Source organism: Typopeltis vanoorti, chromosome 1 (genome assembly GCF_054136105.1).
Source record: "Typopeltis vanoorti isolate ZY-2024b chromosome 1, IOZ_Tvanoo_1.0, whole genome shotgun sequence".
Taxonomy (NCBI): domain Eukaryota; kingdom Metazoa; phylum Arthropoda; class Arachnida; order Uropygi; family Thelyphonidae; genus Typopeltis; species Typopeltis vanoorti.
This window is the reverse complement of record NC_143549.1, coordinates 106,973,201-107,039,493: the sequence shown is the minus strand read 5'-3', so window position 1 is coordinate 107,039,493 and position 66,293 is coordinate 106,973,201. Positions and strand designations below refer to the sequence as shown.

General features: G+C 36.9%; 1 protein-coding gene across 1 annotated transcript; it reads left to right on the top strand.

Moving 5' to 3' along the window:
• The first annotated feature begins 15,068 nt into the window (after positions 1–15,068).
• Positions 15,069–65,575, top strand: LOC150110293 (uncharacterized). Its single transcript, XM_090395402.1, has 4 exons — positions 15,069–15,143; positions 32,682–32,861; positions 58,539–58,649; positions 65,422–65,575. The coding sequence occupies exons 1-4, from the start codon at positions 15,069–15,071 to the stop codon at positions 65,572–65,574; spliced, it is 519 nt and encodes a 172-aa protein (XP_090251528.1). The 3' UTR covers position 65,575.
• The last annotated feature ends 718 nt before the right edge of the window (positions 65,576–66,293 follow it).

Sequence of the window (66,293 nt, the reverse complement as noted above, 5' to 3'; positions counted from 1 at the left end):
ATTTTCCAAAATATTAGCTACTTCATGTCTGTTTAAGAAATGTGTACACCGAAAGAAATAATAAAGACAAAAATTTTAAACAAAATAAATAATAAAATCTTGATGCTGGTAATAAACAGGAGACTTTGTGCAAGGAGAGATTCCTTTTTATATATATATATATATATTAAAAAAAAAGGGGGGGGGGATTAGCTTTGTGTCAGTGGCATAGGTCGATGAAACCTACCAAACCACTAAACCTTAAAGCACGAAGAGGTAAGTCCGAGGCTATATGGAGAAATAAAAGCAAGGAGGATTACAAAAACTCCCAAGATTCCATAGGAAAAGGCTTTCAAGAGTCCATTAAAAGCAAATGCATGAAAGAAAAAAATTTGTTGTTAACACTGTCTGATGTTATGTTTATTTTTACAATTCCAGTAGTTATTGTTACTATACAATGTCATGTAATTTTGTCAATATGCTTAGGCTTTTTTTTTTTTCCGATATCACCAATTGTGCAATTTTGTTAATGAGAAAATTTTAAATTCTTCGTACAAATTTCAATTGTGTCGAAGAACCTTTTCTAAATGATAGACGATTACTCTTCGGCATGCTGGGAATCTTTTCCTGCTATGTTGTTGTTTTTTGATTGTCCATTCACTTTAGGGATAAAAAAAAAGCTGATTTTGCCAATGGCTATATTTCATTACTGATAACTGTAACGGCCTTCTGTTAGCTCACGAAGGCGTGATTTGGTAATTACTTTGTGGCACATAAAACAGTATCAGTCTGGAACAAAATTTAATTCGTTCAGATAACCTTTCAGAAGTTGAGTTGCCAGATCCTCACATTATATTCATGCCATTGATTTTAATGATTAATTATTTTTTTTAATCATATTTGCTTATAGACGGAATAACCTAGAATGCCTGGAAGTGGTTAATTAAATAACTTAATATGCAGGGGAAAGAAATTGTATGTCGTGTTTAGAGCAGAGAGAGATGGGAATCTGATGTCTTTAAGTTTCATGCAGCCTCTTTTCACACTCGTCTTAAATGAACACAACCTGGGGTAGGATTTTGATACCTTATGTTTTATTATTTCTTCCTTAACACGTTTTCCATTCCCAAAGAGGATAAAGCAAAACTTCTTTAGCTGAAACTAATTTTTGGAAAACAGCAGCAGCAGCTAGATTCCGCCCTTAGTAGTGACATAGCTGAGTTCATGGCTACCAATGATTTTGAGGATATCTGATTTAGAGTATGGCAGGTAATTGCTTCCACTTCTGATCCTAAACTCTAAATCTGATCCTAGTTGAACAACGCGAATTCTGCGATCGATTTTAGTGAGTTGCAGAATTAACAAACGTTTCAAAAGAAAAACACTATTTGCCTGTTACAGATATGAACTAATTCAGGGACTAGCTGAAGAAAAAAAGCCTCTAGGCGGTGACTAGAATTAAACCCATAACAATCTCTTTTTTGATGGTCTATCGTTAGAAATCAGAACATTTTCCCGAAGTCTATACCAGACCTCAGCTGCAGTAGCACAGTTGGTATAGATCAGTGATGGCGAACCTTTTTACCCAGGTGTGTCAAACTTCTTTTTTTTTTTTTTTTTTAAATATTGACGTTGTTGACGTGCCACTTGCATACATGCATTATAAATGTAACTACATAATCATAGATGGTGACTTATACATATCATATTAGGCTATTTATTTAATAGGACACTGATATAAAATCTATGAATTCGTATTATACAATTAATTTAATAAACTGAAATTACAAACTTACATTACATTTAATGAATTTTCTGTTGCTGACTACTGGTAGAAAGTTCATTGAAAGAAAAAACCTACCTTCGCCTTCATTGAAAGCGATCTTACACGATTTATCGCAGTTTTTTCATCAGAATGCCAATATTTCTCAAAATCCAAAGTGTGTCAGTGCTGACACGCGTGTCATAGTTTCGCTATCACTGGTATAGATGAAGCCCTTTGGTCGGAAAGACCTGGGGACAGATTCCAGTCTGTGACGCAAGGAACCTTTTATCACGTGTTTTCGACTAATGGTGAGTTAGTCTGTCTTATACAAGGGCCAATAGTTTTCTTTCCCGGAAACTCGGGTTTTTAATTCTTCCAAAACACTTTGGGGGATGCTGGTAGCCTGCAATGGCCTGTCATTACATTCCAAGGCACACATTTTATTTAATACTTTTAAAGTTTTTAGTTTAAAAAAAAGTAATTACGAAATAGACGACATGCACTTATATGCGAAAATACAGCAAAAACAAAGTGCTACATACCCACTAAAGACCATCATAACCCAAATAAATGAATCATAATCATTAAGCTTTCCTCTTCATTCTTTTGTTTTATCTGCCCACTAAATACGATTATTTACGTGTTGTGTATAAATACAAAAATTATATATATTTAAAAATTATGAACTTTATTATCAGCTAGATAACGTACATGTACAGTAGCATCAAAAATTGCTACACAATCAATACATTCTAGAGCTCCGTGTAGCTCCTGTGTAGCTCCGTAGAAGTGGCGTTTGCACTCTACAGCGCTTGACTGCACGACGAAAGGCGTTCGAATCTAGTCTCCGACTAAAGGAACTTTTTCAAAGCCTTTTCTCGACTGGTTCCAGAGTTAGTCGATCTCTGGCACGGGCTAGCGGGTTTTTCCTCACGAAAATTCGGATTTTTCCTCACGAAAATTCGGATTTTTCCTCACGAAAATTCGGATTTTTCGTCCCGTAAACTCAAGAAAATCGGCCGTCGAACCCACACTATTTTCAGACATTAAATATATTGTGTTAGGGACCACCGGATGGCGGCACTTACTAGCTGCCGCCTTCACTGTGTGTCGATTAATTTGTGATAGCCTTGGGCCAGCTCAATGTGGGCAGTTCAATCTCCAGCCAATCAGAGATTGGCTACCAGTGGAGATTGAACTGCCCACTCAGTCTCCAAAAGTTAGATAGGGTTTAAAAACAGCCTCGCCTACTCCCTATACGGGAACAAAAAGGCGTTAGCTGGTTTTTTTGATTCAATACATTCTTGATGGTCCAGAAGCTATCAGGTTGAATTATTTCTGTCCATCACATATGCACTAAGCCAGCTTGTCTTGGGGGAGAAAAAAAAACTTAGTTCCAAATGGCGATGGCAAACACTTGGCCTTGGTTGAAAACATCCTAGAAAACCCATACGGAAAGACAACAGACGATGCACTGTTTCCTTCCTTCCTAAAGGACAAATATCTGTCGTATTCCTGTCCCCTTCACACATCCTCATGATCGGTTTTCGCCAAGTTTTTTATTATATTATGTCTACCCCCACCGATGAGTTTCCGGTGTGATGAATGCATCCGTTTTTAAATACGGAACACGCCCTCCCATCAAATGCAGGAATATTGATATACTTCCTCCAATCGCATCCATTACTCGCTACAGCACTGTACTGCCTATCAAAATTTAACGTGTCTATCGCACATCACTCTGCTATCATTCATGAAAATATCCATTCTTCCTTGCTTTCAATCAAAATTCTTTATTCGGTCGAATTCTTCTTCAGTTTAACTTTTCATATCTCATGAACGGATATGAATTACGATATAGAATACAGTACAGGTTGGTGGAATTAGGAACTTGCTGTGCTTATATTGCATCTGAACCAGAATATGTTGCTTTTCACTTTCGATCTTCATCTTTTTTTTCCTTTTTTTTTTTTTTTAAAAAAAATCGTTTTTTAAAACGATACTATACAGTATAACCAAAAAAAAAAAAAAAAGTAATACTAAGGAGTGATGTTAATAAGCAGACACAGCGAAGAGGAATCACATTAGAAAAAAAAATCATAAGCAAACATGGGACTGGAATGATTGTGCGAAAGATTACATAAGCACTTCAAATGTGCGTACAATTTCAAAAGATATAAATGACAGGGAGGTTAATCCTATCTGTATAGTTTATTATGGCTGCCAACTGCGTGCGTTCTTCTGGATGGTTGCGGAATGAAAAAATCACTCGTTTCCTCTGGGAAAAACTCTTCCACCTTCGTATGAGACGGGCTAACTCGCCTTAAAGTGGAAAGCACCTGCTAAAGAAGGTTCTTTGCTTGAATTAGAACCCAGGTATTTACAATCAGAGGGTATCTTCGAAACCGACTGAGCTACGGAAGTTATTTATTTAAACTTGACTATTTTCAAGAGCAATAACTAGCCTTTCTTGTGCAAGTTTCTTTGGGGTCCCTTAATGTTTTATGGAAAGAAATAATGAAAATAAATGTGGTACAACAGTTAAGTTTATTAATACATTTGATATATAATTTTTCTTAATATTGCAGATATGTAATTATTATTACATGATACCTCCAAGGACTCATCAAGGGAAGGCACAATCACCCATGCCCACGCGGAATTCGAACCCGCAGCCTTCTGGCTGGAGAGTGGATACGCTAACCACTCGGCCACCCAGATAATCTATATTTTAGAACAGGAAATTTGAAAATATATTATAATATAATTTGAATTAGTTGCCATTCTACATTTGAATAAATGTGTGATTAAAAAGGAGAGAAATAATATTATTTATATATCTTATATATTCTACTGCAGAATATTTTTGGTGAGTTCAGTGAATCAGAGTCTAGAGTCGACGATTTTTTTTTTTTTTTTTTTTTTTTTTTTTCCAGATTGTAGTTCAATATCCTCTCACTGTCCTGCGCCTATGCAGCACCTGTCTAGTTACGGCTAAAACCGCAAACTGAAAGAAAACGGACATTATAAATACTTATTAGGATATCATGGGATTGTGATACTTAATAGCTTTGAATTCGCCATAAGTTATAACTGAAGAGTGTCCACTGATCAAACAATTAGGGCTAAAAGAGCTCTGCCTACTCCTTTTTAGATATATACAGTATAATGTCAGGTGTTTTTTTTTTTCTTATATACTTTTGAACACTACCATCATTTAACATCAGGCTGTGAAAATTAAGTTATTTAATGATATAAAATTGAACTAAACTCTTTATCTGCAAGCCTGGAGATCACATATATGAGGATTCTGAGAAAAATTAGGGGCCTGAACAGATAGCATTAATGTCATATGAAAAATGAAGACATTGTTAACATTCAGAATGTGAGTAGAGCTAACATAAGACGTCATGTTCGCTTAAACCTAATGGGAGATGAAAGGTTAGCAAACTAGGTGTTTAATACTAGGATGGTATGAAAGAAACCCGGAGGACGACCAAAATCTAGATGTGTTGATGTAGTTAGAAGTGCTCTAGAATACAGAAATATAAGATCCGATCGCATTGGAGTGTTGACAAGTGACAGAATAATTTGGAGGAAAATGTTTGACAGGATTTCCTTCTGACTACTTTCTTCTTCTTCTTATCACAATAGAGGATTTAAATGTGCATCTTTCATACAAATGCAAAAGTATGCTGAGGTTTCGTTCGTTTCCCTACCGTTTTCATCCTTATACAGCATTCATTTTCTTTCACGGATTATTAATCATTTATTGTTTTGCTATTGACACTACAGTTTATTCCTCCTCAATGCTTTCCAAACATTCCAGCGCTCATAACATCAGATCTTTAAGAACGCCTCAAAATGCAGTAATGTTGAATTTCATTCCATTCTTCAATGGTAACTGATATATGTTTAGCACAAAAATAGCGCTCATTGTTATCTATTATTATTACTTATGATAATGATCTCAGATAAGAGTAGGTGTCTCATCTCACTAACATTAATTTTAACCTTTCCTGAACGTTCTGACATAAACGATATTCATTCATTCTCTCATTCATTCACTCTCTGTCGATCAGTTTTTCCGATTTTTAGGTGCTGTGTAACCGACAATTTTGTTTTTCTTTGAGTACATCATTTAATCTCATATTCGAATATGAATGTAACCTTGTCATGCTGCCTTCTAGTTTTCCAAAAATTAAACTACTTTTCTCGAAATACTTGATTCCATTCATTCCACTGGAATAGAAATGGAATTGAGGAATGTGTACCCGTTAATCATCTCCTTAAACACCGGGTATACCAGTTGCAACATTTGTGAGAAGTGCAGGTCCCGTCCTGATCTCCCACTTGCCATGCAAAGTACAATTCACGTGTTTCTTGACCACAAGAGTAAATTCTTCTTTTACAGATTTTAATATCACTCCAAGCACCTAGTAATATGAATCGGTAATGTTCATACACATACGAGGCACTGTACAACTATACCCTTGTCTCCCTTCATTAAAGACATACAGTCTGTCCTTTCAACAACAAATGAATTAATAAACCAAAATGGCCTTCAACAAAATCACTTTAAATTCAGAGAAAGTAAATTCTAAGTCATTGGTACAAAGACGCGGTGGTCCGCAGGGCTGCCCCTAAGAATTTTGTGGCCGTATGCAGTAACACATTTTGCATCGCCCCTTCCCCCCTTATTTTTCGTATAGTTTATGCCAATTTTGCCGCCGCCAAAAAACTTGTCGCCCCGTGCAAATGCACGTCGTGCACCGTCGGTAGAGTTGGCCCTGTTACTTAGCTACCTGGTCTCATGCTCGTCGTGGATGTGCAGTTATTCAGCGCATGCAATTATGTGAAAATCACCAATTGGTGCCTATAGACAAATTTCTTGTTCTACAAGGCTTTTAATCATTACAAATCAGGAGCCTGAGTTTTTCTTCCTGCATAAGAGGAAAACTAGTCATAAGAACACATACAATTAACATATCTGCCATACTGGCCTCAACTACAAATGTCAGTACCATCTTAGAATACTGTTTCTACCATTGGTTTAACATCACGTAAAATGCTCAAACTTTTTCATTGCTTCAACTAGGAACTAATACAGGTAATCGATAATTCCCATCCCTCAACACACACACACACACACACACACACACACACACACACACACACACACACACACACACACACACACACACACACACACACACACACCTCTTAATGATTCATTCTACTTTCTGTTAAACAGCTTTCAACCTACAAGAAGTGTGTATTTTTTTTTTCTTAATTTTCCTTCAGTCATTATTTCTACTTCCCTTTGAAACCTTTTCCCACATCCAAATTATGTAGCTCATGTAGAGCCTATGTAGCTCAGTTGGTGACGATCGGATCCATGAAGATTGTAAAGTTTAGGCTAAGATACTGACAAGCATGGTAAAGAAGGAAAAGGTGCAGTATGAGAGGGAATTGGCTGGTCAGGCCAGTGTTAATTCCAGGGAATTCTTCCGCTATATAGCAAGCAAGAGAAAGAATAATAATGGCAGGTTAGCACTGGTGGAAAGTCAAAGCAAAAGGGTGACCGTTGCAAAGGATACAGTGAAATTACTGAACAAGCACTTTTACCATACTGGTGTCAATGATGCTGTGCAACATAGAGAAGGGAGGCAAGCATTAGGAGAATTGGAAGTGAAAGAAACAGAGGTGTATCAGGTGTTGAATGGATTAGATGTTAATAAGGCTGTAGGAATGGATGAAATATCGCAACGTTTCTTAAGGAATGTGCACAACAGTTAGCTATGCCCTTGACTTGGTTAGTTAATGAAAGTCTTGCAGTAAGTAAGAAGGCAAAATAGTACCACTTCACAAGCATAGTGCTAGGACAGAAATCTCCAATTATAGACTAGTCTGTATAATTGCAGCTGTAGTTAAGGTGTTGGAGAGAGATTGCTTAGGAAAAGAATACAAGATTGGGTTGATGAAGATAGTATTCCTTATGATGGTCAGCTTGGTTTGTTTTAACAAATTTATATGCATTTTATGAGAAGGTAATGAGTGTGTTAGATAATAATATTCGTATGGGATCCTTTCTCTCCCGTCCATTTTGGAAGGCGGGTTAAGCCCTTCTGATGAGAAATTAAGTATATATATATATATATATATATGATGATCAGCTTTTACTCGGTTGTTATACATTTGAAAAAAAATATAGATTTAATGACTATAAGACCGAGATAACATATAAAGATTTTAATGATAAATACTACTATTATATATATATATATATTAATGATAAATACTACTAATATATATATATATATATATATATATATATATATATATATATATATATATATATCGTTTGATATCATAGCTCTTCTTCTTAATTCATTTTTGTAATCTCGAGGTAATATACTTAGAATTTCCTTTTTCTCACTGTTCACTCTCGGTTCTTCCAGCAACCCTTTTATTTTCAATTAATAAACAATTAATAAGAATTTTAATTTTTAAGAAACTTTAAGAAAAAGTTACAAAAAAGAAGTGAGCTGATATGATGTTGAAATAAAATCCATAAAATCTAACGGAAATAGAACTGCAGAGAAATCCTAAAGAAATCTTATCCTATTTACACAGGAGAAAGGTGTATTTCATTTAAATACACAAGCACACGCACGCACATACACACAGAATGATAAAAATAAAAAAATAATAAATCAGCTGTTGATTGACTTCTATGGCAAGATGGACGTCAATTCCTAGGACTTTTATCCCTTCGTCGTTAAATTTTGATTATTTATAGAGAAAAAGTTCTGAGCGCTTGGCTCGCCCGAATTATGGCTATGTAGAATCGTTTGAATCGGTGATCAGAACTGCCTTCGGGAGTTTGTTTCCATCGTAATTTGATGATTCTCGAATGAGTTGGTTGGGATGGAGTGATGTCTGAACAAAAAAACTTGGTAGCTGTCTGGATGAGAAACGTAGGTTCTGGCAACTTTCCGTCTTGGTGTAGGAGAGTGTTCCTTATAAATTATGGGGCGTCGAAGATCATTCTGAGGCATTTATTTTGGAGTACCTGAAGTCTTTTGATGTTGTTGGAGGAGGTGTGGCTCCACGCTGGTGATCCGTACGTTAGTATGGGTCTGATGATTGCTTTGTATATTCTTAGTTTGTTTTCTGTACTGACTTTGCTTCTTCGGTTAAGTAGAGGGTAGAGTTGGGCTATTGCTGAGTTGGCTTTGTTGCAGACATGTGAGATGTGGGAGTTGAAGCGAAGTCGATTATCTAGTTTGATTCCCAGGTATTTTACTTCTTTTTGCCATGGGATATCAGTATTGAACATAGTGACTGCTCCGTGGGGTTGCTTTCTTTTTTGTAAAGAGTATGGTTGTGCTCTTGTCTGCATTGACGTCTATCCTCCATTTTTGAAATAATTTTTCGAGATTTGTTGCTGCGTTTTGTAGTCGTTGTGTGGATAGGTATGGCCTGAATGATCTGGCTAGTATCGCCATGTCATCCGCATAGAAAGCCATTATGGTTGATGGAGTGTATGGGACGTGTGAGATGTAAACATTGAAGAGTAGTGGCGATAGAAGGGAGCCTTGCGGGACACCTGCTGTGATCCTTCTTGCAGAGGATTTGAGGCCACGCAGTTCGACTTGAAACTTTCGGTCTTTCAGATAAGATTCGATGATTTTGATGAGGTTTATAAATCAGCCAACGCCTTTTATTCCCTTATATTGAGTAGGCGAGGCCATTTTAATCCTATGTAGTTTTGGAGACTGATTGGGCAGGTAAATCTCCACCGGTAGCCAATCAGAGATAGCTGGCCTATGTCTATCGCTAATTATAAGATGCAACCGAAAACGTTCTGCCATCTCTTGGTACCTAACTCTAATAGGATATGTTACTATCTGAAATAATGTGGGTCCTACGGTCGATTTTCTTGAGTTTAAGGTACGTAAAACCAGAGTTTCCTGGAGAAAAACCTGCTTGCCAGAGATAGACTAACTTGGGACCCGCTCAAAGAAAGGTTTAGAAAATGTTCCTTCAGTTGGAGACTAGACTTGAACTTAAGTCTATCTTCGGGCAGCCTAGTGCAGACGATGCAAGCGCCCTGCCACTGAGCTACATATTTCAATAAAATTTAGTATGAATGCATGCATAGCGCTATAGAAGTAGGGTTTGCATAGATACCAGCATGCCACCTGAAGAAGGTCGTTCTCAGTTCGAATCTAGTTGCCGATGAGAGAAACTTCATTCCACAGGATCCTGAGTTGGTTGATATCGGGCACTCGCAAGTGGATTTTTTCTCCTCGAAACTCGGGTTTTTCGTTCAGTAAACTGAAGAAAATGGACTGTAGAATCTACACTATTTCTGACAATAACATTATGTTTGTGGGACCAGGAGATGGCAGCATTTCTCTGCCTCTCTTAGCTGGATGTCCTTTAAAATTATTGATAGTCTTGGGTCAGCTGTCTCTGAATGGCTACCAGTGGAGATTGAATCCCCCCCTCAGTTTCCAAACAATTAGATAGAGCTAAAACGACCTAGTCTCTTCCCTATAGGGAATAAAAAGCGTTGGCGGATTTAAAATGTAGTATAAGTAATATTTAATACAAATAAAAATTCAGTATGAATACAAATAAACGTATATTAACTCTGAACAATTTTTTTGAAACAAACTTTTGGACGTCCTGAACTTTGTCCCATACACTTGGAGAGATATGTACCAATTCTTCATTCCACCTCTCTCTCTCTCTCTCTCTCTTAAAACTCAAAGCCCAGCACGAAATTATCGTAGCGAAGAGAGAGATCAGCGATTTCGTTTCAATAACACAACATCAACGACTAGGAAGTAGATCTATTATGTTTGTAAACTGCATAGATTCTATAACTAATTTTCACATGATGCTGGAAAGAAAACCTAATAACCTGGGTAAAAAAACTCATATCCGTTGAATATCCCTTCAAATTGTTTATGTACTACAATGGACATCGAGGTTGTCTTTTCAACTAAACTTAGTTTAAGATACTGACCATGCTTTTAGTTTACAAGTGACTAAGAATAAAGAAGGCGTACCTTCTTTATTCTTAGTCACTTGTAAACTAAAAGCATAAAGAAGGCACACCTCTTGATGTATCTCTTGAACATCTGGAGTAGTCCATTAGGAAAACACTGTGAGGATGACCAGCAAGCTACTTGTATTCTTACACGCTTTGAGGAAAGTGAAGGAATAATATAAGCTAGTTCAGCAGAATAGCAATAATAATGAAAATACCTACTATAGAAAAGGCAGAAACAGACTTTTAAAAAACGAATGGAGTGAACCTGTGAGATAGGTGTCATCTACACTGTTGGCAAAAACTTAAGGACGAACATTACTTCTAAAGATTGCAACTGCAAATTCAGATGAATCAACTTGTGGTACTTTGTATAACTGACGATTTCGAGTAGAAAGCGAGTATATATTCAAATTTTTGAATCACGTGCAAAACGTTCACGTAGTAGCACTCAACGTGATAAAAGGCAAAAGGCTGTGCTAAGCGAATTGTATCTGAAGGAAGCCTTTTTCGTGAAGGAATGTTACAAACTTGGATGCCTTGTAATGTCCCAAAGACACCATCTGTATAATATATCGCGCATGGAAGTATTATTCGAAAGCTCGAAGAAGGCCGCAGAATTACTGATACTGCCAACAGTTTGGAATTTTCACATAGTGTGGTGTTCAGGCTATGCAGAGTGTTTCAACCAATTGAATGTGTTCCAGACGTTTGCTAAGAGGTCGCCCTCACGTCAGAGCATAAAGACTAGAAACTGTTATAACCAAAAGACAGGTTTTTGGTTATAACAAAACGTAATCGATGCAATGTGGCAGGTCAGCTTGCAAGTCGGCTCCATTCAAGCAGAGCTCATCCACAGCTCATCGAAGAACGCCTATACAGTAGTGTTCTTTCCATAAAACTTGGACAAGAAATCAATGGGGTAATGTACTATTCACAGATGAGAGTCCTTTTAATCATTCCTCCGATTCTAGACGATTTGCCACTTGATATAGCGTGAAAGTCGTACTGCTTACCATTACGAGAATGTTCTTGAAAGGGATTGATACACTAGTGGAAGTTATGGTGTGGGAAGGCATTATGCTTAATGGGCACACCGCACTACAAGTGCTGGACTATGATTGGTGAACGATATTGCAACGAAGATCTTCAACGTCATATTCGATTGTTCCGCAAAGAATTAATTTTTATGGATGACAGTGCCACACCACATTGTACACAAGGAGATACTTTTGGAGACCGAGGATTATTAATCAAATCGAGTGGCCAGCACGCTCCCCCAGATCTCAACCACATAGAATACGTTTGGAATGCAACAGGGAGACGCATTCATTGCTGTTCGAAATTCTCCAGAAAACAAACAAGGCCTTGTCCTTGATCTGAATGAGGAGTGGGCCAGTTTGTCTTAAAACCACCTTACCGGCCATTATGGATCAAATACGCATCCTCATATGCCGTATCCATCATATATTTCAATGTAATATCAATGGTATTACAATTTTAATATGCACTTCGCATCCATGATAAACTGAACGTATACAAACGTCTTGGCCGGTAGTGTGGTTAAGAACTTCTGAATCACTTGGTGCTAACACGTTGTGAGAGCCGCATCGCAGTTTGGGATGGACATATTCCATATCGAAATATATTTCTGCATAGTTTTCTCTAAGCACTGTACTGTACATTAATTCCTTAAATACGTCCTTAGGAAATTTGTAACGTTTGCCAGGAGTTTGCAATTTAATTTGTACGAAATTCATAACACGTTTTTTGTGTAATATAATTTATTAGTATGCTGGCAACAAACTTATGTTCACATTTGGCTCTAGGCATGAAAAATTTTTCATATACAGGTAAAAATGTAGTTCGTACTTAGCTTTTTAACACCAGTGTATTAATTGGATTGATTTCAAATGGATGACTTCAAACATTTCAGTTTCAAAATTGAAAACAGTATTCTAAAATCAGGCGAAAATGGAATTTATAAAGCTGTAGAGATAAGAAACAATATTGTTTTCAAATGAAAAGGGGAAATTTTTTTCCGAAGAATATGCCAGGAAATGCTACCGATATTAACTCAATTAAAGAAAATAATTCTGATCTTGTTTGAATACCCAAATATTAACAAAGGTAAAGGAATATGAGATCTTTCTTGAGAGAAATAAGATCAGATTGAATTTTGGGAGCAGTTAAATTGACAATGTTGTCCTTGCTCCACTGGAGTATGGTATAAAAAAAAATCAGCATTAAAGGCACTGGTTTTGGAAGCATTTAAAAGATTTAAAATGTTTGAGCACCATAAGATTTGTCAAATGAAAATGTCAAAAAGAATGTACTGTCATCAGCAAAGTTATGGATATGTGATCAGTAAGAAAATTTTATTTATTATTATCATTTCGTGACACCTCTACAGAGTCCAAAGACTCATCGAGGAAGGGCACCTACTCAACAACTCGCCGTCTCCACCACTTAGTTCACCAACTACACTGGACCACCACTATCATCATCATCTACACCAACGCCATCTACTGTCCCACCACCAGTAATATTTTTGTGTGTAAATTGTGTATGTTCTGAAGGCCGATTTGTTTCTATGCGGGATCAAAATAACGAGTTTCCGGGAGAAAAAATCCTGCTACCTCCGCATGAGATCGGCTAACTCACCTTCAATTGAAAAAAAAAAACATATAAAGATTCATTTCGTAACGACGATAATCATACTTAGGCCTTTTCCAATCGAAGGGCTCGAAACCATTGTTCTTCCAATTGCGTTACGGGAAGAAAATCCAGAATTCTAGAATATTTCGGTATTGGTGAGAATATCGGAAGAAAGAAAATCAGACATTATGGAGAGGTGAAAAGCAGACCATAAGATGGAGATTGCGAAATAGGAACGCGATGGCACTGGGGAAGTTGCCTAGGGCACGGATGCCAGGAGAGTGTCTGTGGCATGATATTTTAAGTTATTGAAACTGTCATACTCAAAAAAGCACATATCTGCGAATTTGCTAAAGGCGCTACAGAACTCCAAACTTCTCAGTAACTTGTTGACTAGAAGATTTACTGTACATTTACAATTAAAGAATTCATTATCAGTGACCAATACAGTCCTGATTAATTCTAAACCTCCTGATACTGGAGAAGTTGAATCTGATGATATTTTCCATTATTTTCAAAAGGGGATCACAAGATAGTTTGATATTTGACTATTAACACTTTTTTTTTTATTGGAATGGGTACCCTGCGGCCACTTCACACTTCGGTACCATGCCACACCAATTCTCACCAGGCGGGTCATGAGGTTTCAACTCTCCGAAGACCAGTGATGCAGTCCATCGGACGAGTATGAAAAGTATAAAGGCAAAGAGAGGATGGTATTAACTCCGAAGCGCACATATTGAGTACAACTGAGAAATGTGCGGAAGAGAAGAACTTTAGAAGCAGAAAACTTGTGGGCATCAAAACTAGTTCTGAATTTATGTATAAATCAGCAAAATCAAAAATATTTAACAGCATACATGAAATGAGTGATATAATGGACATATTAAAGAGTAAATGTACGGGATTAACGGTATAATATGCAAAATTGACTAGTTAATAAGATTTTTGGGGTATTGAGAAACGGAATGACGGGGACGAGTTTAGTTTTGCTAAATATAAAAATCTGTCTTTCTGCCCTTTACAAAATCGTAAATATTTTAAACTTTAAAAATAATGCAAATAATGAAATAATGCAAGATACTTGGACTGTTCAGTTAAATAAAAATGAACTATATGGTTTCTGAATTACAGTAAACATATTTAACATGAGAATTAGAGATTATTAACGAAAAATTGAGGTAGTTTTATATTATATTAATAAAATAAAGAATATGCTAAAAACCAGATAGTATTTTTCATTGTCCCTCTCAAAAGTAAAGTCTGGATCCGTAGTGATAATTATTAATCCCATTCTCTTAAGCAGCGTGGAAAAGATGTATCTACTGTCACTGCCACAGTGAAATGTCCTTGAACCTTATTAAAGCTAATAAATGTCACTCAGCTAAACGATGGTAATTTAGAAGTCGAATATGTTGCTAGGCCTTTCAAAACGCTGAACTTCTTAGCCTTGCATCCTTATTGACCATAACGTATCTTGGGTCATATAATGTGATATCATACGCTGGGAGTAGTTACTTTACATGGCACTGCTTCGGCAATAAAAATTAACTCACTACTACTAATCAAGTATTTGCAAGCGTATACTATATAGATTGAAAGATGTCTCGTACACTGGATAATGTCAACTTCGAATTTCTGCAAACTCCTGCTGGTATACTGAGAGTATTAGAAGCCGTAAGTAATCTACGTAATATATTTTAATATTACTGATTTATTCTAGTGGTAACCTTGGTTCATGAATCTCATTATCTGCGTAGTAATAAATTTGATCAATAGGATGTGTGACAGAATAAAATAACGAATCAATTACGGTGTAGTCTTTTCCTTTATTTCCCAATGTCAATTACGTTTTGTACCTATTATTGATCGCTCAGTTGAAGAAACATGTAGAACTTCCTTTTAAAAGATACACTTTACACGCTTTTTCTGTTGAATAGTGGTGGTTCAAATATAATAATAATGTGTACCTTAAGACAGAATGGAATCCAATTTTTGACTTATTTTATGATTTCAAAAAATAAGGGATGTTAGTGTAGATATTATTATCTGTAATTAATGAAGATTAGAGAAAAACAAATAAAATTTATAGGATAATTTTGAAAGTCTATATATTTACATAAAATATTACTTAAACTTACTTTTTACTTAAAATATTACTTTAAAAAAACTGTCTTTAGGGAGTGGTCTGAGAACGTCATTGACACCATGTGAATTTCTTTCGCTGTGTATATATATATATTTCACTCCAAAATTGTCTGTCCATGGCTCTCCTTTCCCATGCCACTCCTGCAAATCTGATATCATCATCAATCCGTCGTGATTTAGGTCGGCGTCGCGGTCGTTTTTCCCTCTCGTGGAATTCCAATCCAGTACTTCTTTTGTACATCGTTGATATTATCTTCGAGCAATATGCCCAGCGCACCCACTTCAGATGTTTCACTCTTCCTATCATGTCAGAGACTTTGGTTTGGTTTTTTAACCATGTATTCCTTTTGCGATCCAGTCTTGTGATATCAAGAATACTTCTTTCCATACTAAATTGTCTTGTTCTTAATTTCCTTTGCATTTGGTGTCCATGTTTCACAGCCATATGTTAATATAGGAAGAATACACTGGTTGAAAACTTTTCTCTTCAGGCATTATGGTAGTTGTCTTTTGAATATTGAATGTAATTTGCCAAATGCTTCCACCCAAGCATTGTGCGCCTTTTAATTTCGTCCATGATATTTCGCTCCATTGATGTCTATTGTCCTAAGTATATGTAATGATCTACTTGTTTAATTTCCTCGTTATTGATTTTTATTTCTGGTTGGACACAGCTATTTAACAAAACTTTGGGCTTCTTAGGTTTATCTTTAGGCCAGCTGTTTTGTTAACAATTTGGAGTTCATGGATACGAGTTTGTAATTCGTGCGTAGTTGAAGTAAAGATATCTATGTCATCTGCAAAGCGTAAATGGCTTAATAAATATCTTCTATTTATCTTAAGACACTTCCCTTCCCAATCACGAAGGGAAAGGAAGCGTCTAAAGAATATTGAATATTTCCTCTAGACACGATGTGAATAATTTTAGAGATATTGTGTCACCCTGTATTATTCCTCTCTGTATTTCCACAGTAGAGATGTTCCCATTGAAACGAACTGCTTCTGTAGCATTGGTGTATGCTGATTTGATGGTGTTAATGTATGGCTCCTCCACGTGTTGGTTTCGTAATGCTTGAATTATTACACAAGTTTTAAGTAAATCAAAGGCTTTCTCACAGTCAATAAAATCAAAACATAGTGGAATTTGATATTCATTACACCGTTCAATAATCTGCTGTACAACTTAAATATGGTCCATTGTACTAAAGCCCGCCTATTCTTTTGGTTGTGCTAGGGCTAGAGTCGCACAAGCCTGAGTTAAGACTTTTGTAAACACTTTGTAAACATTGATAGTAGACTGATAGATCGGTAGTTCGTCCAGTCTTCTACCTCACTTTTTTTTTATGTATTAGGGTAGCCTTCTTCCATGTTCTTGGTACATCATTTTTCTTCAGGCATAAAGTAAATAGTTTAAGCTTAAGAGTTTGTATATTTCTCCACCTGTTTTTAGAAGTTCAGCTATAACTCCATTCTCACCTGCAGCGTTCCCATTTTGCAAGCTTTGGATGCTCCACATAACTTCTGTTGTTAGAATCTGTGGTACTCCAGCTGTTTCGTAGTTGTCTTCTTCTTCTGCATTAATTCATATTCTTGATATAATATTGAGTAAAATCCTTCAACTCTCTTTGCTATGGCAATCTATCCCTGGTGATGGTCCCATCTTGTAGTTTTCAATTGTTTGTTGTACGAATTTACAATTGAATTTTCTTATTTCTTGTGATACGTTTTGCAAGCTCAGTGAATTCGATTTTATTCTGTAGGTTAATTGATTGTTTCATTCTTCGTTTCTTTATAAGCTGTTTTGTTTCTTCAGAAATTTTGTCTTCTTTCTGTTCTGTAGTACCAGCTATTTCAAGTGAGCATTGTAAAAGGTTTTGGGTAATGATGTCATTACTTTCTGATAGATCAGCATTGTCATCTATAATAAGATGTTTTATTGTATAGTTCGTGTTGGAATATATCTTTTTTAATGTTGAGTTTGTGTACATCCATACTTTGCTTTGATCTTCGAAAAAACATTTTCTTCTTTCGTTTTGGCAATTTATTCGGATTTTACTGCGTAACTTATGGTGGTCAGTTCCAATGTTGAAGGTGTTTATAACAGAGCAAATCTTGAAAGATGTTTTTCTTATTTCTGAATCAATCTAGTGAATTTCACTGGTTTTTAAATTTGGGCTTTTTTCATGTCCATGTCCTATGTTTGTTTTTTTTCTTGAAAAAGGAATTCATGATATACAGGTTTTCTTTTTCTGCGAATTCTACTTACCTTGATCCTTTATCTTCTCTCATGCTATGTCCAAAATTTCCCATTGAGCTTTCATCTGAATGCTGCATACCAATTTTAGCATTAAAGTCTCCCATTATAATTCTGTAATGATGTTTTCCTTTATTGTAGAGTTGGGATACATCATTATAGGTTTCTATTTCTTCATCAGTATGACTTATAGTTGGTGCATAGACTTGATCTTAAAAATCTATCTGTTTGAGATTTGAACAACAATACTTGCTATTTGATCATATATGCTGTTCTTCCAGATCACGGGCAAGATTAGTCCTTGGTTCCTGTTAAGGTTTTGTGTACAGCGGGCAACTGTTGTGGCCTCCTTAAAAATTCAGGAGCGGAAGTCCTCCTCCATGTAAGAAATTGTGCTTCTATCCCACTCTATGGTATGGTTCGTTCTTGAGAAATGAAAAGCTAATCCCGATTTTTCTTCTCTGTTATTATTGACGTCACCTATGTGTTCTTTTTGCCTAATTTCAGGCAAATTTTGCCTAATTAGTCCTTGGTTCCTGTTAAGGAACCAAGGACTAATCTTGCCCGTGATCTGGAAGACCCTTATCAGATCCTTCAACTCGCCAGAACTGAATTACAGTGCCAACTATAGAACGTTCCTAAATAACAAGTGATATCATCCACGCTCTATGAATGTATTGTACGCGCTCTGTTCTTTGTTTAATATAATTGGAATCGGTTGATTATAGTTTGTAACAGTTTTTTACTTTTTAGTGCCGTACATCAGTTATGTACCCTGAAGATGCCAACAGACTTAGTTGGTGAAACTAATTGGTATAACTTAGTTGTTGTTATATGCACTTGATCAATATAATCCCAATAAAAGTATTTCCAGAGCTTTTTGGTCAAGAAAATTAAACGTTTTTTTAACAGACATTTACTTATATATATATTTATTTATTAACAGCCGCCGTAGCGCAATTGGAAGAACAGTGGGACATTGCGCCCTTCGATTGGAAAAGACCTGGGTTCGATTCTCGTCGTGATGAGGGGAATCCTTATATGGGCTTTTTCAGTTGAAGGTGAGTTAGCTAATCTCATACAGCGGAAGCAGGGTTTTTTTCCTGGAAACTCGGGTTTTTCATCCTGCGTACAGACAAATCGGCTTTCAGAACACATGCAATTTATAGACAAAAAATACTATTGTTGGTGATGATGATGATGGGCGATAGATGGTGTTGATGGTGGTAGTGTCGTAGTTGGAGAATTAAGCAGTAGTTGAGAGGATGAAATGAATTTAGCAAAGTGGAGTAGTGTGCCCTTCCTTGATGAGCCCTTGGACTCCATGGAGGTGTCACATGGTAATAATAATATTTAAGCAATTGACACTTTGCAGATGACATAGTTATCTTTACTTGAACTGCACATAAATTACAGACTCGCATCCATGAACTCCAAATGGTTAGAAAAACAGCTGGCCTAAAAATTAACCTAAAGAAGAGCCAAGTTATGTTCAATAGCTATGTCCAACCAGAAATCAATGATGAGGAAATTAAACAAGTAGATCATTACATATACTTAGGACAACAGATATCACTGGATTAAAATATCATTGATGAAATTAAGTCGCACGATTCTTGGGTGGAAGGCATTTGGAAAATTGCATTCAATATTGAAAAGCCAACTACTATTATGCCTGAAGAGAAAAGTTTTTAAGAAGTGTATTCTTCCTATATTAACATATGGCTGTGAAACATGGACACTAAATGCAAAGCAAATTCAGAAATTAAGAACAACACAATTTAGTATAGAAAGTAGTATGCTTGGTATCACAAGACTGGATCACAAAAGGAATACATGGATAAGAAACCAAACCAGTCTCTGACATCATAGGAAGAGTGAAACATCTGAATTGGCAATGGGCTGGGCATATGATCAATGATGGACAAAAGAATTACTGGATTGGATTCCATAAGAGGAAAAATGATCACGACGCCGACCTAAATCACAGTGGATTGATATCATCAGATTTGCAGGAGTGACATGGAAAAGGACAGCTATGGAAAGACAGTTTTGGAATAATCTTAGACTGTCGCTTCCTGCAACAAGAGAATTTCGTAAGACCTTTCCAAAAACAAACACTATTGAAATTTTAATGAAATATTTTACAATTGAATCTATATTGTAATGAGTTCTAATTAAACTGATTAATACACTTTCATTAATGCATTATTTCAGACAATAATATCCAAGCTAGGTTAATACATACGAAATGGCAGATCTGCCTTCCCGAAATTGTCGGTAGCCGGAACTCAATTACCATCGATGGCTAACGATCTAGTCTGGCTACTCCAATTTTCAAAAGTTAGTTGGTGCCATAAGTTTTACTTACTGCCTTTGGGAATAAAAGACAATTCTGAATTTATAATTATTTTGTGTAAATTGTAGCATTTGTGAAAATTATTTGTACAATTATAGGAAAATATTTAAAAGACACACAGACACAAAAAAGTACCTAACAGGAATCAATATCAGAAATAAAAGATCCGACTGGGAATATGACAACTGGACAATTAATTGAAAAAAAGCTAATGAATATAATGTCCCTTTTATATCTTCACTTTATTGATTATACAAAATTTTCTATTGTGTAAGAAGTACACTATGGAAAGTCATAATAGAGATGGGAGTTCAGGAAAATATTATTCAAATAATCAGATATCTATATCTCAACAGCCCAGTAGCAGTATAAATTGAAAATAAACTTTCCAAATACGTCTGAGTAGAAAAGAGAGTGTGTCAAAGTAGTATTCTGTCATAATACGTTCTTTTTTAATCTTTAGGAAGAAAAAATCATAAGTAAAGCATTGGAAGACTGGAAAGGTGGATTTGATATTGGATGTTCTCAAGATTAAAAATATAATATATGCAGAGGGTACGTGATGATACAGTGAATATGAATTAAATTCTTACAGTTGAAAGATAACACTGTAGGAGAAAAAGTTCCTCTAGTCAGCAACTAGAATCGCACTTGGAATGCTCTTTTTTCAGGTGGCCTAGCACCATGGAGTGCAAATGCACTTCCACTGAGCTACACAGGCTCTGCTATGAATTACATAAAAAATAAATATAAACCATAAATAAAATTATATATAAAATTAATTAATATCCATGTAGTATTATCATAATATCCTGTACACCCCTTGACGGTAAATGGCAGGAATTTGGCAATGATAAATTAATAAAAATTTTAAAAAAAAAAAAAAAAAAAACTCACCTTATCCAGAATAAAGCATTATGGATTTAGAAAAATCTTTCATGGGCTGGAGTTATATAGAAAATGAATTTGTGCACATATTTACATTGGAATACAGAAATCCAGCAGCTTTCAAGTCTTCTTTGACTTGAAATTTTTTTACTATTTAAAATTTTCCTGGTGTTTATTGTTGTATTCTATAATAATTCCTTCCTCTCTCTGATCATTATTGCCTGAATATAACATCTAGTTATTAGGAAGAATTCACTTGTTTTTATTCTTCCCTTTCTCATCCATCCCTTAGGATGGACTGAGTCCCCTAATGAAGGGTTTATGATGAATTAATGCAGCCGATTCGTCACTCTTCTGCTGCATCCCAATGGGAAAGGATTCATGACAGTAGATCCATGTGTGTATGTTCACAGGGCTGGTTTGTCTGTTCTGAGGAACAAAAAAACCTGGGTTTCCAGGTGAAAAAATCTTCTACCCACATATAACTCGCCTTTAGCGATAAAAGACCAAATAAAGGTTCCTCACTTCATGGATGAGAATCGAACACAGGTCTTTCCAAAGGGCTTTGTCCATACCGATTGAGCTATGGAGGCTCTTGCTTGTTTTTGTCTTCATTTCAGTAACAATATAGTGATGTAATACTTCTAATTTTTCACTAGTTCCATTTCCTTTCTATTGATATTTCTTATGTCGATGTGCCAATTTTAAATTCTTCTGATGTTGAATTGTAATTTGTTCTGGTAGTTGACTTTTCGCTGTTTGGCTTTGTTACTCAACGAAAACAGTGAAATCCTTTTTACCTGGGCATTACTCCAACCAGCATGATAATTCATCTTCGAAGTTTTTTCCCCCCCACTATAATAAATTTAGTTTAATCCTTTATCCAAGTATAAGCAAACAAAGTTTGTGCCTAAAGTATCTTCAGGACTCAGAAAACTCGTGGTAAAGGTGGACCAGGCTCTCATCACTCCTTATTCGAGTATCTCCCATAATGCAAAACACATCTCCTTGTGGACATGTAAATTGCTATGCATTAAGGGAAGGACCACTACCCAGACCGGTTTCGATCTTTATTGAGGTCTCGTCAGTGAGACCCAGACACAGAAGTGGTGATACTAAGGCAGAAGAAATAAAGAAGTCCTATTTACCTATACAGTCTGGCTCCCACTGACAAGCACTCAATAAAGGTCGAAACCGGTCTGGGTAGTGGCCCTTCCCTGAATGCATAGCATCATACATGTCTGCAAGGAGATGTGCTTTGCATTATAGGAGATACTAAGATAAGGAGTGATGAAAGCTTGGTCCACCTTTACCACGAGTTGCTTCAGTCCTGAAGATACTTCAGGCGCAAACTTTGTTTGCTTACACTTGGATAAAGGATTAAACTAAATTTATATTTCATCTTGTTGTACCATCATTTTTTTTTTGATATAAACTAATTCAGTCTGGTCAGTCAAACTTCAAATTGCCAGAACATGCTCATCTGGCCAGTATGCAGATTGATACCTACTAATAGGATGCACTACAAGAAGTTGAGGATTATACATCAGGTCAAAGGCCCTGGTTGGTTTTTAGGGTTCCATCAAAATGACATGCAGTCATCATGGAAACCCATGGTGTAAACTTTCGTTTTGAAAGTTTTTGTGCAGATTCATGTTCAAGTGGATGCCCAGATCTCCATGTTTAACCTGTTGGCTGACACATGGTGGATTTTAAATATAATAATTATTATTATTCAGAGAGAGAGAGACCTCCAAGGAGTCAGGGACTCATCATGGGATGCCATCCTATTCGCATAAGCCATCATACTTGTTCTTGAAGTTGTTCGTGCCACTTGTATACACAACATCCAAAGGCAATCCATTCCAATTATGCACTACTCTATGAGAGGAAAATGAAGCCCTAACTCCCTTCTTGACAGCATTCATTCCAAACTTCCATGGATGCCCTCATGTTTTTCCCCGCCCTACAGAAAATGAAAAATTACATCTACTGAAATTCCATATAACCCTTTCAGAAGTTTGTAAGTCTGGGTCTTTATCATATCACCCCTCTTTCTCATTTGCTAGTGTCCACAGCCTACAAATTCTCAATCTGTCTTCATAAACGGTATTCCACAATCCTGATGTCATATTTGCTACTCTCCTTTGCACTTTGTCCACTGTATCAGAATCACCACAGAAACAAGACCAGACCTGCACGCAATAGTCCAAGTTAAGTGTTAAGGCATCGTAGGAAGCAAAAATTATTTCATCTTTATATGTCAAGGTTCGTTTCAGCATTGCAGCTATTACCTGAGTTGTATTTACAATTTTTACCATGACCCTTGAACTTTCTTTCTACTAACACTTCAAGATCCCTATCCTCATCAGTTTCTTCTAGAGAGGAATTGTATGCGAGAGACCGCTTACATTTGAATGAGGAAGGACGTAGGCATCTGGAGAGATTGCTGTTCTGAATGACTCAGTGTCCCAGGTAGGATGATAGCAGGGGTAGCCTCTTGTGGGAATGGATACTTGGGAGATGGAAGACGACATCAGGTAACACTGAGCCCAGTGGAGTCTAGAGGGGATAATGCTGGGTATAGAAACAATGGCATTTATATGCTTTATACTAATGCCAGGAGTATCCGGAATAAGGGAGAGGAATTGGTGGCGCAGATAGCATCAGCCTGACCAAAAATTATTGGGATCACTGAGACGTGGTTGACAGAAAAGGATATAATAACAGGAATAGAAGTCACTGGGTACAGCATTTTTCAGCAGGATAGGAGGGGATAGCGTGGTGGTGGGGTACTGCTTATGATAAGTGACGACCTATGTCCTCTAAGAGTGGAGGCTTTGGGAGGCAGTGAGACAAATGATTTTGAGAGCATATGGTGTGAGGTAGAGGTGGGCAAGACAGGATATTTAGTGGGGTGTTGCTACAGACCCAGGAGCACAGAGGATGGGGACCAGGAGATGTTTAGACAGTTAAGTTTGGCAAGTGCAAGAAGAATGATTGTTATGGGAGATTTTAACTATAGTAGTATAAATTGGAGAGAGGAAGATGCATGTAGCAATAGGGGAATGGAATTTCTAGAATTCTTGAGGGACAAATGTCTTAGGCAACATGTAACAGAGGGAACAAGAGGTTCAAGAGTTTTGGATTTGGTTACAGCATCAGAAGAGTTGATAATAACTGAGATGACATCTCTCCAACCAGTTGGAGAGAGTGACCATATGGTTTTGACTTGGAAAATGAATAGACATGCAGGAGTATCAAAGAGATGGGAACTTATGTGGAATTATACAGCAGGTGATTATAATAGTCTTAGACGTCAACTTCGGGAAGTTTCATGGAGGAATTGAAGGCCGGGATATCATTAGTGCGTGGGAAATTGTGAAAGAATATTTGTTAGCAGCAATGGTAAGTTGTATACAATGAGTGAGGAAGAGGACACAATTTGGAGTAAAGTGGATGACAAACAATATTAAACAGGAATTGCATGTGAAAAAGAGGCTATGGAAGAGATATAAGGAGACAGGTGAAGAGAAGATGCATGAAGAATATCAGATACAGGCTAGAAGAGTGACTAGTGTGGTAAGGAAAGCGAAACTGGAATATGAGAGGAGATTGGCCCTAAGATCCAAAGAAAATCCTAGGGAATTTTTTAGCTATGTGACCAGTAAGAGGAGAAATGACTGTGGAAGAATGATATTGTGGGATAAAAATGGGAATAGAGTGACTGATGCAGAGGACATAGTGGAATTGTTCAATGAAACTTTATTGGAGTATTTCATCCTAGAGGGGTCAATTTTAATGCTAGAGGGATAGGGCAGGTTCAATGTTTAGAGGTATAGGAGGAGAGTGTGTTTCAGATACTGAGTACTCTGGATGTCAGTAAAGCTTTGGGACTAGATGGTATTTCACCATGAGTTTTGAGAGAATGTGCTAGGGAATTGGGTGCCTTTGACCTGGCTTTTCAATGAAAGTCTGGCTGCAGGAAAGGTGCCCAGGGAATGGAAGGAAGGTAAGATAGTGCCATTTCATAAGGGTGGGAACAGACTGGAAGTGTCTAATTATAGGAGAGTTTGTGTGTCATCAGTAGCTGTTAAGATCTTGGAGAAAGTAGTGAGGGACCGTATACAGCATTGGGCAGATGAGGGTAATGTTATCTGTGAGAGTCAACATGGATTTGTGAAAGAGTGCTCTTGTTTTAGCAATATGCTAGCCTTTTATAATAAAGTTACAAGAACATTAGATGAGGGAAAGGCAAATACTGCAATTTTCTTAGACTTAGCGAAGGCATTTGATAGGATGCCACATGATAAGCTGATATTTAAGTTGCAGCACATGGGTTTGGATGTCAGGTCAGTCAAGTGGATTCAAGATTGTCTGTCTGATAGGTATCAGAGAGTTGTGTATGGTGGAGCAGTTTCAAGGAGGCAGAGGGTTACAAGTGGGGTCCCACAGGGCTCAGTACTAGGACCTATATTGTTTAACCTTTATATCAATGGCATTGCCAGTGGATTGCAAGGGGATATTCAGTTGTGGTAGCACTGCAAGAGGATTTGAATAAGCTAGATAGATGGGCAAATGAATGGAGGGTCAGTTTAATGCAGCAAAATGTAAGGTCTTGAGGTTTGGGAAACATCGATGGGATGCTACATACTCTATGGGAGGAGTTATACTGGAGGAAGTAGGGGAGACAAGAGATCTGGGGTTGATGATTGATAGAAACCTGAAATTTAGGGGACATATTGCAAAGGTGGTGAAGGTAACACAGAGGATTGCTGCAATTATGAGAAGTACACTGACCTGCAGAGATAAAAGAGTTATCATTCCGTTATATAATTCTCTGATCAGACCACACTTAGACTATTGTTCTCAGATTTTGGTCCCCAGGATTTGAAGGGGATAAATTAACTGTGGAAAGGGTACAAAGATGGTTTCAGGACTGTACAATGATAGTCATGAGGATCGGCTGAGGGAATATGGACTGCAGAGTTTGGTGGATAGAAGAAGGAGAGGTGATATGATTGAGACTTTTAAACTGTTGAGAGGTGGTTACAGGGTTGACACTGGGGAGTTCTTTCGCTTGGTTGAACAGCGGGAGGGAGTGATGACGAGGCCATCTCCCTGGACGTTATGAAAGGAAACTGTGAGCAAGAGGACGAGGAGTGGTTTCTTTGCATGGAGGGTGGTTGAACCGTGGAATGCATTGCCTGATGGAGTGGTGAGAGCGAGAATGGTCAATGAGTTTAAGGAGTGGTATGATAGACTTTGTGTTTCTTAGGGGGGACCTCCCCTCAATGAGTCTTGACACACTTTATGTTCTTAGGAAGGACCTCCCACAATGAGTCTTTTGACTCCATGGAGGCCTGAATAATAATAATCCCAAGAATATAATACAACATTTGGTATATAATCACACCAAATTGCATGACCCTACATTTATTAACATTGAAATGACAGCCATTTTCACATGCCCACAATTCAAGCCTATTCAAATCATTCTACAAGTACTGCATATCAACCACATTTCTGATTACCCTACTTACCTACCTTTGCATCATCAGCAAATAGCTGCATGTCACCTGTCAAATCCCTCCCAATGTTATTAATGTGCAGATTGGATAACAATGGACCAAGGACTGATCCTTGAGGCAACCACTAGTTACCTTGAATCTTGCAGATTCACCCCCCCCCGCCGTATGACTTTTTGATACCTGCCAGTAATCCAATTCCATGTTCTCCAATTTATGCAACAGTCTCCCATGCTGTCAAAAACCTTAACGAAATACAAAGTGTCATGGTGTATCCATTCCCCTTGTCTAATAGTGGTAGCATTATTACAGAAGGTGAGCAAGTTGTTAAAACATGACCTTCCCTTAGTAAACCCATGCTGTTCGTTGCAAAGTAGAGATTCTCTGTCAACCCATTTCTGAATGCAAGTCCTAACCAACTTTTCCAGAATCTTCACTACCACTCCTGAGATAGTGATTAGTTGATAGTTGGATACCTGTCTTTGCACCACCCTTGTGCAATGGGATTTCCATTAGATGCTTTCCACTCCTGTGGAATCTTCCTTGTTCTTAGACTCAAATTAAACCTTGTCAAGGGAATAGCCAGTTCCACAGAACAACACTCATACTGATATCCCATCAAGCTCATATTGCAGAACTCTCATTCAGATTGTGCAACAGCTCTAGTACTTCCTCCTCATCCAAATGAGTTTCCTTATACAGTGAAGAAGTACAGGTGAGTTGAGTGTTGCATATTAGAGGTTGATAGATTTTAGCAAAATGGCTGATCATTAGTTGAACAATCACTTCTACATTAGTCAGCTGCATACCATCTGTATTCAGTAAAGTTATTCTTTCAAATTCATTCTTTCTTTTACTTGCAGCATAATAATAGAATTCGTTTTGGTTGTGTTTAACTTGAAAAGCCACACGTGATTCTTCTGGTGTGTTGCTTATAACTCTCATAACTGACACCATCCTTATGCACACGATGTTCCTTCCACACCAGTGGCAGCCCATGAAGTTTTAAGTGGGGGTGCTGCCTATACAAAATTTAAAAAAAAAATCATTCTTTTTTTCCTAATTAGTAACAAATTTATTAATAAATAAATCTACATATTTATTTATTAATAAATTGGTTACTAATTAGGAAAAATTTTTTTAAAATTTTGTATAGGCAGCACCCCCACTTAAAATTTCACGGGCCACCACTGTTCCACACCATATCAGATTACACATCCGTTTCATTCTGACTCTATTCTTCGAACTCTAGGGATACATTCTGATATTGCATCATTTAAGTATTTTTTTAAAAACACTTCTCATGAATCGTTGATATCCCCCCCCCCCCCCAAAAATAAAACTTATACCATGGCACAGAACTCAGCATACTCCTCGGGTGGTCATAATTTCCTGTTTTGTAGTTCAGCATATAACCTTTTCTGAACGGAACATTCATAAACTTAGCCACTTCCCAAGTGAGTACTGCATGATCACTGTCACCAACCAGAGGCAGAATAGTTGTCTTTAACTGAAATCTCCTCTGACACTATAATGAGATCTAACACTCTTTGGCCAAAAGTTCCTTCTGTCACATGCTGCTTAATTGCCATAGCCACACTTTCTATCATTCCTCCAGGCAAACACTCCTCTGGCATCCTATCTTGCACACCACAGATCATCGAGTCTTCATACATCACACGTCTTACCACTCTGTTCCTTGATTGCTCACCTGCATCCCTCACTCTCTCTCTCTCCTCCTAACCCTTTCTCTGTGTTCCCCTACTTACCTGCTGTCCTGGCATCACTCTATTTCTGGTTTCAGCATTCCCTCACATTCTTCTCATTCCCTCTCCGACTGTTTCCATTCTCTCCTCTTCTATCATTCCCATAACTCTCTCATTCCTTCTCTTCTACTGTTTCTATTCTCTCCATTTCTATAATTCCCATAATGTTCTCTCATTCCCTCTCTTCTATTGTTTCTATTCTTTCCTCTTCTATCATTCCCATAATGCTCTCTCATCCCCTCTCTTCTACTGTTTCTATTCTCTCCTCTTCTATTATTCCCATAACTCTCTCACTCCTACTCTGATCCACCTTGCATCCATCTCTTCCATTTGCTATAATATTTGAATGATTTTTTTTAACATCTTTCATATGTGCAGTCCCTTTATTTCGTCCTTTAAGTCAAGAAGATTCATTAAAGTCTCATTGTTTCAAATCAGTGGAAACTGAGCAGAAACAACAACTCATTATGCTTAAAATTCAGCTTATTTTCAATTATATACCAAAAGAACCCTCAAGAATTTTTTAAAATTTTATTTATAACTAGTCACCTCCAGGGAATCCAAAGACTCATCGAGGGAGGGTATCCACTCTACAATTCTGTCTCCACTACTCACAATCCACCAACTGACCTCAACGACACCAACACCATCTATCGACGACCACCACCACTAGTATTTTCTTGAACTAATTTGCTAATTTTTGCTCGTACTGCACTTTTCCTGTCCTAAAACCGAGTCACAATCCTGGCCTGGCAACTGATTGCACCATTATTCATCTTTCAGATTAAGAGAGATTAAGCATGAAATCTTTCATTCATGTTTAATCCCTTACTCATCCATTTGACCTTTGGAATATATTCACATACATACTGATGTGATGGGGAGGAGGTGGAGAGGATCCAGAGGCAAGTGACCAAGATGATAGCAGGTCTATGGAATGAACCTTATGAGAACAGGTTGAAGATTTGTGGGTTGCAGAAATTGGTTGATAGGCAGAAAAGGGGAGATATGATTGAGACATTCAAATTGCTGAAGGGTTTCTATAGGATTAATTCAGAGGATATTTTTGAGATCAGGACTGGTGGTGGGAGAACTAGGGACCATCTATGGAAGCTTGGCAAGAGTGTGGTTAGCAAGGGTGTTAGAGCTGGGTTCTTTACTTTTAGAGTGGTAAATGAGTGGAATAAGCTGCTAGAGTCTGTTGTGGGTGCTATGACAGTGAACGAGTTCAAGGCAAAGTATGATAGATACTGTGAGAATGTTGAATAGTTGTGTGGACATGATGTTTAGGACCTCCCTCGATGAGTCTAAGGACTCCCTGGAGTTGCCCGTAATAATAGTAATAGTAATGTGTTAACCAGTTGTTGGTCAGTGCCCAAACAGCATTTAACTCCTTTCTGCTTAACTTTACATTATAGAAAATAAATTTCTTTAGTTCTTCAGAGACAACTAAAATTCATTTTTATTTACAGATGCAGATCTACAGATCTCATTCCAGTCTACATATTACCATAATTAAAATCACCCATAATGATCACCCTTCCTTTGTTCACCAACCCAATCATCTATACATTTCTTTACCACCACCACCCTCCTCCTCCTCATTCCCTGGCCTATAGCAACATGACTAAATCTCTCTCTCTCTCTCTGTCAACCTCCACTCCACCTTACAACATAATGCCTCCACATAGCACTCTTCTTCCTTCTTGTTCTATCCTTACAAAAAACATCCTATCCTTTCATTTTTATTCCTGTTAGGATATCATCCTCAACCATGTTTCAGTTATAATTTCAGGGCAAATCAATTCAATTGTGAAACAATTTTGTCTTCCATATAACTGATACTCCTGGCATTAATGACTAAACATAACCCATTACTTTGAGGTCTGCAACTGTCCTGCCAATGCAAGTTGTCTGTGATTTCTCCACACCCATCCATTGCTAATCATCTTCATCACCCATATATCTCCTGAGACTCGACTATGTACTATACATCCCAGGCTATCAATTTCTGTGCTGGCTATCTTCATACACAAATTCTCATTCACTCCTTCCAACACCCACTCTCCTTATGTCAAGACTCATTGTTCATTTTACATTCCTCTTCTCTAAGTTCACAATTCTCACCTCTTCCATTCTCCTGATCTTTCATAAAACCTTATTCCACTGATTTCCTATGTGCATTATTCAGTACACTTCCTTCTAGAAACACACACTCTTCCACTAACTCATATCAAATCCATGTAAATGCAAACCTTCACTTTGGCACAATTCTATTCTTCCCTCAAATGCACCTGTACAGTTAATATGTTAACTTTACTCACCATCTCAACTTGTCATACCTTGGCAATCTTTCCTACTAGGCTGTTATTTTTCATTCTCTTCAATTACCTCTTGATGTTCATCATTGCTATTCTCCTTCTGTCCAAACATCTTTTTCACTACTTTCCTTCATTCTATCCTTTCACATGCTTTCATTCTTATCCATCAAACACTTCATCTCTGTGCATATTATTCATCTCATTTCTCATCTTGTTTTTCAAATCCCTCTTCCTGCAGTCTAAATCACTTTTCTATCCATTGAATTTTCTTTCATTCTCACAATCATAATCACTTTTGTTTTATCATTATTATCATAATCATCTGACTTCCATGGAGTCAGAGACTCATTGTGGGAGGTAAACACTATTGCACACAATGCTCATCCAACCATGCCTTAAACTGATTCAATATGTCTACATTCACAACATACTCAGGCAATGCACTCCACTTGCCAACCACTCTCCATGCAAAGAACCTTCTCCTCACTCCTCTGCTCATGCCCTTCTTATAGTTTCCAGTAAAGGACTCTTGTTCTACCCCCCCCTCTCCCATTCTGTGAAAAATCTCTTCTATGTCAACCTGACAACAATCACGACTAGTTTATATGTCTCAATCATACCCCCCCCCCCCAATTCCTCCTATTCACGAGGGTCTGCAACTTACATTCACTCAATCTGTCCTCATACTCCACATTCCAAAGATCAGTGACCACCTTTGTGAAATCTTCTCTGAACCCTTTCCAACATATTCTCATCGCCATGAAAACCCGGTGACCAAACCTGTGCACAATAATCCATATGAGGCATGATCAAGGCCTTATACAATGGCATCATATCCACTTTTTTCTGCATGTCAGGGTCTCTGCATCATTGCTATTATCTGATGTGACATTTTCACAACTTGTGCAATGTGGCCACTGAATTTCAGGTTCTTGTCCACCATCACTCCTAGATCTCTCATCTCCTCTACCTCCTTTAAAGTTTCCCCACCAAGTATATACTTTGCATCCCATTGTTGCTTGCCAAATCTCAAAACCTTACACTTTGCAGCATTGAACTGATAGTTCCCCTTATCTGCCCATTCATGCAATCTATTCAAGTCTCCTGTAAGGCCATAACATCTGCTTGATTCTGCATTGCTCTCTAATTTTGCATCATCTGCATATCACTAATTAAACCAATCCCAATATCATTAATAGCAACAAATTTCAGGAAAAAAACATTCCTAATAATCAACAAAACTCCACAATCATTAGGCAGTTGGGCTATGAAAATAAAACCAAAAGAACAACAGGTCATTGCAGCTTTTGACTGAAAAAGACCTGGGTTTAAATCTCATCATGATGAGAGAAATACATAGGATTTTATTCAACTGAAGGTGAGTTAGCCAATCCCACACAGAGGTAGTATGGTTTTTTTTTTTCACCCCAAAACTCGAGTTATGTGTTTTTATTCTGCATACAGGCAAATTAGTCAAAAAACACACATGATTTACAGACAAAAATGCTGTTGATGGTAGTGATGGATGTGGATGGCATTATGTATTGATGGTGGGGAAGTACTGTTGTGCATAGTTGAATGATTAAGTAGCGGAGAAGGCGAGTTCTGTGTAGTGGAGCAGAGCACCCTCCCACTATGATTCCTTGAAGGTGCAATATAATAATAATAGAATAAATAAAACCAAATAGTATCACCAATTATTATACAAAATAACATTTATATTTTCCTGAAATATTTCCAACAACCTGGCATCTTGTCCACCAAGTATAATTTCCATACTTGTTTATGAACCAGTTTAATTTGGAACTCTGAATTTCTCACGTTTTAAGCATTTGGAGTCATACAAATTATGGACAACATTTTTGGTCTCTAAGTGGAAGTAATGCAGAAAAGCATAATTTATGTTAAGGTAAACGTGTATGAATAATATAAACTATATCTCCAATTTTAGGTTGTTGGTTTATCAGGCCTTATCAGTCTTGAAGAGGGTGCTGTGAACCCATCTGACAGTAGTCGTTATGGATTCTACAGATTTGTGACAATCACTACTTTGTTGCAAGCTGTAATAATAATCATCATTTGGCTAATCAGATGGCATGAGAAATTCCACATTTTGAACAGACCACTACTGGTAAGATCAAAATATTTTTTCTGTATAGATAATACAGAGTTTAACTGTTAAGTATAGCAGATCTCACATTTCTGACTGGAAAAGACCAACCACTCCTTTGACATACTAATTGACTTTTTTTTTTCTTGTGTATTGTTTATGTATTTTCATTTGTATCCTACATATTCTAATAATATTTATATCTAATAAAGAGAATTGTGTTTTGGTATATATCATTCATCAAACTCTCTTAACATTCATTAACCATTAAATTGTTTGTACTCATTATGAACTGTTTGCTTTTTTTTTAATCATCCAAACTCCTTCATATACTATATTATGGAAATTCTACAGGTCCTGCTATACAAGAAAATCACTACTCACCAGGATGATATTATATGCTTGTGAAATTATCACTCAGTAACTTCGGTGTTTGGTTTGCTACTGTTACCTACATCAGAACTTGTTAAAGTCATTCTTCCATAGTCATTCTGGCTTTTACTTGCCACATTGCAAAAGAACTCTGTAAAATTTCTTTTGGTCTCATCAGCTAGCTTCCTCTCATAATTAGTTTTGGCTTTTCTTACCATACAGGTCATCCTTCTTGCTTATGCCCTGTACTACTCATGGGATTGCTGATCACTTTTTTCTTTCTATTCCTTCCACAATTTTTTCTTATTCTGCAACTCCTGCTTAATGATGCTATTCATCCACCTAACTCCTACTTGATTTATCTTCTTAACTCTGGGTATAGAGTCTGATATTGCTTTCTTCAAGCACTGCCAAGAGTTCTCCTTCTTCCAAGTTCTTATGCCTGTAACTGCTGAAAGCTGCCTCCTCGGCTTGTCATAATCACCTGCTTTGTAACTGTAAATAAAAAATTCTGCATTTCTGGCAATCTCCTAGGTCAAGACCACATGATCACTTTCCCCAAGTCGAGGCAATACAGATTGGTTTCTGCTAAGCTCTCTGATGCTATGACCAGATTCAGCATCCTTGAACCTCATGTCTCTTGCATTACACATTGTCTGAGATAATTATCTCTTAGCAAATGTATAAATTCCATTTCCTTTTCTTCCTCTGACCATTTCTCCTCCCAATCTCTGTCTCCATAGTTGAAACCCCCCCTTAATAATTACTCAACCTGCATTGACCATACTAATTTACTAATGTATGCTATCTACATTCTTTCTTATACACCACTGGATTATAGCAGAAACTAATTATGTATTTTGTTCTGTTGACCTCTATCTCATAGTCATTCCTCCTTTTACTTTTATAAATAGCCTCAAAAACTTCTCTCTGCATTCCTATCCTCTTTTTGATTTGAACTCTTTTCCTATCATTAGCAAAACTCCTCCTCTGTTCCCTTCATCCTCTCTGAAAATACTACATTACTTGCATTTTATTCCTAAATGCTAACTTTTGGTCAAGTTGAACTAACTAATGCTAATATCTCCTCTCCCTTATCCCAAAGACTTCTGGCATTAGTATACATAAACTGCAATACTCTTTCATCCCACAACCTCTCTTATGCTTTGTGTTAATTATCCCACTAAAGTTAAGAACCTGAAGAGTTACATTCAGCATCATGTGATGATTCCCTCACTTACCTCTAGGTTGCTTGGACCCACACTCACCTATATTTTCCCCACTCCAACCATTCTAGAGTTCCTCTACACTTCCAAACTATCATTAAACAATACTTTCTCAAGACACCTTAAATAAATCCTTCTTTCCATCACACTCACTCTACACATCCACAAACTCCATACTAATCACTTGCACAACCTGCATATTGACTCATTCGATCACAGCTTTTCATCTCAACTTGCCTATATCATAGCATGACAATAGACTCAACTTTTAATTTTCATTCTTCTTATTTGCTTGTACCAGTGCTGGATCCTATTTTGTCTTAACCTGTTCTTTGGATCCGACATGTTAATTTGTCACTACGATGTTCTTAAAAAAAATAAATTGCGAGTTGATTTCTAATCCAAATATAGAGAAAATTTGTATTTATTGACTGCGCCACTCTATATCTAAATTAGTCCAAGAATTGAAGTAAAACCAACTCTCAATATTTCCCCTTAATATGTTATTATTATGTATACAGGCCGAGTTTATTAAACTTATTTAATTCACCCGCTTTGGTTCGAATATTTTATGAACTGTGCAGTAAAAGAGCTTCAAGCAAAATACAACTTTAGATCAACAAAACAAACATTTAATTTAGGCTTACAATTTATACACTTTAGTTTAAATCACTGTATTATGTATTATAAAAATTTTAGCTCATCTGGTAATACAGTCATACTATCTCAGGCAATGGTTAATCTGTTGTCTGAAATACAGCCTTCACAAAGTTCATTTAACTATTTAATAAAGTTCAATGTCATAAAGTTCCTTAGTGATCAATTACATTAATTTCTCATAGTTACTTAAGTTCCAAATACAATAAAAGGGCAGTAACACTTCTTCACAAGTATACACTCTTAAATCCACACTACAGCTAATCTCTGCAAAAAAGTTACCGTTAATATAGGGATATTTTAGGAAGAAACACACACATATCTCCACATAGGAGTATCAAAAGTTGGATAATTCTTACCGGTAATCTTCCTTGTTCATCTACTTATATATGAACACCTTTTATAACTGTATTCACTTAAAACAATTAACAGCACTTATTAAAACAAATCTTTTTAGTAATAACTGAATAAATTAATAGTCGCGATTCACATAGTTAAAGGTTCTTGCATGAAGCAAAACACTTGTACTACCTTTGACATAACTTGACTAATTCAGTATTCTACTAATAACTCTTGAACTAAGATAACACACAGTAATTCTTTAACTTGAAGTTTTTACGGACAATTGCCTATACTTCCGGCATTTAATTAATCTTTTAGGCAAAAGATTAATTCAATGTAATTAACTGTAATTAAATGTAAGTAACCTCCGTAGCGCAATTGGAAGACCAACGGTACATTGCGCCCTTCGATTGGAATAGGCCTAAGTTCGATTCTCGTCGCGACGGGAGGAATCTTTGTCTGGACGATTTCAATCGAAGGTGAGTTAGCCGATCTCATACGGAGGTAGCAGGGTTTTTTCATCCCGTATACAGACAAATCGGCCCTTCAGAACACACGCAATTTACAGACAAAAAATACTAGTTGTGGTAGTGGTGAAGGTGGGCGGTAGATGACGTTGATGGAGATGATTCGTAGTGGAGGTTCGGTGTTAGTGGTTGAGGCAGTTGTAGGTGTCCTCCCGCGATGAGTCTTCGGACTCCTTGGAGGTGTCACAAGTAATAATAATAATAATGCTAATTAATTAAAAGTGTTAAGAGATAGCAATATATCTCTTAACACAGCTATCGTTTAAATTCAACCTTGCCACCTCTACTTATTCTCTCAGTTACTCCGTGCTAAGCTTCAAGTTTCCACGTGTCCCTGAAAAGTCGGTCCTGAATTTAAATGGCAACTAAAGTATAGCTAGTCATTCAGTTGTCACCTTGTTATCTTCCATTGCTTTATTTGTTGTTCTACAACTTACTAGCTAACTCGCTCCTCGACTAGTAAACTTTAATTAACTACTTGAGTGACTCGCCGACTCGCTGTTATCGCACTCTGATTCCTCGAATCAGTCTTCTCCGATTCCATCCGAAATGAATCGTTTTCTCCATTTTTCACTTATATATCCTCTCTTCCCGCCGAAATTGTTCTTGTGCTCTACTTCTACTAAAATCCTTTCCAGCCCTTCAATACCAATCTGCCACGCTCTGTTCTAAACTCGCGCTCGCTATCTTACATACGTCTCCATGACAACGGTAACAAAATATAATAAAACTGAGGCATTGCACAACGTTATACCTCTACATACAGGAACAAATAAGGAATATTTACACTTCAATTAACAAGCAATTAAATGTTGAATATAAATTCTTATGATATTAACATAGCAATAAATAAAATAAACTTAATAATATTTTAATACAGTCTTTTCACTATTAATATATATCCTTGATTAAATAATTAAATATTAATAAAACTTAAAGGTAGTTACATGAATATTAATTTATGAACAAGTGATTTACATTAAATAATAATTACAAGTTTAGCTTATGTGATGGAAGATCATGTTGGATTCTGAAGCAAATATTAATTACTCAAATCTCTATATATTCAGAATCCAACACCAGCAACTCTTTCATATCTTCTCATTGATCACATGCCAAATCATTAGTATCAGCCAAAATAATTTCTTTCCTCTCTGCATCTTTACAGCATCACTAACATCCTGAATCTTGGTTTCAGGAAAGCACTCCCCTCTCTCTTATCATGGAATCACTATACAAAATTCAATTCCTTATTCTTTCCTTATAATTTTTCATACTCAACTTTCTCTATCCTAGCTGCCCCCTTTCACTTTTGTGTCACATCACCTGTAAAGTATTTCTCCTTGCAATTAATCTGATGTCTTGTTCTGTGGGGGAATTTTACATTAGTATGCTATCTCTTGGATATCATCTGGTCATTCTCTTGTGTCTCTGCATCATTAGATGAAATGAAATTGCTGCTTTCTAAAACCTGCCACCACATGAAGTTAATGCACTTTTCTCTCTTACATGAAGAATAACTTAATAATAATCCATGTCGCCAAAAGGAATAGCAGTAGTTATACAAAATAGTATTACAGGGATCTCTTTTATTATTATTATTACTATTATTATTTATAATTCTATATACAAGCAGATCGCAAAAGATGTGATAACTGTTGCAATCAACAAACTAAATAAGTTGTTAGATGAAGCAACATTTTAGGACAAAATTAGCAGATAAATCAGTAGTAGATACTTGGGACAAAATCTTAGTAGATAAAAGAGGTTTTATCTACTAAGATTTTGTCCCATTTTGTCCCAAGTATCTACTACTGATGGGGGGGGGGTGAGGGTGGACAGATTTGAAATTAAGAGGACATATTGCAAGAGTTGTCAAAATAGCTCAGAGGATTACTTGAATGTTGAAGAACACATTGACAAGTGAAAATAGGGAGATTATTTTCCATCTTTATAAGGCTATGATTTGGCCAGATGTTGACTACTGTGCATAGATTTGGTCACCTGAATATCTTAGTGATCAGGAGGTATTGGAGAGGATTCAGAGACAAGTGGACCAAGTTGATGAAGAGAGATTGATTGAAGGTGTGTGAGCTGCCATGTTTAGTTAACAGGCAGAGGAGATGGGATATGATAAAAACTTATAAGTTACTAAAGAGATGCTATAAGATTGACACAAAATAAATTTTTCAATACATGGAGAGTAGGGAGAAAATAAAGGATCACATTGAAGTTGTCAAAGATTGTGGTTAGTAATGGTGTGCAGACTAGGTTCTTTATTTGGAAAGTGGTGAATAAATTTCCAGAGGCGGTTGTGAACACCCAAGGAGATGTATGATAGGTATTGTGTTAGTGGATAGTATGGGTTTCCCACAATGAGTCTTTTGACTCCATGGAGTATCTGTATAAACATTAATAAATAAAGAATAATAATAATAAAATGATTGTATGGCACAGAATTATATTAAAAAAAAGGGGGGGATAGACATACTATCGCCTGCCATTGCCATTTATGAGGATGAGATTCTCCCAAATCTTAGCAATGGCTAGGCAGTCATTCCAATTTGAGTTTAGGCAGCATAGAAGTGCTTCAGCACTCACTCTCTTTTAATAACCACTTAAACCTAAAACAGCAATGATGTAAAAGGTGAGTAATGATCAGAGGATTTTGTGGTCAGTGTCCACTGCATGGAAAGAACTAAATTAAAATTTTGATAAATATTTTAATGAGAATGAAGAAACAGTTTCAGTAAGGCCAGTTTTTTTTTTTTTAATGATGACTCCCCCTGCCCCACAAGAAAGGTCACAGGACCTATAACACTACAGGGCCATGTATGGGTAAGTGATTAAGGAGAAAGAAGTAGTCTATCAATATGTTTCTTAAAGAGTTGAAGGTTGTACACAGTGAGAAAAACAGTATGGGGAGAAGTTGTTCTAAAGAATTGAGGTTGGTGGAATGAAGAAAGATGATAAGTTTGTTTGATATGTTTGGAGTTGGACAGTGTACAGGTGTTGGACAGTGACTGTGCTAGTTCTTACATGGTTAGAAGAAAAAGCGGAGGTATAATAGAGGCCAATTCAGAGGAGAGTGCCGATGAAAGTAGCTATAGAAAAGGATAGAACAGAAACAGAGTGCCTATGGGAAAAGTGACTGAAGAGATTCTGTGAGGAAAATATCTACCGATTAAGTGGATTGTCATCTCTTGTATATCATCAAGAATTCTTAGGGTGGTTTTGGGTGCACCACCCTAAATGTGGGAACAATATTCCAAGGTTGGTCAGAGCTGAGACTTATAAACTATTAGGAAATGAGAGTAAGAGACGTTGAAAAAATGAAGGAACCATTAGTTTATATGGGAATTGTGATGAATGAAGTGGAGGTGAATAGTCTATTACAGAACCTTAATGTGAATACATCTGTGGGATTGGATGGTATACCGGCACGGGTCTTGCATGAAGCGGCTAATGAATTATAATGTGAGAGAATTTGTCCAATGTGATGTGTGTGGAATGTATGCATTCCCGAATGAGGCTGGAGTATGGATTGAAAGTGATAGTGGTGGGAGAATGTGTAGAAAGTGTATGCAAAGTGAGGAGTCGAAGTATGTGTCAGGTTGTGAGACAGTTATGGTTGAAGAAAGCCAGAACGCAAGTGAAAATAGTGGCTCGATAGGGAATTGCGGTGTACAAGATGGCGATGTGAGCGGTGATCTAAGAAAGAGTGAGAGCAATTATACAGAAAGAGGAAATGGTTTGAATGATAAAAAAAATGAGGAATTATTTGTAGGAAATGAGATCGCTAGGCTGCGCGCAGTGATACAAGATGCGCAGCGGCAATTAGAGCACCTGCAAAACTCTTTCCAGAGTGATTCGGCTAACGTTAATAAACAGTGTGGGTGAGTTTCCGAAATGAAGGAGAGAGTGTTGTATGGTGACTCGTTATTAGGAGGAGTAATAGATGGAAGTGTAACTAAATCGTACTTACCGGGTGCGAAATTTAAGGATGTAAGTGAGAGCATTAGAGTGCAAAAACAGAGGGTGAAAGAAATAACAATTGTGGCTGGTACGAATGAATTGAAAGGTGATAAATTTTTTATGAGAGAGGACTTGAAAGTATTGTTAAAGGTAGCGAAAGAAAAGAGTGACAGAGTTAGAATGGTGAGTCTGTTACCGTGGTATGACAGAGAGGAGTTTAGAAGGAGGGCCATAATCGCAAATGATATTATGCGCAGGTTATGCGGACGGTGTGGTGTGGAATTTGTGGACGTGTGGAATGAGTTTGATGGGCGAAAGGACTTATACAAGATGGATGGCCTGCATTTGAATGGACTTGGTGTGCGGAGACTGGAAAAAGTGTTGCTGAATGAAGTGAAAATGGATGTGCAGAACCAGGGAAACTAGAACTACCAAGGAGGGGGGAAGTGGATATCCAGACATCAGTGAGACAGTTGAGTGTAAAAATGTATATAATGTACCTGAGCCAGCAATAAGGACAAAAAATGGGAATGGGATATTTAGAATAACGCATCAAGATAGGGGAGGGACAAAGGGAACACTGCAATTCATGTATACTAATGCCAGGAGTATTAGGAACAAGAAGGAAGAATTTTTGGCCTTGATTGGCTCTTCCTGGCCACAGGTTATTGGCATTAGTGAAACATGGCTGACAGAAGATGATATAGTTAGTGGGATAGAATGTGTAGGTTATAGTATGTTTAGGAGGGACAGAGAGAATAAAATTGGGGGAGGGGTGTTATTGATGATAGCTGATGAACTGCAGCCAAGGAAAATTGAAGTATTGCAGGATAGTGAAAGGAGCTCATTTGAGGCTATTTGGTGTGAGATTGATACTGGCAGAATAAAATATACAGTTGGGTGCTGCTATAGACCAGGTGATGGAATAGATGGTGGAGATGGTATGCATAAACAAATTGATGAAATGAGTGGAAGGAGGGTAATTATTATGTGGGATTTCAACTATGGTAACATTGATTGGAAGGAGGAGAGGATACATGTGAGGAAGGAAATGGATTTTATTCAATTATTAAGGGATAACTATCTGAAACAGCATGTAATTGAAAATACTAGGGGTGTGAGAGTGCTTGACCTGGTAATAGTATCTGAGAATTTGACTGTAATGAATATGACCATGTTGCCACCTATTGGTGAGAGTGATCATAAGGTCTTGACCTGGGAGGTGGCTAAAGGTGTGAAATTTGTGATTAAGACAGGGTATATGTGGAATTACCGTGCTAGCAAGTATGACAAGCTTAGGAGATTGCTTGGATCAGTGCCATGGCATGTACAACTGCAAGGGCTGGACGTCGATAGAGCATGGGAAGTGATCAAAGAGCATTTACAGGAGGTTATGGCTGATTGTATACCTAAGGTCCGAATAGTGAAACAAGGAGGGGTTAAATGGATGAATAACACCATTAAGCTTGAGCTGCAAAAAAAGAAACAACTATTTATTAGAGAGAGAAAGGAGAGGATTGGCATTAGGTTGGAATCGGAGCATTCAGGAATCACAGTGCAATAATAGAAAGGGGTGACCTGCAGGCACACGAAAGGTATAAAGTACAGGCCAGAAGGGTAACGAGTGTGGTAAAAACAGCAAAAGCCAATTATGAAAGGAAACTAGCTATGCAAGCAAAAGAGAATCCCAAACAGTTCTTTCAATATGCTGCAAGCAAGAAAAAAACTGTACATGGCAAAATGATTTTAAGGAATGACGATGGTAAAGAGTTCACTGAACCAGTCGATATAGTGGAGTTACTGAGTGCGCACTTTGCAAAAGTATATCATCCAGGTGGTGACGTTGAAAAAATGAAGGAACCATTAGTTTATATGGGAATTGTGATGAATGAAGTGGAGGTGAATAGTCTATTACAGAACCTTAATGTGAATACATCTGTGGGATTGGATGGTATACTGGCACGGGTCTTGCATGAAGCGGCTAATGAATTATCAGTGCCCTTGACCATGTTGTTTAATCTGAGTCTCAGGTCTGGCTTAGTCCCGAAGGCATGGAAAGAGGGGAAAATAGTTTCACTGCATAAAGGAGGATCCAAGACTATGGTTGCAAATTACCGACCGATCAGCATATCAGGAGTCGTTGTCAAGGTTTTGGAGAAAGTAGTCAAGAGAAAAATACAAGAATGGATTGATGAAAATGAGATACTGTACAGAGGACAGCATGGCTTTGTGAAGGGTAGATCATGCCTCAGTAACTTGCTCAGGTTTTATAACAAGGTGATGGCTGAACTGGATAAGGGAAATGGGTTTACAGTGATACTGCTGGACCTGGCAAAGGCGTTTGACAGGATACCACATGGAATTCTAATCCGTAAACTACAACATATGGGAATGGATATAGGGTTGGTGAGATGGATAGCTGGGTGGTTGATGGAGAGATATCAAAGAGTAGTTTATTCAGGAGTAGAGTCCAAAAAACGGCCTGTGACTAGTGGTGTGCCACAGGGTTCTGTTCTTGGACCACTGCTGTTTAATCTGTTCATTAACGATATAGGGAAGGGTCTAAGTGGGACAGTTCATTTGTTCGCTGATGATGCAAAGTTGGGTAGGGCGATAGTGAATGCAGAAGATGTCAAAGTCTTGCAAGATGACTTAGATAGATTGGAGTTCTGGACTAAGGAGAATGGATGTCAATTTAATGTGACAAAATGTAAGGTTATGCATTTTGGAGTGAAAAGATTAACAGCAGTACACCACATTGGTGGAACTGTACTCCAAGAGATTGATGAGGCCAGGGACTTGGGAGTGTTGGTGGATAGGGAGATGAAGTTTAGGGGGCACATTGCGAAAGTAGCTAAATCAGCTCATCAACTCACTTGGTTGTTGAAAAATACCTTGACGAGCAGAAAAAAACAAGTTATTGTACCTCTGTACCGAGCCCTGATAAGACCTCATCTCGACTACTGTGCCCAGATTTGGTCACCTCGGTTCCTTCTTGATGGGGAGGAGGTTGAGAGGATCCAGAGACGAGTGACTAAGATGATAGCAGGTCTATGGAATGAACTACATGAGAACAGGTTGAAGATCTGTGGGTTGCAGAAACTAGTTGATAGGCGGAAAAGGGGAGATATGATTGAGACATTCAAATTGCTAAAAGGATTCTATAGGATTAATTCAGAGGATATTTTTGAGATCAGGACTGGTGGTGGGAGAACTAGGGGACACCCATGGAAGCTGGGCAAGAGCGTGGTTAGCAGGGGTGTTAGAGCTGGGTTCTTTACTTTTAGAGTGGTAAATGAGTGGAATAAGCTGCCAGAGTCTGTTGTGGGTGCTATGACAGTGAGCGAGTTCAAGGCAAGGTATGATAGATACTGTGAGAATGTTGAACAGATATGTGAACATGATGTGAAGATATGTGAACATGATGTTTAGGGCCTCCCTCGATGAGTCTAAGGACTCCTGGAGTAGCCCGTGGTAATAATAATAATAATAATAATAATAATGTTTTGAATGGAAAAGAACACCAAGATTTTAAATCCTGAGGAAGTTATGTATGTAATATGTTTGTGCCAGGATAAACTGGATGTGACAGTCTGCCTAAGAAGAGAAAGATGATCTTGAAAGGAAACTGAAACATTATCAAATGTATGAGGGAGCGAGATAGGATCATTCTTGTGGGTAATAAGGCAGGCTTGAGTTTTTATGACATTGAAATTTATTAAGTTGTCTTCACACCATTTCAGATTATATTATTATTATTATTATTCCTGATACCACCAAGGAGTCTGAATACTCATTACGGGAGGACACCTACAACTGTCTCAACCACTACACCGAACCTCTACTACGAATCATCTCCATCAACGGCATCTACCGCCCACCTCCACCACAAGTAGTATTTTTTGTCTGTAAATTGTGTGAGTTCTGAAGGGCCGATTTGTCTGTATGCGGGATGAAAAACCAGAGTTTCTGGGAGAAAAACCCTTCTACCTCCATATGAGGTCGCCTAACTCACCTTCGATAAAGATTCCTCCCGTCGCGACAAGAATTGAACTTAGGCCTATTCCAATCGAAGGGCGCGATGTACCGTTGTTCTTCCAATTATGCTACAAAGGCACTTATAATATATAATATACATGTTCTTGCAGTCATTTTTTTTGAATGAGTGTTCTTTGTTCAGAGTACAAGTGGAGGCACTGAACCTGGTAAGCATCAAGGAGAGAGAGAGAGACTGTTTATCTTTCAGGGATGGTAACAAGGAGATTTTGTTGACAGCAAACAATGCAGGGGCCAAACCGTATCTTTGCAATCACATCCAAGATGTTTGTGTAGTTTGTGATGTGTAGTGACTTGTCATACCGGTTCAGAGTTTTGGGGATTAGGTTTGTATGTGTTTGGGATGCGTTTAAACTTCCTTGAAGTGAAGCCAATCTATAGTATGATATACTGCATGGTGTTCAGTTCTTGTTGAAGAGCTTGGGAATTGGAGCATGGTAAACAGATGTTATAAGTATTCCAAGATTAGGTATGGAAAAGGAGGATGTCCAGAAAGGGTAATTTTCCATCCATTTTTTTTTTCTCCATAGTAAAATTAATGCCTTCTGTAAGCTGTTGATTTTGATTAGAAAAGTCATTAAAGATGCTTCTGAGTCTGGCCTGATGGCAAACCTATCATCTGCATTGCATACCCAAAAGGAAGGTTGAGGTTGTACTGAAGAGAATAGGGAATCTTCAACATACTTAAAGTAGAAATGGCAAGCGCAGGTGACAATGGGCTTCCCATAACAGTCCCCTCAATCTGTTTGTAGAATTGGTTTCTACAGATGAAATAACCTGAGTGCACGACAAAGACAAACAGATCGAATATGTCTGGAAGGAACTCTTCTGATAACAGTCGGAGAGTGTCAGCTAGTGGTATACTGGTAAATAAGGACTGGATGTCAAAACTGATCATGATGTCTGAATGATTAAGCTTTTTATTTTTATCAGAAATTCTGATGAATTTTTCCCAGAGGCTCATGTGTGACCCATTACAGGAGCTTCAAGGACAGGTAAGAAATTTGGCCAAACTCTTCTGCTTTATTCCTTATACTTATGGCATTAACAAATAAACATAACAATCAATCCCAACACTTCTTACAGATGTCCCACTCATTCATTTATGATGTAATTTTATTCCTTCTGCAGCAAGTTTTTCCACTTGGTCAGAAATTAAATTATAGTAGACAAAGAATTATATTCTTGTTTTTATCCTTTAACCAAATGAGGGCACAACAAAAGTTTGCACATGAAGTATTGTTGCAAGAAGGCTACTTGTATATAAAATATGTTGATGTGACATCAGATTGCTTCAGTATCCCTGTGGCATCACGTGTCCATTTAGGTTGGGTGTGCTGTATGGCTTATACAACCTGTGGTACAAAATTCACATCAATTTGATCATATGATTGTATTTTTATTGATGTATGAAAGTTTTAAGAGTGCTCATCTTAATTTATCCAATGCAATTAATTGTAGAGTAATTCTGAATACTTTAATTCATCAATTAATATAATTTTAAATATGGAAACCATAAAGATCAAATGAACAATAACTATGCTTCATGTGCACAGTTTATGTGGAAAGTTCAAAGGGTTTATTCTTTGTGGTAAAATTAGATTATCATTGGCAAATACTAAAGTGAGACACAGATAATTTCAATTTTGACATGATTTTTAAATAAGCTATATAACATGCACAGTAATCAGAAAAAGTAATCACTTGATAAATTATATATTTTTTTTTCAGATTGAACCAAAGAAAGGCTGAAATAACTCTTTTTACTTATCTCTATGCAAGTTCCAACCTCCTTTGACTATAATCATACAATCTGTGAAAGCTTATGGCAGAAAATGAGATATTCGGTACATCGTCAACATGGTTTCCCATTGTAAATATGGGCAAAAAAATTATAAATTATTTATAGAAAGTTACAAATATATATTAAAAACTTGTCTATATCAGTGTCCTAAATAAGTCAGTTCTCATGCATGCAAAACAGATGAAATCAGAAAACAAAAACAAATAGCATGACAAATGGCAATGTTCAATCAGATTACTTCACGCAATAATCAATCACAGTCACTAACAACTCTGGTTGCTATTTTCCCAGTGCACCCTCCCCCATCTCGCCTTCTGGGACATTTAAAATCACTGGAACTAAGAATTTGACATGCTGCACCATCTGACGTCTGTTTAAAGGGATCTGAGATGTCTGTATTTGTGACTGCACACCCAGGCTATTAACATGAATGTGATATAATGTTTACGCATCGAAATGTCTCCTCTTCATGAGCATGAGCATATTGTTTAATTTTAGGAATCATGCAAAGCCAGCAAATAATTAGGGGTCTTAACAGGAATAAATGCAAAAATATAAAATCAGAAATTGCTATTCAGTGGGTGTGCACTGCACACTATGAATATATGAACCTGCAGTATCCCATAATGCACTAGCACACCTTCACATGCACATGTATATTATCATAGATAATACATTATATACATATTTGTAATGCATAATGTATTATACGCACACTGCAACATGCATAGTGTTTATAAAGAGCTCCAGTAAACATAAGTGCTATATTGCATAATAATTGGCGATACTGCTTGAATTTTAATTGTTTATTTTTGATAACTTAGTATGTTGCATGATTTTTGCCTTAAGGAATTGTTACTAACTTTATTAATTGAAATTTTTGAATCTTGCTTTCTTCAAACAGAACACAATGGCAGTACTTATTATGGACAATTTTAATTATGGTGCCAGAGATTGGAATGAAGAGATAGCATTTGGGAATAAGGATAATGAATTTCTTGAGAGAACTATCTCAGGCAGCATGTAAAGGAGGGCATGCAAGGATTGAGAGTTTTCAATCTGATCATTTCATCAGAGGATATAATTGTGAGTGGGGTTTTTGCACTTTCCTCCAGTTGGCGAGAGTGATCGTGAAGTGATCATCTGAATTGTCGCTAGTCTTCTGTGAGAAAAGGATGTGCGTGGAAGTACAAGGTCATGATTATGACAAGCTTAAGAGAGAGCAGAGCTATAGCATGGAATGAGGAGTTGAGCAGTAAGGAAATAATGCTGCTTGGAAACTGACAAAGAAATACATAACAACATCAATGTGTGAATGTATTCCAAAGGACAAAAGCCTGAATAAGGTAGGTTAAAAGGGATGAAAGATGGGCCTTAGCATGAAATCTGGAAGAAGAAGGCACTTTAAAGGTAATACAAGATAAATAATGATAATAATCAGTTACATGAAAAGTATAAAGAACAAGCCAGGAGAGTGACTCAGTAAGGACAACAAAAGTGCGGTATGAGCAGAAATTAGCAAATCAGGTGAAGAAAAATCATAAGTTTTTTTGTTTTTTTTTTGTGGCAAGTAGAAGGAAGAATGATTACGGCAAGATGATGTTAATGGTTGAAAATGGTAACTGCTGCAGAAAACATTGTTGCAGTATTCGATGTTCAATTTATAAGGGTGTTTCATCCTCCTGAGAGGTGAAATCATGAGAAATTTAAACGTAGAGGACATAGGAGAGAATGGCTTAATTGTAAGTGAGCAAGAAGTATTAGAGGAAATAAATAACCCTGATTTCAATAAGGCGATTTTAATAAGTCTTACAACAACACAGGTTCCAAGGGAATGAAAAGAAAGTAAAATTGTTCTGCTGCAAAGGTGGGGGATAAGGCTGTGGCTACAAATTATAGGCCAATTTGTATATCTGGAGTTGCAGTGAAGGTACTAGAGAGACAGGTGAGAACTAGGATACAGAAATGGGTTGATATAACAGCAGTATTTTCTGTGGTTGTCAGCATTGGTTTGTTATGGGGAGATCATGTTTTACTAACTTACTTATTATTATTACGGGCAACTCCAGGGAGTCCTTAGACTCATCAAGGGAGGCCCCAAATCATGTTCATCACAACTATTCGACATTCACACAGTATCTATCATACCTTGCCTTAAACTCATTCACTGTCACAGCACCCACTACAGACTCTGGCAGATTATTCCACTTATTCAGCACTCTAAAAGTAAAGAACCCAGCTCTAACACCCTTACTAACCACACTCTTGCCCAGCTTCCATGGATGTCTCCTAGTCCTCCCACCACCAGCCCTGTTCTCAAAAATATCTTTTGAATTAATCTTATACAGGGTGTCCCAAAATTCACGCAAGAAGTAATTTTGATAGAAAACACAGGTTTTTAATTAAAAATTGTAATTTCTTATTGATTCATAAAGTACACAGTATAGGGTTATGCATGGAATAGCATTACGGGTAAATGGCCTCCACAGCTTTGCTGGCAGATACGCACTCTTTTGTCGAAATTTTCCATGCCCGTTTTGCATAAATGTGGCTAAATTTCGTTGATACAGCACTCATTATATATACAGCAGATTATTCCACTCATTCAGCACTCTAAAAGTAAAGAACCCAGCTCTAACACCCTTACTAACCACACTCTTGCCCAGCTTCCATGGATGTCTCCTAGTCCTCCCACCACCAGCCCTGTTCTCAAAAATATCTTTTGAATTAATCTTATACAGGGTGTCCCAAAATTCACGCAAGAAGTAATTTTGATAGAAAACACAGGTTTTTAATTAAAAATTGTAATTTCTTATTGATTCATAAAGTACACAGTATAGGGTTATGCATGGAATAGCATTACGGGTAAATGGCCTCCACAGCTTTGCTGGCAGATACGCACTCTTTTGTCGAAATTTTCCATGCCCGTTTTGCATAAATGTGGCTAAATTTCGTTGATACAGCACTCATTATATATACAGCAGATTATTCCACTCATTCAGCACTCTAAAAGTAAAGAACCCAGCTCTAACACCCTTACTAACCACACTCTTGCCCAACTTCCATGGATGTCCCCTAGTCCTCCCACCACCAGCCCTGTTCTCAAAAATATCTTCTGAATTAATCTTATACAGGTGTCCCAAAATTCATGCAAGAAGTAATTTTGATAGAAAACACAGGTTTTTAATTAAAAATTGTAATTTCTTATCGATTCATAAAGTATACAGTATAGGGTTATGCATGGAATAGCATATCGGGTAAATGGCCTCCACCGGCTTTGCTGGCACATACACAATCTTTTGTCGAAATTATCCATGACCGTTTTGCATAAACGTGGCGCTGAATTTCATTGATACGGCACTCAATTTCCTCCTTCAAGGCGTGGGTGGTCGTGAGCTTGTTGGCATAAACCTTAGACTTCAAAAAACCCCAAAGAAAAAAGTCCAACGGCGTTAAGTCACATGATCTGGGGCGGCCAATTCTGATCACCAAAATGGGAAAATACACAACCAGGAAATGACTCATGCAGTAATTTAATTGTTTCTCGGGCTGTATGGCATGTGGCACCGTCTTGTTGAAACCACATGTTGTCCACATCCATATCTTGCAATTTAGGCACAAAAAATTGGATTATCATGTCGCGATAGTGAGCACCATTAACTGTTATTGCCTTACCAGACGCATTTTCGAAGAATGGACCGATGATGCCTCCACCCCAAAATCCGCACCAAACAATGATACGTTGTGGATGTATTTGTTTCTCAACAATCATTTGTGGATTTTCTGAACCCCAAATGCGACAATTTTGTCGATTAACGAAGCCATCAAGATGAAAATGAGCCTCATCGCTGAAGATGATTTTGTTCGAAAAATAAGCATCCACTTGTTGTTGTTCCATAATCCATTCAACGAACTCTCTTTGCTGTGTGTGGTCAGTAGGCTTCAGTTCTCGAGTCAATTGAACTTTGTAAGCATAAAGATGCAAATCTTTTGTGAGAATATGCTGTAGAGAGCTTCTCGAAATGCCCAATTCAAGACCACGGTGACGAATTGATGTTCCTGGACTCTCAGCAACACTCTCACGAACTGCTTCGATGTTTTCTGTTGAGCGACTTGTTGAAGGACGGCCAGAGTGTATATGATCACTAATTAATCCAGTTTCCTTGAATTTTTTAATTAATCTTTTCACAGTTGAAGTTAAATCACTATTCCGACTATATTTTGTACGAAAATTGCAAACTGTAGCTGCCAAACCTTCATTATTTTTAAAATATTACTCAACAATGAAAATGCGTTGTTCCTTTGTGTAGCGCTCCATTTTTAATAACCTTGAACTGTCAGCTGTCACGCTGTCTTTTTTTTCTCGTTGGCAACACTTTACTGTACAAATGGCGTTAAATTTAAATCTTGCGTGAATTTTGGGACACCCTATAGAAACCTTCAGTAATTTGAATGTCTCAATCATATCTCCCCTCCTCCACCTATCGACCAATTTCTGCAACCCACAAATCCTCAACCTGTTCTCATAAGGTTTATTCCACAGACCTGCTATTATCTTGGTCACTCGCCTCTGGATTCTCTCAACCTCCTCCCCATCAAGAAGAAACCTAGGTGACCAAATCTAGGCACAATAGTCGAGATGGGGTATTATCAAGGCTCGATACAGAGGAAAAATAACATGCTTGTCTCTGCTTGTCAAAAGTATTCTTCATCAACCAAGTGATTTGATGAGCTGATTTGGCCACTTTTGCAATGTGCCCCCTAAACTCCAACTCCTTATCCACCAACACTCCTAAATCTCTCGCCTCATCAATTTCCTAGAGTACAGTTCCACCAATGTAGTAAACTGCTGCTAATCTTTTCACCCCAAAATGTATAACCTTACATTTTGCCACATTAAATTGACATCCATTCTCCTTAGCCTAGACTTCCAATCTATCCAAATCATCCTGCAAAATTCTGACATCATCTGCATTCACTATTGCCCTACCCAACTTTGCATCATCTGTAAACAAATGAACTGTTCCTCTCAGATCCTTTCCTATATCATTAATGAACAAATTAAACAGTAGTGGTCCAAGAACAGATCCTTTGGCACACCACTAGTCACAGGCCGTCGTTTGGACTCTACTCCTGAATAAACCACTCTCTGATATCTCTCCGTCAACCACCCTTCTATCCATCTCACCAATTTTATATCCATCCCCATATGCTGCATTTTACTGATTAGAATTCCATGTGGTATCCTGTCAAAGGCCTTAGCAAGGTCCAGTAGAATCACTGTAAACCCATTACCCTTATCCAGTTCAGCCGTCACTGTGTTATAATACGTGAGCAAGTTACTGAGGCATGACCTACCCTTGACAAAACCATGCTGTCCCCGATACAGTATCCCATTTTCATCTATCCAATTTTGTATTTTCCTCTTGATTATTTTCTCCAAGACCTTGATAACCATTCCTGTTATGCTGATTGGCCAGTAATTTTCAACAGCAGCCTTGGAACCACCTTTATGCAGCGGAACTATTTTCCCCTCTTCCCCCCCACCCCATGGGACTGACCCATACCCGAGGCTCAAATTAAACAAAATGGTCAAGGGCACTGGCAATTCTTTAGCCGCTTCATGTACAACACGAGCTGGTATACCATCCAATCCCACAGATGTATTGACATTGAGGTTCTGTAATAGACTAGTTACCTCTACTTCATTCATCACAATTCCAGTATAAGCTGTTGGTTCTTCTATTCCTGCAATGTTACCACCTGGATGATATACTCTTGCAAAGTGCTAGCTCAGTAATTCCACTATATCGACTGATTCGGTTACCTCCCTACCCTCAGCATTTTTTAAAATCATTCTGCCATGAACATTTTTCCTTTTACTTGCAACATATTGAAAAAACTGTTTGGGATTCTCTTTAGCCTGCATGGCCAATATTTTTTCATAATCCGCTTTTGCTTTTCTTACCACCGTTGTTACTTTTCTGGCCTGAGCTTTATACTGTTCCTGCACCTACAGGTCCTCCTTCTCCTTAAATTCCCTCCACAATTGTTTCTTTTTTTGCACCTCACACTTAATGGTGTTATTCATTCATTTAACCCCTACTTGATTTATTATTCGGACTCTTGGTATACAGTCAACCATTGCCTCCTGCAAACACTTCTTAACCACCTCCCATGCACTATCAACATCCAGCCCTTGCAGTTTTACATGCCATGGCACTGAGCCAAGCACACTCCTAAGCTTATCATACTTACCAGCCCGGTAATTCCTTATGTACTATAACAAGGTGACAAATGTCTTGGACAAGGCATTGCTATTTGTTCTTCACACTATGGTGTCTGTTGACTTCTTTCCAGGCAGTGTGTATATATATATGCAGTGTGTATATATATATGCAGTGTGTATATATACATGCAGTGTGTATACACACACACACACACACACACACACACACACACACACACACACACACACACACACACACACACACACACACACACACACACACATACAGAGTTCCAGAAATTCACTCCACTTGCTACATGTGAGTTATCAAGGACAAGTGGTCAGTGAATTTTCAGCCTAGCTGTAAATGCATTCAAAATATATTACTTTCTTTGCATAATTTACCGTTTCATTTTAAAACATTATCTCATTCACTGTCAAGTTATTTGATTAAGGGCAGTTTTCAATGATTTCATTAAAGAAAATTCATTTCCAAACATATGATGCTATCAATTAACATATGATAGCATCATATGTTAATTATGAAGGGATTAACTTAATTTAGCATGCACCAAAATGCCATGTCAATTATTACTGATATTGCTAAAGTATTAGTTAAGGAAATCGAAGCACTTCTTACTGTAATTCTTCTACAAGGGGGGGGGGGGATTACTTTGATACATTAGTGAGTAAAATGAAGTTTTTCTTGCCTCAGTAGCCCATAGTGCACAGCACATTCCCTTTCAGGCAAGGAAACATAGTCTATATATCAACTGCTTCACATCAGTAGCCTAGCCACGAAGATAATTCATATGTAGACTTTGTTTCCTTGCCTGAAAGGGAATGTGCTGCGCACTATGGCATACTGAGGCAAGAAAAACTTCATTTTCTTGCCTTGATGTGAATTCAACAGGCTCTATATGCAGTTAGCCTAATCATGAAGATGCCTTACACAGATTTGTTTGCTTAAGAAGACCTTGTAACTGGTTAGCAGCATTGGAATAGATGGAGCAGGTAACATGCTGGGATAGTGGCAAAATTAAATAGAGACGTGCCAAATCTTACATCAGCTCCTTGTATTACACATAATTTGAATCTAGATGTTTTAAATTCTGTTTGTTGCTGAAATTGAAACAGTAGTACAAAATTCTATATCTTTTACCAGGATTCACCAAAAAAACAAAAAAGGATTGGGAAAAATAGCAAGAATGTTACTAACAAAAATCCTGAAATTGTGAGTATTGACATTAAGTAACGTGGGTATCTAATAGAGTGGAGTACTAAATGCACTTATTGACATCTAATCTGCAGTAGCAATGAATCTGGAGAAAATAGTCAGGGAAAATGCAATGGTACTACATTAAAAATCTTGTTAAAGAAAGCAAAGAAAAGAAGGCTTGTTAAAAAAAAAAAGATGAAAAATAGGGTATTTGAAAGCTGTCTCAAATCTCACCAGCCTGAAGATTTGGAAGATTTTGGGAAAGAAGAAATTAAATTTTGGGGTAAATATTTTGACAAATATTTTAAGAATAATGAAGAAACAGTTTCAGTAAATTTGGTGAATGAGTTCAAACTTACGAGGAAGAATTTAAACTTATGAGATCTTTATGGAAGAACAATTAGTAATAAGAAGAGGTTTCCATTTCTCTCACACCTGCATGACGTTGGAGCCATCATACAAATAATTATGTTGTCACGTGAACAAGGTTTTAATTCAAATAGAAATGCATCTTATAATAAAAGGGAAATTAAGGTCATCAATGAATCCTTCCAACCTGAATGATTTATTGATGATACATATGAAAGCCCCCCCCCCCCCACTTCTCTGCAGGACTTTATTCAAGAAAAGACACACTGGAAGACATATGAACCCCTTATGAATGAATAGCAAGTGCCAGTGGCATACATTTTAATTATTATTATTAATATTATTAAAATACAGTCCACACAGTTAGCCTAGTGGCTGTGTGCTTTGCAACCATATGCCTAGGGAAGGAGTGTCCTAGGTTCGATTCCTGTCGGAGATGTGAGGGAGCTGAAGGATCTTCCTCAGCCATAACCAAGTTAGCCAGTCTTGGGCATGGACAGGTTTTTTTTTATGGTTTGTTTCCCCAGTTTTTCCTGGGATTTTACATCCCGCAAAGCAGGGAAACTGGCCTTGAGAACTCAACACTATGGACATAAGATACACCGGGGAGTAGGGCTTATGCTGTGAACGGTTTGAGGTCTGATGATTAATAAACCTTTGACACTGCAAGGTAAAAGAGGGTGAAAGGAAGATGAAATGAGAGATGAGATTAAAATTACATAATCTCACATTGACAGGAAAAGATATTTTTGTATAATTATGTGTAATGTGTAGTAAGGATTAAAGAATGAATAATTTTATTTTGTTATCATAACATTTAGTTTTTAAAACATTAATTATAGCAAAATATATATATATATATATATATATATATATATATATATATATATATATATATATCATCGTCATCATTATCAGCCATTGTCGATCCACTGCTAGATGAAGGCCTTTCCAAGATTATTCCAAAACTGTCTGTCCATGTCACTCCTGCAAATCTGACAATATCATCAATCCACCGTGATTTAGTACGTGTTGTGGTCGTTTTGCCTCTTGTGGAATCCAATCAGTACTTCTTTTGTCCATCGTTGATCTTGTCTTCGAGCAATATGCGCAGCCCACTGTCACTTCAGATGTTTCACTCTTCCTATGATGTCAGAGACTTTGGTTTGATTTCTTATCCATGTATCTTATCCAAAGGAAATTCAAAAATTAAGAACAACACAATTTAGTATGGAAAGAAGTATGCTTGGTATCACAAGATTGGATCACAAAAGGAATACTTCTTTCCATACTAAATTGTGTTGTTCTTAATTTTTGAATTTCCTTTGCATTCAAGTATCCATGTTTCACAGCCATATGACAGTATAGGAAGAATCTTCTTCTTTCACTACGCATTATTCCCGCTTCCTATGCAGGGTCCACATGTTACTTAGATGCAACTTCTTGTTAGTACCACTCCCAACCGACCTGTCGCCTAGCCTGCCACTGGGGGGGGATATATTTTTGACTGTAGAAGTGTATGTTCATTGGGCCAGTTTGCATGCTTGTGGGATGAAAAATGTCAGATAAACTGGTGGAAAAAATCCTACTTCCTGCGCCCAAGACCGGCTAACTTGGCTATGGCTAAGAAAGATCCTCAAGTCTTTGACGGGAATCGAACCTGGGACACTCCTTCCCCAGGCACATGGTTGCGAAACACAAAGCCACTAGGCTAACTGCGCGGACATGTCAGTATAGGAAGAATATATTGGTTAAAAACTTTTCTCTTCAGACATAAGGTAGTTGGCTTTTGAATATTGAATGTAATTTTCCAAATGCTTTCCGCCCAAGCATCGTGCATCTTTTAATTTCGTCCATGATATTTTGTTCCATTGATATCTGTTGTCCTAAGTATATATAATGATCTACTTATTTAATTTCCTCATTATTGATTTTTATAATTTTTGGTTGGACATAGCTATTGAACATAACTTGGGTCTTCTTTAGGTAAGCTGTTTTGCTAGCAATTTACAGTTCATGGATACGATTCATGTGCAGTTGAAGTAAAGATAACTATGTCATCTGCAAAGTGCAAATGGCTTAAATATCTTCCATTTATCTTCAGACGTTTCCCTTAACAATCAATAAGTCTGAATATTTCTTGTAGGCACAAGTTATATATATATATATATATATATATAATAAATTTTTTAACTTGGGGATATTGTATATTAGGATAACCAAGTAATTTTATAAACTTTTTTACCCACCTTTACAATGAGTTGCCCTGGTGTTGTACCATCTTCAGACTTGAACTTTGTTTCAGGTGCAAACTTAATTGTTTGCATACTTGGGATTAGGAGTAAAAATAACTAAGTTTATAAAATTACTTGGTTATCCTAATATATATATATATATATATATATATATATATGAGCATATAAGCAGACTGATGCATTGGTTGAGTAAAATTTTTGTGGCTAACAAATTTAAGTTTTATTTATGAAGTCCTGTATGTGTATTTATATATATACTAGGGGCCTCTCCCCCTGGCACCCCCCCCGTGTTCCGGAATGGTAAGCTGATTCTCCTTGAATTCTGATGACTCAACACTCAGGATAGCCCGAGTGTCGAATCTTCAAAAAAAAAAGGGGGGGGGCTCTGTCCCCTGGTGACCCCCTGAGTTCAGGACTGGTAGGCCAGTTCTCCTTGAATTCTGATGATTCAAATTTTTAAAACTCAAAAGGGGGGTTCCGTCCCTTCGTGCCTACCGCCCCCCCTTTTCTCTTCAGACATAAGGTAGTTGGCTTTTGAATATTGAATGTAATTTTCCAAATGCTTTCCACCCAAGCATCGTGCATCTTTTAATTTCGTCCATGATATTTTGTTCCATTGATATCTGTTGTCCTAAGTATATATAATGATCTACTTATTTAATTTCCTCATTATTGATTTTTATAATTTTTGGTTGGACATAGCTATTGAACATAACTTGGGTCTTCTTTAGGTAAGCTGTTTTGCTAGCAATTTACAGTTCATGGATACGATTCATGTGCAGTTGAAGTAAAGATAACTATGTCATCTGCAAAGTGCAAATGGCTTAAATATCTTCCATTTATCTTCAGACGTTTCCCTTAACAATCAATAAGTCTGAATATTTCTTGTAGGCACAAGTTATATATATATATATATATATATATAATAAATTTTTTAACTTGGGGATATTGTATATTAGGATAACCAAGTAATTTTATAAACTTTTTTACCCACCTTTACAATGAGTTGCCCTGGTGTTGTACCATCTTCAGACTTGAACTTTGTTTCAGGTGCAAACTTAATTGTTTGCATACTTGGGATTAGGAGTAAAAATAACTAAGTTTATAAAATTACTTGGTTATCCTAATATATATATATATATATATATATATATATATGAGCATATAAGCAGACTGATGCATTGGTTGAGTAAAATTTTTGTGGCTAACAAATTTAAGTTTTATTTATGAAGTCCTGTATGTGTATTTATATATATACTAGGGGCCTCTCCCCCTGGCACCCCCCCCCCCCCGTGTTCCGGAATGGTAAGCTGATTCTCCTTGAATTCTGATGACTCAACACTCAGGATAGCCCGAGTGTCGAATCTTCAAAAAAAAGGGGGGGGGCTCTGTCCCCTGGTGACCCCCTGAGTTCAGGACTGGTAGGCCAGTTCTCCTTGAATTCTGATGATTCAAATTTTTAAAACTCGAAAGGGGGGGTTCCGTCCCTTCGTGCCTACCGCCCCCCCCCCCAAGTTCCAGACTGGTAGGCCAGTTCTCCTTGAATTCTGATGACTTGGATTTTGAAGACTCGACACTCAGGGTAGCCTCTGAGTTTCAAAACGTTTCAAATAACTTGACAAAAAACATTGCATAAAAGGGCTTATCATTTTATATATATATAGGGTAGATATTTAATGGATGTCAGTTTAATGTCGAGAAATATAAAGTTATGCATTTTGGGATAAATAGATTACAAGCTGTATATCACATTGACGGCAGTGTACTCCAGGAAATAGATGAAGCTAGAGATTTGGGGTGGTAGTAGACAGAGTTAAAGTTTAGAGAACATATTGCTAAGGTTGCCAAATTAGCCCATAAGATGACTTGGCTAGTGAAGAACACATTAACAAGTAGAGATAAGGAAGTTGTAATTCCTCTTTATAAGGCCTTGATATGCACACATCTGGATTACTGTGCTCAAGTCTGGTTCCCTTAGTTTCTTGTGGATGAAGGGCAGTCCAGAGGATTCAGAGGCAAGTGACCAAGATGGTGAGTAGCCTGTGGAATGTTCCCTATGAGGATAGATTGAAGGCATGTGGATTGCAGAAGTTAGTTGATAGGAGAAAAAGTGGGGATATGATAGAAACATTTAAGTTGCTTAAAGAATTTTATAGGATAGATGTAAGGGAAATGTTTCAGCACTTGACTAGAGGGACCATAGCAGGGGTTCATCCCTGGAAGTTTAATAAAGGTGTGGTCAGTAGGGATGTGAGAACTAGATTTTTTTGCTTGGAGAGTGATGATTGAGTGGAATGGGTTGCCAGAGTCGGTTGTGAATGCTTTGTCTGTTAATGGGTTCAAGGAGAGGTATGATAGATTGTGTGGATAGATTGGGTCTCCCATGATGAGTCTTTGGACTTCGTGGAGTCCAAAGACTCATCATGTGAGTGATGTGTGTATATATACATATATTATTATGTTCCATATGTGTATATATACATATATTATTATGTTAAGGATATTCCATAAGTTACATATACACAGGTGTATCAAAAGTTATTTGATAAATGATACAAAAAAAAAAAAGAGAAACAAGAATATATGGTAGTATAGGTTTCTAGACATATATTAATGGATTTCAATAGTAAAATAACAAAAATATTTTATTGTTTTTCTCCCATCTAGTTTCTTGTGAATGACACATTACTACTTATGCTTTATTTCATCTCAACCAACCTTATTATGGTATCTATTGGAAACCATGAGCATCGGATTGCAGCAAGAATAGTAGCCTCGGTATGAAATATTTCTACAATTTGTTTTAATGTTTATGATTATTCTAAATACCTTTCAAGAGCCAAAATTACAGCTATAATAGACTTATCTTATTTAGATTTATTTCCAAAAAAATTTTACTTTTTTTTCTCCAATTCAGGAACCTGAAGGTATTTATTTTAAAATAATTCATTTTGAATTAATTATCTGAATAAATTCATATTAATTTTGAATATTTTAATATATCCATTATTGTCATCTGTGCACACACTACACATTCTGTTGTATGCACCCTTACTATACAGACATTTTTGTACTGTTATTAAATGTTTAACACAGAATCTCAATATTTCCAATGGTGAACCAAACATCGTCCTGAAAAATATTTGATATAAAATTACACAAAATCAATAAAATTTTGCCATAGTTCTGAAAACTTAAAATGTTAATTTGTTATTATATTGTGAACAGTCATACTGTTCTGTTCACAATATAATAGTGGTGGTATATATTGCCTTTCCCTTGGTGGTCTATGCCTTTCTCTTGTCTAGTGCCCTCATTATAAAAGACAAGCAAATTACTGAAACAAGAGCTCCCTTTAACAAATCCCAGCTGACCTTCACAGATAACATTACCTCATCTACCCAGTTTTGCATATGATCTGTCACTAATTGCTCCAAAATCTTAATGACCACCGAAGAAATACAAACTAGTCTATAGTTTGACACCTTCATTCTGTTCCCACCCTTGTGTAATAGCACTATCTTACCCTCCTTCCATTCCATGGGCACTTTTCCAGTAGCTGGACTTTTACTGAATAGCCAGGTCAAAGGAACTTCAGTTCCTTGGCATATTCTCTTAAAACATGCAGTGAAATCCCATCCAGCCCCAACTGGATGGGATTTCTTACTGACTTCAAAAGTGTTTAGTATTTGAAACACATTTTCCTCATCCACTTCTAAGGCTTCAACCTTCCCATCTCTCCAGGAACAAAAGGATGAAATGTCTCAATAACTAAACTGATTAAACAGTTCATCACCTGCATTGGTTACTTGACTTTCTTTTCTATCATTACAATAGGATCATTTGTCCACAATCATTTCTCCTCCTAATAGCCACATAATGAAAGTATCCCTTAGATTTTTCTTTGGATTATAGTGCTAATCTCTCCTCATATTATATTTTTCACTTTAGGAATACAGTTTACCACTGGTGATGATAAATATTTCTTCATTAGTCTCCACACACTGCTGATATCTCTCCCTTGCAATTTTTCCATCATGGAACTGCTCCAAATTGATTTCTAAGATTATTATAGTCTTATAAATTCCTTTCTTCTTGATACTTTATATGTTATTCAGAAGCCAGGCCAAGACTCTATCACCACTCTCATCAATGGGGAGGGAGTGACGAGACGACCATTTCATTTACAATCAGATCCTCTGATGCAAGGACAAATCCAAAACTCTTGATTCTTGTTTTCTCTCTACTACATATTGCCTGAGACATTTGTCCTTCGTGAATTTCCATTCATTTACTACTGTTTGCCATTTCTCCTGGGAACTTTTAATGGAATGAAACAGCACTGAGAAAGGATTAGGAAAAAATACCACCATATTCCAACACAGTAAATTTAGAAGAGAAAGATTGCTTTTAGAATCTGTTACCGCTCTTAAAAATCGGCCTAATATGGTTGCAAAACTTTCCAAAATATGAGAAACATTAATAGTTCATTGCAGAAGTACAGCAGCTGCCATGATTAAGTTTTGCCATTTGATCATTCTCCAAATTATTCTCAGAACTCACATATCAGTGTTTTCAAGTGTTTCTGTCTTTCATCAAGTATTTTTATTTCTAACCCAACTCTCAAATCCATAAGATAAAATTGGTTTAAACACAGTCATCTATACAGATAGTTTAGTGCTTTGATGAATTTCTCTCCTATTTCATTATAAATTTATTCATATGTTCGATAGGTTCTCCATTTTTCAGTGTTCCCAGCTATTTTCATAATTTTTGTTTGTTAAAAACTGTTGATTTTCATATTGAATTTATTACAACTGTTATTCAGTTTAGTTAGATAACCCTGCATATTTCTACCTTTCTTTTAGTGTAACACGGTGATCAGCATTCATTTACGAAATTATGGATTTTACAACCGTGTTATAACTAACTCTTTTTATTATCCCGACACTTCGATCTTCATATCAAGATCATACACAAATATACAAGACAAGCTGAGTTACATAACAAACCGTAAGCTAGAGAAACAATGATATGATCACATGTTATTCTACTGGCATGACCTCTAGCGAAAAAAAAAAAAAATTATAAATTACATCAAGCTAGATTTAATTTAAGATAACATGAATAAACATCTTTTCTTATAGATAGTTTCTTTCAGTAACAATGTCCTATTTTTAGTATTACAATTGTTATTTTTGATTTAGGATCCTGGATTTACTACAGTCCTGTTTATAGTTGTTCATAGAGAGGAAGGTTCCGTGGGTCGAATATATGCCTTCCATATGTATGGGATTTTTAGACCTTCTTTATTGTTCAGATTGGGGTGGTTGATAACGATCTCACAGGCTTCCTTAAATTTGCATTCATACCATGTTTTGGTGTGATGTAGACAACTAGTGCTTTTCCAGTCAATTCTATGTAAGGTGTTCAGGGCATGATCAGAAAGGCCAGCTTCACCATAATTATTATATTTAATGTGTCGTTTATGTTCATTATGTTCTTTTTGTCTGATAGGAATTGTGCATCCTGTTTCTCCTATATATGGTATGTTACAGGTGCAATGAATACGGTATACTCCAGGGTGGGCCAACAGGGGGGGGGAGTGGGTCTTTGGCTTTGAGGTTGTATTTTTGTAGTACTCTGTTTATTTTGTCTGATGTCCCTTTAATGTAGGGAATGGTTATAGTTTTGTTGTAGTCTGTTTGTCTTTGTTTTTTATTCAGGTCTTGTAGAGAATTTTGTTAATAGTGTTTTGGCTATACCCATTTTATTTGGAAGTATTGCTGATCACTTTAAATTTGTCTTTCAGTGCCTGTTCACTGGAGCAGATTTTCAGAGCCCTGTTTTTCAGAGTATTGATGACACCTAGTTTTTGGGTTGGGTAGTGGTAGGAGTTTATGTGTATATATTGGCCAGTATGTGTCGGTTTTTCAGTAAACCGTAAAGGAAAGATTGCCAGAAGGAAGACTTGTGACAAGTGTATCTAGAAACGGAAGTGTGTTCTGTTTTTCAATTTCAGTTGTGAACTGTATGCATTTGTGTTGTTTGTTTAGGTGGCTAAGGAATGTGTCTAGTGACCATGGGACCAGATTGCAAAAGCATCGTCAACGTATCTAAGCCAGACTTTGGGTTTTAAAGGGGAGGAACCTAAAGCAAGTTGCTCAAAATGTTCCATGTAAAAGTTAGCAATGGGGGGGAGGAGGATAATGGCAAGCCCATGGCTGTGCCTTCTTTTTGTAGGTAGAAAGCGTTTTGCCATACGAAATAACCAGAATGCAATACATGCGCAAAGAGCACCGTGATATCTGGAGGGAATTTGTTCTGTAAAAGAAGGATTGTGTCATTGATTGGGATATTTGTAAAGAAGGCAGAGACGTCAAAACTGACTAATAAATCATCTTTTTCTAATGCAATGTCTTTGATGATGTTTATGAAGTGTTGTGTGTTTTTGATAAATCATCTTTTTCTAATGTAATGTCTTTGATGATGTTTATGAAGTGTTGTGTGTTTTTGATAAATCATCTTTTTCTAATGTAATGTCTTTGATGATGTTTATGAAGTGTTGTGTGTTTTTGATAAATCATCTTTTTCTAATGTAATGTCTTTGATGATGTTTATGAAGTGTTGTGTGTTTTTGATAAATCATCTTTTTCTAATGTAATGTCTTTGATGATGTTTATGAAGTGTTGTGTGTTTTTGATATAGGAGGGGGAATGACCAACCAACTACTTGAGTGTTGCCGCTAATTTTTTTGCTAAGTGATAAGTCAGGCTATCTATCCCTTCAACTATAGGCCTTAGCAGTATGCTTTCTTTGTGAATTTTCAGTATTCCATAAATTTTAAATTCTTGTGGAATGAGCATAGTGCAGAAATAGTTTTTTGATCGTATCTTCGGGCCATGTGGTAATTGACTTAAGTAGTTTCTCTGTTTTATTTTTTATTCTATTGGTTGGGTTATAGTGAACTAATTGGTATGTGTTATTTTCCAAGACCAGCAGATTCATTTTTTCTACATAAGTGGTTCAGTTTAAAATAATGGTGGCACTTCCTTTATCTGCTCTAGTTATTAAAATCTTCGGATTTGATTTTAGTGATGTCATCGCTGTTACTTCGTGTTTGGTTAGGTTGCTTGATATTACAAATAAATTCAAGTTTGTTTATTGATCTGGGTGCTACAGCATAATTTAAACCTTTGTTTAGTATCCAGATTTCGTCTTTGTATAAAGCGTGGTTAGATATGTTAACGATGTTACTGTTAACTAGGGGCGATTGGTGGTTCCTCTTGTTTCTTGCTTCTGGTTGTTTTTATTGTTCACTGTGGAGAAATTTGAATATGGTGGCTGGTTCTGTCGATCTTTTAGTCTTTGGAATTTGGAAATTAGGTTTTCTTTCTTTGTTTGGAGGATGTGGTTCGCTGTGTTTTCCGTAATCTTTTCCAGGATCATCCAGATATCTGCGTTTATGTATCTTGAAAGTTCCGTTTTTTCTTTTGTAGCTAGTTTTGTGTAGTGGCTAAGTTCTAAGCCACCTAAACAAACAACACAAATTCATACAGTTCACAATTGAAATTGAAAAACAGAACACACTTCCGTTTCTAGATACACTTGTCACACGTCTTCCTTCTGGCAATCTTTCCTTCACAGTTTACTGAAAACCAACACATACCGGCCAATATATACACATAAACTCCTACCACTACCCAACCCAAAAACTAGGTGTCATCAATACTCTGAAAAACAGGGCTCTGAAAATCTGCTCCAGTGAACAGGCACTGAAAGAACAAATTTAAAGTGATCAGCAATACTTCCAAATAAAATGGGTATAGCCAAAACACTATTAACAAAATTCTCTACAAGACCTGAATAAAAAACAAAGACAAACAGACTACAACAAAACTATAACCATTCCCTACATTAAAGGGACATCAGACAAAATAAACAGAGTACTACAAAAATACAACCTCAAAGCCACATTTAAACCTCCTGCAAAATTAAAAAGCTTACTCAACTTATCCAAAGACCCACTCCCCTCGCTGGCCCACCCTGGGGTATACCGTATTCATTGCACCTGTAACATACCATATATAGGAGAAACAGGACGCACAAGTCCTATCAGACAAAAAGAACATAAAGAATATAAACGACACATTAAATATAATAATTATGGTGAAGCTGGCCTTTCTGATCATGCCCTGAACACCTTACACAGAATTGACTGGAAAAGCACTAGTTGTCTACATCACACCAAAACATGGTATGAATGCAAATTTAAGGAAGCATGTGAGATTGTTATCAACCACCCCAATCTGAACAATAATGAAGGTCTAAAAATCCCATACATATGGAAGGCATATATTCAACCCACAGAACCTTACTATCTAAGAACAACTATAAACAGGACTATAGTAAATCCAGGATCCTAAATAAAAAAAAACAACAATTGTAACACTAAAAATAGGACATTGTTACTGAAAGAAACTATCTATAAGAAAAAATGTTTATTCATGTCATCTTAAATTAAATCTAGCTTGATGTAATTTATGAATAATTTTTTTTTTTTTCGCTAGAGGTCATGCCAGTAGAATAACATGTGATCAAATCATTGTTTCACTAGCTTACAGTTTGTAATGTAACTCAGCTTGTCTTGTATATTTGTGTATTCTCCAGATGATGATCTTGATATGAAGATCGAAGTGTCGGGATAATAAAAAGAGTTAGTTATAACACGGTTGTAAAATCCATAATTTCGAAAATGAATGCATATTTCTACCAGATTGATTTAACAGTATAACACCATCTTCAATTTTAAAGAGCTGAGTTGAATATCTCCAACTTAGATATCAAGCCTAATGCAAATTTCCTTCATAATGTTCACCCACAACTCACTAAATTTAAGATCAAATCACCATCTACCTGTACCTTCTTCAATTCTAACTGCTAACTTACTTACAAATCAAACAGACTATGTATTGCTTGATATAATGTCTCATTTACACTATATTACATCATCTGAGCTCTGCTTGTTCTGTACCAAGTTTCCCATCCACAATTTTTCTTAGCCTCTTCTGAAGTATGTTTACATAAATCTTACTTGGAAGACTCAGTAAGAAATTTCTAGTTGTTAGCCCATTGTTGATACATTCTAGATATTTTTGCATGTGAACATCCCAGCAGTACAATGCTCTGCATAATACCTACAGTGATATTATGCAGAGCACTGACTGATAATACCTAATGATATACTACCAAAAATCATTGAGGACAACACTGAAGCAATTGTGTGTGAGTTTGCATGCACGCACGCACGTGCATGCACACACACATACTTCCTCATTATCTACCTATCTGCTCGATATAGTCCTGGAATGAATACATAGCGCTGTCTCTGATGAAGTAGTATATACTGTTATTCTGTATCTGATAAGATGTGTCTATTAAATTGACTACTGACTCTGTGTGTGTGTGTGTGTGTGTGTGTGTGTGTGCGCACGCGCATGCCCTTGACATCTTATTTTAAATTTTCTTAAAATGTATTTTTAATTTATAGGTGTTTAGCATTGGTGGAACCCTTATAATGGTTGGTATATGTTATACAGATTTCATAGGACTGAAAGAAATGTCACCACCTATCCAAACAGAAAAGCAGACAGAGAAAGCAAAAAAAATGACTAATATAAGCATTAATTCTCCTAAACCTTAATAACAATATTGTTTGGAAAGTGAAGGAAAAAATTCTTACTACTTCTGTGATATATTTGTTCTACTAATAGAAAGTTTACATGTTTACTTTGTTAAAAAACTGTTACATGTATTTTTCAATTAAAAGAAGTTTTTTTTTCTTTTCTAATAAGCAACAAACATTTTATAAAATAATTTCTCTTATTTAATGCCTTAGGGACACAAGTTGAAAAATTCTTGAGGTCTATGACTTAAGCATTCCGATAATTGTAATTTTGAGATGTATAATTGATGGGGAGGAGGTTGAGAGGATCCAGAGGCGAGTGACTAAGATGATAGCAGGTCTATGGAATGAACCATATGAGAACAGGTTGAAGATTTGTGGGTTGCAGAAACTAGTTGATAGGCGAAAAAGGGGAGATATGATTGAGACATTCAAATTGCTAAAAGGATTCTATAGGATTAATTCAGATGATATTTTTGAGATCAGGACTGGTGGTGGGAGAACTAGGGGACACCCATGGAAGCTGGGCAAGAGCGTGGTTAGCAGGGGTGTTAGAGCTGGGTTCTTTACTTTTAGAGTGGTAAATGAGTGGAATAAGCTGCCAGAGTCTGTTGTGGGTGCTATGACAGTGAGCGAGTTCAAGGCAAGGTATGATAGATACTGTGAGAATGTTGAACAGCTGTGTGAACATGATGTTTAGGGCCTCCCTCGATGAGTCTAAGGACTCCTGGAGTAGC

Bases quoted from the DNA above. Each gene is read 5' to 3' on its own strand.
- LOC150110293 (XM_090395402.1), top strand. From the start codon at position 15,069: ATGTCTCGTACACTGGATAATGTCAACTTCGAATTTCTGCAAACTCCT. The intron at 15,144-32,681 runs GTAAGTAATCTA...CTCCAATTTTAG, and splicing joins TACTGAGAGTATTAGAAGCC to GTTGTTGGTTTATCAGGCCT. The intron at 32,862-58,538 runs GTAAGATCAAAA...TCTCCCATCTAG, and splicing joins TTTTGAACAGACCACTACTG to TTTCTTGTGAATGACACATT.